The sequence below is a fragment of the Lycium barbarum genome, chromosome 8 (genome assembly GCF_019175385.1).
Source record: "Lycium barbarum isolate Lr01 chromosome 8, ASM1917538v2, whole genome shotgun sequence".
Taxonomy (NCBI): domain Eukaryota; kingdom Viridiplantae; phylum Streptophyta; class Magnoliopsida; order Solanales; family Solanaceae; genus Lycium; species Lycium barbarum.
Genome location: NC_083344.1, coordinates 13,809,039 through 13,869,588, shown reverse-complemented (window position 1 = coordinate 13,869,588; position 60,550 = coordinate 13,809,039). Strand labels below are relative to the sequence as shown.

The window sequence follows — 60,550 nt, the reverse complement described above, 5'->3', positions numbered from 1 at the left end:
CGACCAATAATAAGAAACCGTCGTCATCATGAGAACCTTTACATATAAGAAAATCGCGATTAAATTATAATTATTTTTTCTCTCTTAAATGAAGAATAATTCCCCACTTATTATGAAGCAACTCAAGCCACCAACTTGTAAGTTGAAGATGAGAGCATAATTCTGAATACATCAAAAATGTTTGAATTTTCACTAATTGTGGACTAACATTAACTTAATGGTTATGGTTGATAAAAGAGGCTAAACAAATATAGTTGGTGAACATGACTTGAGCTGCTTATTTATTGGATTCCTTATTGGTCCTGAAGCATCTCATGTAATGGTGTGGACTAGCAGTAGTGTAGGCTCTGTTAAATACCTAATAATGCCTGTTATGTGGAGACCCATTAATTCAAGGCTTGATGCCTATAAATATAATATGGGTAGGTTCCTCTCATCTCCTCGACCTTAAGGCAACGCCCATTCGACTGCCAGTTATAGGAGGAGAAATGAGAGGAAGATCTAGTCAATCGTTCCATAGGTCTAGAACATGCTTCTGCATTGATGTGCATGATGACTTAACAGTACGCCCGTTAATCTCACTTTCATTACGGTGTTATTGAGTTATGCAATAATCATATGGCTGTTATAAATTAACTTACATAAAAATTCATTTTTGGCACAAATGTTGCCCGTATAAACCATTTAACATTAGAATTTTTTTTATTTGGACAAAATAGATGAAAGTGTTTATTCCTAATGATATCATTCATTCCATTGAATGAACTACTCTCTGGGCACTTGTGCTACACGTTTAGAACATTTGACTTTAAAATTTTGTTATCTGAACAAAAAAATCACAATAAGAATATACATGTATGATGAAAACATCTTATGATTAGTAAAATAGAGTTATATAATACATAAAGATTCATCGTCACATTTTTGTGAATTCTCATATAGACGAGCTTTGCAACTTCATGCATAACAATTTATTAAACAAGATAGGCCCTGTTATGGGCACAAAACATAAAAGGAAAATTAAATTATAGTATAAGAATAACAGTACTTGTACACAGAGAAAAAAATTAATAAACCTTCCCAAATAGCCTTTTAATACAGACATATGAGATAACATCAAGTAGAGCAAAAAAGTTTTGTTTTTACATTTTTCACTAAAAATCACTCACAAAAGTTCAAAAACAACTCCAATTTGTTGCCAAACACAACTCCAATTTCCAAATACCATTTTTCACGTTGAAAACAAAAACTACTGGCCAAACGGGCCCTAAGGGAATATAAAGTAAATTAAACTAAATTCAAATTCCACAAGCTATATAAATAGGTTATATCATCCACATAATCAACAAAAGGCCAAAAAGCAATAAGTCAATAAAAAATTCAAAATCAGTGAAAAAAATTAACCTTTTTTACTGTAAATTGGTTGATTCAACAACCGACTTGACAATTTTTCGAATGATTAATTTGATTGCTTTAGTGATCAATGAATATGATTTTCAAAACCTAAATGATAATTAGGGGAATTTTGAAATAATTAGGTTGTGGAGTTTTTGTTTGTGGAAAATAGAAAGTGGAGTGTAACGACCCTCCCGGTCGTTATGGAAAATGTAGGATCGCCCCACCAAAGAGAACCTTCCCAAGGATAGAACGAGCTAATAGAAACTCGATTGTATAAGTCTAAGAACTGAAAACTTGACTTGTTTGTGTTGAGTCCATCGCGGGGGGGAGTGACGTAGGAAAGTAGAACTCCGTTGGGAACTCCGAGGCCACGGGTGGATTCGTATGGTGTTTTTATGTCTATGTGCATGTTTTGTTTGTGTTTGTGAGGCCTCGGATGAAATATTGGGTGATAGAGTGAAAAACTGGGGGAAATTGCGAACTTAAGCTCCCCAAGTTCTAACCCTTGCTGAAGCTTGAATTATAGCCTCAGTAAATTTCTTTATATTTGAAGGCCTGACTAGATTGGGATTAACAGCTGTCAAAGAAAAAAAAAAGTAAGACACAAAAGCAAATAAAATAGAAGATGAAGAAGAAAAGAATACCTCTAGCATTCCACTTCTCGGGAAAGTTATCGGCATCACTTCCCACTAAACGAGAAGTGGGGATAAACACAAATTCTTCAAACCAAAGACGATCATGACCATCTTCGGGATCTTCAAACAATTTGTTGACTCCCGAACCTTGAACATTATCATGGAACCTTAAAGAAAACGAATGGAGTTTAGATATAAAATATGATCGAGGGTAAGTTCCATCCAGGGAAGCTGAGCAACATGCTCATATAGTTGTATGAAACGCCAAACCCCATGAGTAATTTATGCCACACAAATTTTCAAACGACAACAAAGTTCATTCACTTACGGAGAGAGTGGCAATGAGAACCCGATGGTGAAAGGATAAATATACACAGTTGAGTACCCGTGAAGGTACGAAGTTGCAGACATATCCACACCGGAAACTAAGATTTCAAGGGAACGATCCGTCGAATGACATTTCTCGCTGATTGAATCGACGAGATCCTCGGTGATACGAGATTTGATCGCGGAAACCTCCGCCATTCTTTCTCCATCCAATTCCTCCACTGGTCGAGCATCACCCTTCCTTTGATGAATTATCAAATCACTAAGATGAGAAGGATGCTTGGGAATGACATTGTCAACAGAAGGAAGGAAAAAACGCCAACTTCTTCTTCATCCACACCTGAGTTGATCGAGGTAGAGGGTTTAGTAGAAGTAGCAGCAGAAATTGCATCTCCCATCAATTTCTTCTTTAGAGCAGTATTCTTTTTGGGTTTCTTAGGAACGATGTTTGAAGGAAATTCATTAACAATGGTGGTCTTTTCTGGTGAAGAGCCTTGATCAAGTGAAGGAGAAGACATGGTTACAAGAAAGATCGAAAGAGTCAAAGAAAATCAAAGAAGAAAATAGAGGAAGCTAAAATTCAAAACTTGAGCAGAGATAACAAAGTGTAGAAAAGTGAAGAAGGGATGGATAAGACTCAATTCTATAGATGAAAATATCATCATTATTACCTCGGTAAACGGCGAGAAAATGAAGGGTGTAATAACGGCCATGCACACCACGTCTGACTTCATCATTAAGACGTGTCTAATCAACTTCTGCAGTTAAGCCACGTAACCCCTTCATTTACGGCCCACGATCTCCCACCATGTACCACATTCCACGCCGAAAATGATTCAACTCTCAAGCCAAGGCATGATTCTTGAAAGTCAATAGAGCAATTTCTCAGGAACATTGCCGTGATGAACCCGAAAAATTGAGGGACTATCTGTATGGGTAGAAATTTGGATTACACAAATAACCATGTGAACTCGCAAAAGGAGATGAAATGAATCGGAAAGCAACGCCGAAGAAGTAGAATCGATGCAACTCTGTGAACATTTACGGCAACATACCAAGAAAATATCGGAGATGCCAGAACACGATATACGGGATAGGGAAGTAATTACGTGTTATGACCTTAATGGAAACAATAATGCATGGGGAGAATCACGACATTTATTATCGGTCATTAACTCAGGAGTTAATGACATACGTTACATGACAACGGGCAGATCAACCTGTAGACCTATAAATAACTTATCATTTGTACATTTTTAGGCACTGAATACAGACAAGAGAAATATACTGAAAGCTTTACTTTCTTGCTCAATCTTCTAGTTCATATTGATATTTATGCCAAGTTCTTATAATTATGGAAGAGAAGGAAAACTAGATGGAAGCACTCATAACGAAAAGAATAAGTTTTCTTTCTCTTCTTATTATCATTTAAGTCTTTAACTGTTCATCTTGTTAGTTCAATCAAAGTGTTTAGTTTAAATCGGATTACTACCTACTGTGGTTAACTCCTTTATTTCCTTTACATAAATTTAACTAATTGGGAAAAGTATGAAATTTGACTCAAACAAAGATAAAAGCCTTACTCCTAATACATCTTTACTCATCTTACTATATCAGCTAGTCTTTGGGCACGTGGGTTGCACGTATATCCCATTTTATATTAGAAACTTTTTTATTTGAACATACCTTGTAATAACTCAACAAATAAAGTCTTTATGAGAATATCTATAAAGTTATATTCAATATTTTGTGAATTCTCATATATATGAACTTTGCGTCTTCACAATTTTTAAAGTATTAATCTTTATCTTCTGATATCCATGTAAGCATAACTTTCAAAGAGTAATAGATTCATAAACTATGATGATTAATTCTTACCTATTCAAAACTTATCAATGTATTGAACTACAAAGATTGAAATAAAAAAATTAAAATATTAAAAATGAATTAGATTCCATCTTACCTAGAAAGTTGATTGTTATCTTCATAACAACCTCTAAACGTTTAAAAAAAAAGTGTTATTAAATAATAATTATTTCCTCTTCTGAATGGTCAGTGTGTTTCCCACTTATTCTAGAGTAACCCGAACAACCAACTTGTAAGTCTAATCCATCCGCGTTGATTATACTGAATTGACTAGTCTATGGGCACGCACATCGCACGTGTACACGTGTAATCTATTTTAAATTAGTAAACTCGTTATCTAAACAAGATGAATTTTTATTTAAATTAATTATATTACACAAAAAATTTACCATTTTTGCTTATCTCTATGACCTCCGGTGAATTAACCAAATCATTTTTTCCTCTTCGATATCTGTATTCTTCTTCCTCTACTACCCATTTGACCCTAGTACATAGTGACCCTCAACTATCAACTTCAGGTGTCTCTATGATTTGGTAGTGAAGTATGTTGACACCTAATTTTGGCTCGACGTGCTTAAAATTAACGTTTTGGGGGGCCTTGATTCGTTAAAGAGCACGAAATACATTTTTACACATTTTTACATTTTTTCAACAATTTATTGATGATTATTCTTATTTTAGGAATTTTCTCAATTTATTGTTATTTTCCAAGAATCATTATTTTGCACATGGTTGGGACATTATAGTTGATTTAAGTGGGGACATTATAGTGGAAGTAAATAAATTGGTTGGGAATTAATGGATAAATTGAGGGGACATGCCCATGTGCATTGGAAACGTGGAAGCAACTATGGTAGTACCTCATGGATGAAGCAAATTAAATTAGTAGTATTATGTATTCATATTGTAATGAGTCATATTCCTTGGAATGCAAAGTTGCACGTGAAAGGTGGAAGAGCAATATGTCAATTGGTGGGATTATTATTATATAGATATAAAAGAAAGGGGAGGACAATATTAAAATCTAGCCCATATGCATCAGATTGGTGCCACATTATTGTACAATGCTTATTCTATTAAAATGAGCATTTGCAAACCATTGTAATATTCCTTACTTTGACATAAAGCTCGTGGGAAGAGCAAAAATCCAACACATATTTGCACAACACAAAAGCATATTTTCAGATTTTGTCCATCCCCTCTCTCTCTTCTAAGAAACCCTAAACATTTTTCCCTCTCCTCCTCTTCAACCACAGCCGCCGCCCACTCTTCACACCGGAGCTCTGAGCTCCGGTGAACTCAAACCACATCACCACCACGAACTCCACTCCCGTCACACCCCAAACACCACCATTGCCCCGCCACTTTGTCAACCTCTACTCCCTCCGCAACACCACTCTCCACTGCCAAGCCAATCCCGACGAACTCCCTCCGTCGGAGCTCCGGCAGAAACTCACCACAAACCAAAAAGACCCCAAACAGCCCCTCCCCTATTCTGTGTTTTTTTTATATATTATTTTCGTATATGTATCTGTTTGATTCCTATTGTTGGACTGGTTTCGTACAACTTCCCGTCATTTTATTACGAACTCCGGTGACCTCTATTACTGATGCTAATTGTCTCCATTTTTTTGCCTATATAAATTGTTCATCTTTTGATAATTTGGCTTGGTTTCTGTTGGTTTGTTACGTTGCTACTGCCCGCTGTTACTATCGGTATTCGGACTGATTTTACATTTCTTTTACTAAATAAATGTTGGCTTTGTGCCTGAAAAAATACTTTTGGCAATAAATGGTATTGTTACCTTTTTTTTTTTATCGCATTTAGTTAAATTCATTTGGGCGAATACTAAACCCAAATGGCCGATGAAGAAATTTCCGTCGATTTCCAAGGCCTTCCATGTACAAAGACGGATTTTTTTATTTTAAGTTTATTCATTATTTCTTTAATTCGTCCGATAGTTATTTATTCTCTTGCTAACATTTTTATTAAGTCTCATGTAGGTATCCGGAGTTACTTTTTGAAGATACACTAAAAAAAAGTCAAATAGCTTCTTAAATCCTCTGTTTATATTTTGTTTACATTCTTACAAGCATAAAATATAGTGAAACTTTACTTTTTTTTAGGGTGCAGGTTGGTGGTATTTATTTATGATCTGCTTAAGTGATTTAAATTTTATGTGTTTTAGACAAATTAATATTAGACAGTTATTATTTTTCGTAGCTAATATTCTTACAGTCATCATGTTTCGCTAGAGTTTTAATTTAATAGCTTAGCACACTTAAGTAAATAAATAGAGTGATTTTCCTCAATATTTAGGCTTTAAAATGTACTCTCATAATTAATTGATTAGACGTACATACTTAGTTAGTTAAATTAGTTAACTCAACTTGAGTAATTTCATGTCCATTCTTTATACCATTTTCACATACACAAGCTTCTAAGTTGCGCATAACTTTTTTTTTTTTAAATAATTGTTATATCACATATGTATAAAATATGTATCGCATGATTATTTATCTGAATAGTCATATTAGTTATTCTTTATTCTTAATTCTATTAATTTTTGTAAATAATAATCAAGCCTTTTTACACATCCCTCGTATAGTTAAATTGGTCCAGCCGGGAACCACATTTGTGGATTCTGAAGGATGCCTAACACCTTCCTTCGGAATAATTTGAACCCTTACCTAGAATCTCACTTATTTTCGTAGACCATGTTAAGCTGCATATATTAATAATTTATAGGTACCCTAGTATACCTTAAATGCTAGGTGGCGACTCTGTACATAATTAACTATTTCAGAGCTCCATAAGTTGTGCTTTGTTTAGCATTTGGTAAAAATGAGGTGCAACAACATGGCGACTCCGCTGGGGACACTTAGGTTCTAACCATATGGACTCAATTTGTTATTCGAGGTATGTTGTCTTTATTTAAATTTTTCTTTATTTTACTTGCCTGTATTTATTCGTCATGTATATCCTTTCCCTTTGTTCCCTTATTTGTTTACGTACATATCTGCTTTTAATTTCATACACTGTATTATTGCCTTTTTTACTAGCAAGTTTTATTTACCATACTCATTTTTTACTTTATTGTAAATTATGCATCTTGCTTTTACTGTTTCTCTTTGATTGCTATCTTTTGGTGGTTTTATATTAATATTCATATGTGTTATCGGTTTATATAAAATGGCATGCCGTTCATATTTCCTCCACTTCTGGAAAACTCACAATATCACACGTACACGCGAGGTGTGTTTTGCGCACCCGCGAATTTTTTTCGTAGAATCCAAATTTTAGGAGAGTTGGCGTATGCGCGGGGTGCCCGAGTAACGGGGACCGCGTACCCTTCTCACTCGAGTAGTCCGCTCGGGAGCCTTGTGTCATAGGAAAACCAACTCTTAGAATTCCTAGGTTACTGTACATTCCATTTTGCAGTTGTTTTTAGCTAGGTTGAATTTTATCCTTTATTTCGAACATTCTTTTCATTTTTCACATACTCTTTATTTGTTACATGTTTTGTTTTTAAATAAATATTGTTGTTATTTGCTTTGCACTACCTTAGCACTTTATCTAACTATTTTTGTTGACTTGTGTTGAACCCTGCATTTTGTAAAATATTTTTTCTTCAATCATGCATTTTATACCCTATCTGCAAGAACTACGCACACCTGATTCTCTTCTTTGATGAGATACGTAGGCAGCCCTTTTGGGTTCGGTATTCATTATTCAAAAAATCACAAAAAAAGAAATCCTTTATTCTGAAAAATCACAAAAATATTTTATTTCTTTCTATCCTATCTGAACGAACTACGCGCACCTGATTCTCATCAAAGATGAGATACGTAGGCAACCCTTTTCGGGTTCGGTACCCCTATTCAAAAAATACAAAAATATTTTTTAGATTCATATCTTTGACTTGGTTGGTACCAACACAGTTAGGAATGTGCATAGGAAAGAAACAAGTAACAATCAATATGATGGGGAGGACTGACTTCGTGGTAAACTATAGATTCTTTTGGTACCTCTCATTCACACCTTAAATGACACTTGAAAAATTCTCTTGCATGCTTGTAAGACAAGAACAAAACCAACCTCATTGTTTCATGTGCATTGTGTGGTGAGCTTTATATAACGTTCAATTGCATTGCATTGTGATCTAGAACTTGGCCTGAATGTCTGTTGAGGCGAAATTATGAGTAACACTCAGCATAGAAAAGGATCGTAGGCCTTCTTTGACCCGTTTGAGCCTTTCTAGCCTACCAAATGACGTTATCCCTAGCATTCCCCCTTTGAGCCTAAAGCCTTTTCTTTGACAACCACATCATAAGCCTATACCGTTTCTGAGTGCTTACATGCACTATCTCTCTCTTGGCCCAACCTCCCTGAGCGCACTAAAAACGTGCAACCGCGGATAGAGATCTGAGCTGAAGCTTCAAAAAAAAAACAAAAAGGGGATTCGACCATCCCAGAAAAACAAAGGCTAAGAACGACCTCCAAAGCAAGAAAGAGCCCACACAAAAAAAAAAAAAAAAAAAAAAAAAAAAAAAAAAAAAAAAAAAACTTAGTCATTCAGAATCTCGGACATACAACCCGTTATTTTTTTTTTCACACTCAGGCATACAACCTGGAATTACTATCAAGACCTCGGGCATTCAACCCCGGTCAATTCCCTTAATCCCCACAGAGTTTCGGGCATGCAACCCTAAACTCAAAACGAAAAAAGGGCTTTAACTTGCAAAAGAGGTCGCACAAGTACAAAAGAAAGGGACAATAAAACAAAGTGTCAGAGCACACAAATACTGAGCACAGACATAGTGCAACGCTTAGGGAAGGATTAGTCACTCCTTACTCAAATAATATCCTACCCTTTTTCCAAGCTTACATTACAACACCATAACAAGCCCTACGTGATTCTATGCTAAGGTTTCTCTCATTAGTGGATACTTACATGACGGCCAAGCTTATGGTATTACAATTGCAAGCATTGAACATTGTTGACACCCAATTTTGTCCCGCCTCTCTGCCAAAATACCTATTTTAAGCTTCTAATATTTTTTGGAAAATAAAAAAAATATACATTATGTTTACTATAATTATTAGTCTCTTATCAATACCGACACTTTATTATTCTATTATAATAATAATAATAATTATTATTATTATTATCATTATTATTATTATTACTATTTATTAATATTATTATAATTCACAGTTCTTATCATTTCGGCATTTTACCAGCTTACGCATTTATCTTTGCATAAATAAATAATAGTATTTATTTAGTGCGGATTTTCAAAGAAAAGTAACATATATTATTACACGGCTATTATAACACCATATGATTTTATTACCCGAGTCTAGTAATCACATATTTTTTGGTATTAAGTAATACTTTGTCACCCTCGGTATGTTCATTAATTAAAATGGGTCTCTTATTCAAATTTAGAAGTCAAACTGTTTCTTGCACTCAGTCCGTGTTTTGACTTACCGGGCTCCAAATCAAATCCCGATTGACTCCTAATATTTTTTGGACTAGTCCATATCTCTTATCTCAATTTTTAGAATAATTTGTGTTTTAATTTATTAGCCTATTCTCTTAATACCCGGTCTAAAAATTGACCCAGTCCACAAATGGACCGGGTCTGACTCGTTTACTCAAAATAAGGGGAACCCTTTTAGGGTTTCCCCTCATTTTTCTCTTCCGCCTCATCATCGCCTCTTCTCCACCATCCTCCGCCTCTCCACCTCTCCACCTTCCCGTCAATTATCACCACCATCACCACCATCGTCACCTCTACACCACCATCTCCCCATCGTTCTCTTCCTCCCCTTCATCCTAAAACCTAGCCGCCGGGCACACACACCCCACTGCCACTAATTCTCACACCCATACCTCCATTACCTCCACCGTCCCACGCCTCCCTGTTCCCCATTACGACTGACACCCCTCTGTCACACCATTTCGCTTTGTCCCCCACTTCGTCACACCACCCGCTCCTCTCGTTCATCGTCATCTTCCTCTGACACCCACGTTACCCCGACACCCCCACGTATCTGTCACCTCCACCCTTCGTTGTTCCCCGCTCCTCTCAAACTCAAAATCAGTCTATAAATATTGATTTCGATCTATTAAGAAAAGGGAAAAACGGAAAAAACGGGAGAAAGCAGAGGAGAGGTAGCTTAACCGTAGAAATCCCCTAGTAATCAAGTGTCAAATTTAGGATAATCGCAGGAATTCCCATAGACGACATCATTTCTTTTAGCCTTATTGTTCGATATCGAGTCAAAAATCCACACCATTTTTTGTTCTGTTTTTTTTTTTTGCTCTTGGCATCTGTTTGAACTCGAGTGTATAAGATTCGGGTTTTTCTTAGTACTTCGAAGTGGATTTGAAGTGTTCGCGGTTAAATCGAAACCTTCGCCTCGCTTCGCTGCACCCGGAGAAGGTAATCCTTCTTCCTTTAAGATTGTTTTTCGTGTCATTTATTTCATCGCTTATGGTCTCTGTTCGGATTTAGTTTTAAGTTTGTGTCATTATCTTGTTTTGTTATCAGTAGCAACAGTTCAGTGTATCCCCTTTAGACTGGTATTTGTCGATCAATCTAGTACATGTTGGTATGGTGGTTTGCATACACTAGCTGTCTCTTATTTATTCAGTCTCTAAGCGAATTGTTGTCCAAATTTACCCTGAAGATGTGCCTTATATTAGTAATGTGTTCAACTCTCAAGGCCTGATTGGAATGAGTTGTTCTTTTCGTATATCGCTTGGATTCATGTGAAATTTTCAACTTGACTATCAAAACAATAGGTATAACAAGATTAGTTTTTTTTTCGGATCGTAGCCTATCGTATCTAAGTCGACGAAGAATAAAGCTTGTTTATACAGTCAGTTTTTGAATCCTACCAGAGATTTCATAGCTTTTTTTTTTTTTGTTAAAAGGGATTGAGGCATTATGGATGTTTCTAATTGAATAGTGGATATGTTTTAAGGTAATTCAGCATTTGTTAGTCCCATTATAAGTTGGTGGTTCGTTGATAGCATCAACAGGTTTGGCATGTCCCTGTTCAGTATTTGTTTAATAGTAGTTTAATATCCTTCACTTATTATTGAAACTTGCTTTAAAACAAAATGGGATTGATGTCTCTCTTACTGATCAAATCGTGTTGCTGATAATATTTTAAATGATCCTGTTCGGGTTCTGCATTCCATGGAGATCTGTTCAGTCCCTTGTCTTACAATTTGATTTATTGTTAAGGTGCCCCTCTTTTTTTTTAGATGTCTATCTGTTGCATGAGGTCTACTGTTAGTTTAATCTCAGTTCATCCCATCTAAAATATGAACTTATATTCAGTATGCTTTAGGTGATTAATAACTTCAAATGATGAAAGGTGCCCCAAACTGGCCTAATGTGGTAATGTAGTGCCCCCCTGCTAATGTACAAACTGGTCCTCAAATCCCTTTTGGTACTAGCATGAACCTGCCTATTTCAGCTAGTTCCCAGTTTTGAATAAAGTAAAGGTAAAGGTGAGTCCATATAAGGCTAATAAAATCTGAAAATCATGGGGGAGCTTTTCTATTTGGTTGAGATGCTAAGAATATAAGGACATACCAAGTATACTGCCCCACATATTCTGATATATCACAGGCTTATATATCGAATATGCATTTGGTATATCATTCATCATTAAGTGTGCATGATCTGTTAAAAGAATAAGAGCATTGTTTCTGTCACTGTTTCTCCTTGGTTGACCTTTTGGTTTCTTTGTTTAAGCGTGAAGGGTCGTATATCCGAGTTGATAGGATTTGTTTTGATCTAGCCTGTCGTTTGTCCCCAAACTGTATACACATGTATATACATGAGATATACTTGCGATATGCATAGTATATATATATGATCTGTTGGTGTTCTGAATTTATGTATTTTGTGTCTGACATCATTCATTAAGTAGATACTGATCTCCCTTTTCTTCTGTTTATGCATGGCTATCGCATACGAGTCCAAGGGACTCGTTTTTCTTCCGCATTTGGCGTTGGGCTAAAAGCCCAACATGATCTCTCCCGTGTCAGCCCAATCCGTGACCTGCAGAAGAAGAAAAAAAAAACATTGGGCCAAGGCCCACTAGACAAGAACAATCCCCAACAACAGCAAACATATCCGCAGCAGCACATAAATCTGCTGGGCTTCGGCCCAGCAGTGGCCCAAATAGCAAACAGCAACAACACGAAAATGGGCCCGAGCCCATTTAAATCATTTTACTTCTTTATTTTATTTTCTATGTGCATTTAATTTGTGATTACCTGATTAACATTCTGCTTGTTTTATTTGCTTAGATTAGGCGAACCTTAGCAAATTAGTGGGTTAGATTAGTGCAATGGGTAGTTAATATATAAAAAAAAAAACTAATAATCAATTCCATAAGTCTCATTTTCTTTCTTTTATATTAACGATATTTTATAATATCTATAATACTTATTTTTAGAATAATTAATCTTTCAATAGCTTAAATTCCTATTTTGGAGTTGAAGGAATCATGTTCTACTCTTGTTATCTTGAAAATTTTAAACGCCACTAACATGCAAATAGGAATTAAAGAACTTTGTAAACACCTTTAAGATTATCTGAATTATGCATACTTCTAGCCGAATTAATAAAAACATAATTTCGTTCATACGTCTAAAAAAAAAACAAAAAAAACGCAAAGTCAGTTAATACCTCATCGTTTAGTTTGTTTGAAACATTTATTAAGACATATCATATTTCGTAAATCTAATCTTGCATAGCATTATTCTACTTCCATTTAAACTATTAGCAACATTCATAAACTTTATCTCAAAAAGTATTCTAAAATCTCTTTTAATGCAGATTATTGATCTCATTTTAGATAGTATTATTATTTGAAGTCATTTATAAGTCTTATTATAAATAACATTTAAATTCTTCTTTTACGCAAATTATTATACCTTTTTACGAGTCTTATTTTAAAATAGCATTACTATTCTCATTCAAAGTTTAACCACATTCATAAAATCATATTTTTCATCTCCTTATACAAAACGCTTTATTTCTCTACAAGTTAGTTTAAATAGTATTATTATATTTTCTTTAAAACTTTAATAATATGTACAAGCTATTTTCTTAAAATTTAAGCACTTCATTAAATTTTAATTAATCAACCTAAGTTTGGTCGGATAACCGTACGTTAACGGATTCTAAAGGATGCCTAACCCCTTCCCTTTAGGATAATATAGAGCCCTTACCTAGAATCACACTGGTTAAGCAGACTATTAATTGAGGTTTAGTTTTAACTTTGCCTTAGTTAATCTCTAGGTGTCCTAATTCACCGTTAAATTAATTAGGTGGCGACTCCTTAAAATAAAATAAACAGGAATCACCAATACGTCATACTCCTAAATCGACCCGGTTAAAATAGGGTGTGACAAACATCTTTCTGAGTTTGAATGTACTTCTCTAGATGTCTCAAAGTTCAAAAATACTAAATATGTGTGAAAAGGGACTTTCTTTCTGGCGAGGGCACTTGAAACATGAGGATAGGTATAGTTCATAATCCTTGTTTGAAGCAAAATGAACCAATCTTGTCGATCTTTAGGTATGTCTGACGTACCACTTGAAGCTATAGGAATTACCAATAAGTCGATCTTGGTTTGTTGGACGATAAATAATGGTGAATTCTTATGCACAATACTAATTGTTGGTACCAACTGAAGTCGGGGCATGTTATATCAATCATTGTTATTATTAAAAAAAAAAAACAATTTTGCTGGATTTTGCTTTCGTGATTTTGTTATTTTTTTTTCTTAATTTTGTTTTTTATCGTTGCACAGTAAATATAGTTCGATGTTGTTGTGTTGTTACTAACTCTACGAGGTATCGACATCTGGTCTTACCATGAAAGATCCTCGTATTTCTCCGCTGAAGCATGAAATTGGGAGAACATTTTTGAGTAGCTTAAAAAAAAAAAAAAAAAAAAAAAAAAAAGCAAGTGCACATCACTTTCCGCTGGAAGTATGCGAATTATTGTTTGTTTAAACTGGGACAAAATTTTTGAGGGGGCCCTCAAAAATTCCACCAATGGCACATTTTGAGAGAAAAGGCACGGGCTCTTCCGGCCCCACAGTAGGACACTGCATTGGCTCGTCCAGCCCCACAATAGGACACCGAGGGCGTCATAGTCTAAAGGCATCATTCTCATTGCCTAAAGGCACCATTTCATGGCCCAAGGACCTTACCTTCTGCACTTCATTCACGCCGAAACAAAGGCGTTACCCTCCACACCTGCATTGCTTTATTTATTTTTTTTCAAATGCCCCCGCGTATGCTCGCGGCCGCATTGCACTGCATCTGCATAAGGCTGCGCACCGCCTTCAATGTTGCATGGGCTGTGCACCGCCCTTTTAAAAATTTTGCATAAGGCTGAGCACCGCCTTTCATATGATGCACGGGCTGCGCACCGCCCTTCGCATCGCTTTCATATGTTACATGGGCCATGCACCGCCCTTTGTAATTTCTGCATAAGGCTGAGCACCGCCTTTCATATGATGCACGGGCTGCGCACCGCCCTTCGCATCGCTTTCATATGTTACATGGGCCATGCACCGCCCTTTGTAATTTCTGCATAAGGCTGAGCACCGCCTTTCATACGATGCACGGGCTGCGCACCGCCCTTCGCATCGCTTTCATATGTTACATGGGTCATGCACCGCCCTTTGTAATTTCTGCATAAGGCTGAGCACCGCCTTTCATATGATGCACGGGCTGTGCACCGCCCATCGCATCGCTTTCATATGTTACATGGGCCATGCACCGCCCTTTGTAATTTCTGCATAAGGCTGAGCACCGCCTTTCATATGATGCACGGGCTGCGCACCGCCCTTCGCATCGCTTTCATATGTTACATGGGCCATGCACCGCCCTTTGTAATTTCTGCATAAGGCTGAGCACTGCCTTTCATATGATGCACGGGCTGCGCACCGCCCTTCGCATCGCTTTCATATGTTACATGGGCCATGCACCGCCCTTTGTAATTTCTGCATAAGGCTGCGCACCGCCCTTTGCATCCCTTTCATATGTTACATGGGCCATGCACCGCCCTTTGTAATTTCTGCATAAGACATCGCACCGCATCTGCCTTGTTTTATTCTTGTTTTCTTAATGCCCTTGTTTTCAAATGCCCCTGCATATGCTCGCAGCCGCATTGTACTGCACCTGCATTTGTTTGTTTTAAATGCCCTGCGTATGCTCGCAGATGCACTGCACATACATTGCATCATTGCTTTGTGAATGCTCGCAAACACTGCACATGCATTGCTCGCAAAAAAAAAAAAGGGGCGTTACATAACACGACCGTTCTTCATCCTACACTTGCTAGGACCATTCTAACAACACTGGGGCAAAATTTTGATTGGACGATCAAAATTTGCCACAACATCCATTAGTTATCACCTTTCGAACTACACTGGCCTGATTCTTGTGATTGACGAGATATGTAGGAAGTTCTATGCAGAGTTCGGTCACATCGAGACGAGAATCATTCTTTCCCCAGCAAGTATACAATCCTTCCCCTTTTTATCATTTTTTTTTATCGCAACCCTGCCGACAAACTGAGAGTATTGTCAAAGCTCTACCAACGTCTGGCCTCTTTCTCCGTACATATCCTTTTAGCAATTCTTGGTCGAGCCAAAATAGGCTAAATGTCAACGTCTTCGTCCGAAAACTCTTTCATCGTCTCCGATCGAAGAGGGACAAGTTGTTGACACCTAATTTTGGCTCGACGTGCTTAAAATTAACGTTTTGGGGGGCCATGACTCGTTAAAGAGCACGAAATACATTTTTTTACACATTTTTACATTTTTTCAACAGTTTATTGATGATTATCCTTATTTTAGGAATTTTCTCAATTTATTGTCATTTTTTTAAGAATCATTATTTTGCACATGTACAGCGTAATACTACCATTTTTTGTGCAATTAATAATTGTTTCTTAATTTTATAGCAATACATTTTCATATCAGACATTAATGTTTATATTTTATACTTGCGTTATTATTTATACATGTATTAATTAACTATATTTTAGTACAGTCTGGCAGTGCAGAGAAAATCGGAGTAATTAATTTTTAAACGCAGAGTAAAATTTGGTCAAGTCAAGATCTCATCACTTTTTTTAAAAAAAAAAAGAGTTAATTGAGATGATGGGTTGGGGACAAATGGGTATGGCTTCATTATTTTTGGGCATAAAAAGGGGTGTTTGTTTATATTATAAGAAAAAGGGAGGTTAATTTAATGATGGGATCCAACACACATTTACACACACCATACCTTAATTTTCAGATTTTTTTTGCCCATTCTCTCTCTCTTCTAAGAAACCCTAAATATTTTTTTTCCTCTCCTCTACTTCACAAACAGCAGCCGCCGCCGCCAGCCAATCAAAGCTCCGAGCTCCGGCGAACACCACCTTCAGCGTGCACACAACCAAGAACCACCCACGTACCATAACGCCATCTCGTCTCACTACTCCCTCTCGTCCTCATCTCCTTCGCTGCTCCAATGAACTCCGACGCGAGCCACCAGCCCTCTACTCCCTCTGTTACACACCTCTCCAGCCAGCAACCACAACACCACCGTCCCTTCGTTTTCCGCCAACAACCACCACAACTCCATCTCCACAACACCAAACGAACAACCAACCGAAACCCCTTGCTTCTCTTTCGTCTTCATCACTGCTCCGGTGAGGAGCTTCTAGCTCCGATGAACCGGACCAGTCAACAATGAATGCCAATGGTCCCAGTCTGCTCCTTCCCTTCCTCCTCTGTACATCTCTCTCGTCTTCTTTCCCTTCACCGCAACCACATCGTCGCATTACCATCCACGCCGACGAGCTCCACCGTAGAGTAACCAACCATCAGCCTGTTACCTAACCCCTTCCGTTTCCTTCTTCTTCGTTGTTTAAGTGCTGACGAACATACCGGAAAACTCCAGATTTGTTGCTCTTGAGTTTCCTGGTGATATCCTTCCCTTTTTGAATTTTTCATGCGTGTGCATATATGTTTTTCCTCTGCTAACGTTCTTGTTAATTTCCAGATGTTAACAAAATAAAAAAAATAAAAAAAATAAAAACTATCGCAAAGCTTGGTTTTCCTTCCAGTGAACTCCATTGTCGTTTCCTTTTTCTTTACTGGTTATGGTTCGTTGAATGATTGGCTTGATGGATACCTTGGTTTCACTCAATTCAATATGTTTTTGGTGGAAAATATTTTATCATTGTTGAATCATTGCTGCACGTTTCTACTATTCTTGTTTTCAACTGAAAAGTTTATTATTTGATGTGTTTCTTTGGATAACATTTTGACACTATTAATTTTATTGGCTCTTCTCACTGTGACATGTTTGTTTGAAAAGATATTACACCCGTGGCCGATGAAGAAATTTTCGTCGATTTCTAAGGCCTTTCATGTACAAAGACGGATTTTTATTTTAAGTTTATTCATTATTTTTAATTCATCCGATAATTATTTATTTTCTTACTAACATTTTTTATTAAGTCTCATGCAGGTATCTGAAGTTATTCTTTGGGAGATGGCACTCAAAAGAAGTTCAAATAGCTTCTTAAATTCTTTGTTTATATATATATATATATATATATATATATATATATATATATTTTACATTCTTAAATTATGCAAGCATAAAATATAGTGAAACTTTACTTTTTAGGGTGTAGGCTAGTGGTATTTATTTATGATCTGCTTAGGTGATTTAAATTTTATGTGTTTTAGATAAATTAATATTAGACAGTTATTATTTTTGTAGTTAATATTCTTATAGTTATCATGTTTCGCTAGAGTTTTAATTTAGTAGCTTAGCACACTTAAGTAAATAAATAGGGTGATTTGCCTCAATATTTAGGTTTTAAAATGTACTCTCATAATTAATTGATTAGGTGTACATACTTAGCTAGTTAAATTAGTTAACACACCTTGCGTGCAGAATAATTTCATGTCCATTCCTTACACCTTTTCACATACTCAAGCTCTTAAGTTGTAGATAACCTTTTTAAATAATTGTTTATATCACATATGTTTAAATCTGTTTTTTTTTTTCATTCAAAAGCAAATCGTTCATTGTTAAGTAAATATCTTTATAATATATTCATTTAAAGCTAAAATTTTTAGTCACTGTAATTGCGCACTTTATTTACTTGTAAATTATCACGTAATACGTATTTTTATACATATGTAAATACTTACACCTTTTACTACATAAACATTCATGTTAGTTATTCTTAGTCTAAATTCTATTAATTTTTGTAAATAATAATCGAGCCTTTTACACATCCCTCGTATAGTTAAATTGGTCCAGCCGGGAACCACATTTGTGGATTCTGAAGGATGCCTAACACCTTCCCTTCGGAATAAATTGAACCCTTACCTAGAATCTCACTTATTTTCGTAGACCATGTTAAGCTGCATATATTAATAATTCATAGGTACCCTAGTATACCTTAAATGCTAGGTGGCGACTCTGTACATAATTAATTCTTTCAGAGTTCCATAAGTTGTGCTTTGTTTAGCCTTTGGTAAAAATAGGGTGCAACAGCTTCGTCCGAAAACTCTTTCATCGTCTCCGGTCGAAGAGGGACAAGTTGTTGACACCTAATTTTGGCTCGACGTGCTTAAAATTAACGTTTTGGGGGGCCTTGATTCGTTAAAGAGCACGAAATACATTTTTACACATTTTTACATTTTTTCAACAATTTATTGATGATTATTCTTATTTTAGGAATTTTCTCAATTTATTGTTATTTTCCAAGAATCGTTATTTTGCACATGGTTGGGACATTATAGTTGATTTAAGTGGGGACATTATAGTGGAAGTAAATAAATTGGTTGGGAAGTGATGGATAAATTGAGGGGACATGCCCATGTGCATTGGAAACGTGGAAGCAACTATGGTAGTACCTCATGGATGAAGCAAATTAAATTAGTAGTATTATGTATTCATATTGTAATGAGTCATATTCCTTGGAATGCAAAGTTGCACGTGAAAGGTGGAAGAGCAATATGTCAATTGGTGGGATTATTATTATATAGATATAAAAGAAAGGGGAGGACAATATTAAAATCTAGCCCATATGCATCAGATTGGTGCCACATTATTGTACAATGCTTATTCTATTAAAATGAGCATTTGCAAACCATTGTAATATTCCTTACTTTGACATAAAGCTCGTGGGAAGAGCAAAAATCCAACACATATTTGCACAACACAGAAGCACATTTTCAGATTTTGTCCATCCCCTCTCTCTCTTCTAAGAAACCCTAAACATTTTTCCCTCTCCTCCTCTTCAACCACAGCCGCCGCCCACTCTTCACACCGGAGCTCTGAGCTCCGGTGAACTCAAACCACATCACCACCACGAACTCCACTCCCGTCACACCCCAAACACCACCATTGCCCCGCCACTTTGTCACCCTCTACTCCCTCCGCAACACCACTCTCCACTGCCAAGCCAATCCCGACGAACTCCCTCCGTCGGAGCTCCGGCAGAAACTCACCACAAACCAAAAAGACCCCAAACAACCCCTCCCCTATTCTGTGTTTTTTTTATATATTATTTTCGTATATGTATCTGTTTGATTCCTATTGTTGGACTGGTTTTGTACAACTTCCCGTCATTTTATTACGAACTCCGGTGACCTCTATTACTGATGCTAATTGTCTCCATTTTTTTGTCTATATAAATTGTTCATCTTTTGATAATTTGGCTTGGTTTCTGTTGTTTGTTACGTTGCTACTGCCCGCTGTTACTATCGGTATTCGGACTGATTTTACATTTCTTTTACTAAATAAATGTTGGCTTTGTGCCTGAAAAAAATACTTTTGGCAATAAATGGTATTGTTACCTTTTTTTTTTATCGCATTTAGTTAAATTCATTTGGGCGAATACTAAACCCAAATGGCCGATGAAGAAATTTTCGTCGATTTCCAAGGCCTTCCATGTACAAAGACGGATTTTTTATTTTAAGTTTATTCATTATTTCTTTAATTCGTCCGATAGTTATTTATTCTCTTACTAACATTTTTATTAAATCTCATGTAGGTATCCGGAGTTACTTTTTGAAGATACACTCAAAAGAAGTCAAATAGCTTCTTAAATCCTCTGTTTATATTTTGTTTACATTCTTACAAGCATAAAATATAGTGAAACTTTACTTTTTTTTAGGGTGCAGGTTGGTGGTATTTATTTATGATCTGCTTAAGTGATTTAAATTTTATGTGTTTTAGACAAATTAATATTAACAGTTATTATTTTTCGTAGCTAATATTCTTATAGTCATCATGTTTCGCTAGAGTTTTAATTTAATAGCTTAGCACACTTAAGTAAATAAATAGAGTGATTTTCCTCAATATTTAGGCTTTAAAATGTACTCTCATAATTAATTGATTAGACGTACATACTTAGCTAGTTAAATTAGTTAACTCAACTTGAGTAATTTCATGTCCATTCTTTATACCATTTTCACATACACAAGCTTCTAAGTTGCGCATAACTTTTTTTTAAAAAAAATAATTGTTATATCACATATGTATAAAATATGTATCGCATGATTATTTATCTGAATAGTCATATTAGTTATTCTTTATTCCTAATTCTATTAATTTTTGTAAATAATAATCAAGCCATTTTACACATCCCTCGTATAGTTAAATTGGTCCAGCCGGGAACCACATTTGTGGATTCTGAAGGATGCCTAACACCTTCCCTTCGGAATAATTTGAACCCTTACCTAGAATCTCACTTATTTTCGTAGACCATGTTAAGCTGCATATATTAATAATTTATAGGTACCCTAATATACCTTAAATGCTAGGTGGCGACTCTGTACATAATTAACTATTTCAGAGCTCCATAAGTTGTGCTTTGTTTAGCATTTGGTAAAAATGAGGTGCAACAAAGTTCGAATATAATCAAATAGAAGAATCAGAAATCACAAGACCATTCAAGCATAACATAGGGTGATTTACAAAATTATAAGGCAAGCTTGAAGAGGAAAAATTGAGAAAGAGGAATAATAATAAAGAGATATGGAGATCTAATAAACCTGAAAAGGGGAAGAGATTGTCACCAATGCCAAAAAGCACAATGAAGTGTAGCATCGAGGAATTTGACTTTATATATCAATGTTGTCGGTGATGGTACACGGTTCTGTTTGTCTAATTACCTGCCTTATGGTTTCTTTTACATGAACCTCATCATCAAGATTACCGCATGTCAACATTGCTTTTACAAATAAAATTGCTATGAAATTTTCCATATGCAATTAGAACATTCAATACAGGAGTTAGAAAGATACACTAGCTTACTCCATACTCTTTTGAACACGACAAAACTTATAATATTGTTTTCTTTCCTTTTTTTTTTTTTTTTTTTGAGTAAAAACAATGTCTTCCATTGTTACATAGGTCTAGAACATACTTCCGCATTGATGTACAAGATGCTTAACAGGTACGCCCGTTAATCTCGCTTGCATTATGGTGTTCTTGATTTATGCAATAATCATATGGCTGTTATAAATTAACTTACATAAAAACTCATTTTGTGCACGCATATTGCACGTATAAACCATTTAACATTAGAAAATTTGTTATTTGGACAAAATAGATTAAAGTGTTTATTCCTAATGATATCATTCATGTCATTGAATGAACTACTCTTTGGGCACGTGTGCTACACGTGTAGAACATTTGACTTTAAATTTTTGTTATCTGAACAAAAAAATCACTGCAAGAATACACATGTATAATGAAAACATCTTTTGATTTGTAAAATAAAATTATAAAATACAAAAAGATTCATTGTCACATTTTTGTGAATTCTCATATAGAAGAGCTTTGCACCTTTATGCATAACAATTTATCAATCAAGATACACCCTGTTATGTGCATAAAACATAAAAGGATTAAATAATAGTAGAAGAATAGTAGTACTTGTACACAAAGAAAAAAAAATTTAGTAGACCAGCCCAAATAGCCTTTTTTTAAACAGACATATGAGATAACATCAAGTCAAGCAGAAAAACAAATCTAGATTACTAACAAGAAGTAAATATACATGTTAATAAATCGAAAAGCCAAGTCTCTACTTTATATTCAACTTCTTTGAATTTTCATACAAATGTAATTTGTGTCTCTACAACCTTTTAAAAGCGTTAATCTTCATCTGATATTCATATAACCGTTGTTTTTAAAGAGTAATAATCTATGAGGTGTGATTATTAATTTCTAACCTATTCAAAACTTATTAATAGGTTAAGCTACAAAGATAGAAAATTAAAAATTTAAATTATTAACCCGAATGAGATTAGGTCTTACCTAGAAAGCTCCAATCAATCTTTAGGATGATTTACAACTAAGTTGACATGGAAGAACCGCTATGACCCGGAGGCATGCATTATGCCCAGTTTAATAGTTACACCAGCTAACCTAATAACACTTAACACTCTGAGTGACATAGGCGCGGGAAGATCAGTTAAGGTCTCATAAGAGAGAGAGTGACCCACGCACATTGGCTTTAGGTTATAAACCATTGCAAGCAACCTTCAAAACCCGTTTGGGCCATGACAAGGAGTGGTAAAACGCACTCGATAGCTGCATTCATCCCGGATTTTTGTACTGCTAATCCTCCCTTCAAGATGAGAGCTCTCTTCTCATGGCAAGCGCTATCTCACCCCTTGCTTCGCAACTGTCGTCTTTTAGCTAATTGATGAGTGCCAAATATAGATGTGTCACTCAGCATGAAGAAAGCTGTCAAGTATTGAACGAAGGAAGGGAGGCTCTGGCAAGGTTGGCAGAGGTGAATGGCATCATCACACCAACCTCTAAATGTAAGAAAGGTTTTTTTAAATACTAAAATTATTTTTCATCTTTCGAATGACCAATATAGTTCCTACTTTTCTAGAGTAACTCGACCACCAATCAGTAAGTCCTAATCCATCCTCATTAATCTTACATAATCAAGTGGCTAGTATATGGACACGTGTGTTGCACGAGTAGCCTGTTTGACATTAGAAAGCTCGTTATCTAAACAAAATAATTGTTTAATTAAAAACGAACTAAAGCCAAAAAAATTAGAATTGTTTCTTATTTCTATGACCTCTAATGAATAATATTTCTTTCTTACGTATCTCATTTATTGAAATAAATCTCTTTATTTTTTATGAAGTCTCCTTAAGATGGACTTTGCCCCGCCACATTTTTTCAAAGTGTTAATGTCATTTTCTAATACTCGTGTAATCGTGAATTTAAAGAATTAAAAATTTATAAGGTGTGATTAATTTCTCACTTATTTAATGTTTATCGATAGATTGAGCTATATTGATTAAGATGAATTTAAATAGTAATAACGGTGAATGATGATTCATATTATTAAACTCAACTTGCTTGGGATTGCGGCGTAGTTATAATAATTACCGTTGATAGATGTTGATTGAAGATGTGAAAATTTTAATATATTAAAATGAGTAGGATTATGTCGTACCTGAAAAGTTGACCAGTCTTGAGAAATCGTCGTCATCGCGAGAACCTTTAAATATAAGAAAATTATTATTGAATTATAATTATTTTCTTCTCTCAAATGACGAATCATCCCCCACTTATTATGAAGCAACTCAAACCACCAACTTGTAAGTTGAATATGAGAGCATTACTCCTAATACATCCTCACTTGTCTCACTAAATTAATTAGCAAAAAAATGGTAGAATTTTCGCTAAATGTAGACAAACATTAACTTAATTGTTGTGGTTTATAAAACAGGCTAAACAAATATAGTTGGTGAACATGACTTGGCCGCTTATTTATTGGAGTCCTTATTGGGCTGAATCACCTCATGAATTGGTGTGGACATGCAGTAGTGTAGGTCCTGTTGAAGACCTAATAAAGCATGTTATGGGGAGAACCATTAAGTCAAGGTTTGATGCCTATAAATATATGGCTAGGTCCCTTTCATCTCGTCAACCTTAAGGAAACACTCCATTCGATTGCCAATTATAGGAAAAGACATGAAAGGAAGACCTAGTCAATCGTTCCACACGTCTGTAACATGCTTCCACATTGATGTACATGATGATTTACTAGGTACTTGCCTTAATCTTGCTTTCGTTAGAGTGTCCTTGATTTATGCAATAATCATATGGCTGTTATAATTAACTTTAAAAAACACACACACACACATTTTTTGGCACACGTGTTGCTAGTGTAAACCATTTAACATTAGAAAATTTGTTATTTAGCCAATAGATTAAAGTGCTTATTCCTAATGATATCACTCATGTCATTGAATGAACTAGTCTCTGGGCATGTGTGCTAAACATGTAAACCATTTGACATTAAAATTTTTGTTATCTGAACAAAAATATCACTGCAAGAATACACATGCATAATGAAAACATCTTTTGATTTATAAAATAAAGTTATAAAATACATAAAAGTTCATCGTCACATTTTCATGACTTCTAATATAGATGAGCTTTGCACCTCCATGCATAACAATTTATTAATCAAGATATGCCTTGTTATGTGCATAAAACATAAAAGAAAAAAGAAAAAAGAAAAAATTGTAGAAGAATAGTAGTACTTGTACACACACACAAAAAAAAAATATACTAATACACCTGCCCAAATAGCCTTTTTGAAACAAACATCTGAGATAACATCAAGTCGAGCGAAAAAACAAATCTAGATTGCTAATAAGGAGTAAACATATTTGTTGATAACTTGAAAAGTCAAGTCTCTATGAGAAAATTTCTATTCAACTTCTGTGAATTCTCATACAAATGTAATTTGCACCTCTACAGCCTTTTAAAGCGTTCATCTTCATTCTGATATTCATATTACCCTTGTTTTAAAAGAGTAATATATCTATAAGGTATGATTAGTAATTTTTAACCACTCAAAACTTATTAATAGGTTAAGCTACAAAGACTGAAAATTAAAATTTCAACATAACGGAGGATATAATTGACCCATTTCGAATAGTTTAGGTTTATCTTTTATCTTTTCCCAAAACTTTCAACATAACGGAGGATATAATTGACCCATTTCGAATAGTTTAGGTTTATCTTTTATCATTTCCCAAAACTCTTTAAGGCTCTTCCATCTTTCTCACACAGTGAGTCGATCTATTCAGTTACAAAAAATTTAACCCACCGCTATACTGTAAAGTAGATCTCAGAACACATGACTATGCAAAATAAGTGGACTGGTGTAATACTTCCACAAGTACTTTAGATTTTGGTTAAAAACTTTGAGCCAAAAATTTCATATCTTGGGGAGAAATGACAAAAATGGTCCCTTATATTTGAGAATAGGTTCAAAATAGTCCCTTAATTATACATTTAACAATTTTGGTCTTTTAAGTTTATCAAAAGTTAACACTTTTAATTCTCCATCAAATATTCATCGAAATCTATTTGTTGAAATGAAAACAGTGAAAAAAAAAGATTTCACTATAAACACCGAAAAAGTCCCACCAAATCCGAAAATATGCAATACAAAAAAAGTACACTAAACATAAAAGGATATAGAAAAATTAGTCGAAGCTATAGCTCAAAAAACTACACCAAACTCTAAAAATAAATTTAAAATAACTGAAACTACAAAAATTGTACCTCTAAATGTCAGTTCTCGATAATTTCTGCTTTCCTTTTTAAGGGTAAACTTAAAGGACCAAAACTGTTAACTGCAAATTTAAGGGACTATTTAGACCTACCTCAAACATAATGAGCCATTTTTGTCATTTTCTCCATTTTGGGCAAAGCTCTTTAAGACCATTCCATCTCTCACATACAGTAAGTTCGGTCTATTGGTTACAAAAATGTATATATAATTGAGATCCCTTGTTAACAAGCTTTTTCCGGTTGCTTTAGTTCATGAGCTATACTTGCCCTGTTCCTAACAGCTTGTTTGGATGGTTGTTACCTATTGTATTGTTGCTTCGGAAACGGGCCAAAAATACCTAATATATGGGAAAAGACTCACAAATAACCTTCATCCACCTATTGATTTAAAAATACCCTAACCTATTTTTATGGCTCAAGAATACCTCTCAAACTAACACTCTTAACTTTATGATTTTTTAAAAGGGAAAAGGGTCAAATATACCTCTCTACTTTGTTTCATTAGCCAACTTTATCCTCCATTAGTGATTGTGAACAAATATACTCCTACCGTTTACAAAGTTTACACTGATATCCTTATTCTAGATGGAAAACCCCAAATCAAATTACGTAACTCGATTTTAAAAAAATTACCTGATTCCTTCAGCCCGCCCCAATCCAGCCCCGATTTCATCTTCTTCTGCAAGAACAATGCTCAAAAAATTTGATTGAATCTCTTTCAATTCTCAATCAAATGAGCTCAAATTTGAGATACAACTTCCTCAAAATTCAGTGAACAAATCCCAACCACCAATTTTTTCAAACAAACATTGAATCAACAAAACTCATTTTAAAGTTTTTTCTTGAAGAATCCTAATACATATACAATTACAAGAATAAAAGAAACTATAACTAAGGAAGATGTCAAAATGCACAACATGTAAGCATATCACGCTCCAATTCTTTGATCCGAGCACGCAAAGATGCATTGTCGTTCAAATTTTTGTCCATGGCTGAAAATAAAGGAAATATTATAATTTCATACTCCTACTATAATTATGTTGGGAAAGCTGTGATAAACGATTTTCTCATAAATTTTAATCCTCTATGGAAATGGACAAATGATAAAGGAATCTGGATTTTGATGAATTAAAGGTATCACGTCCCAAATTGGGCAATGTGCGGCACCTATCATTTTCCACTTTGGTAGGCGAACCCTTTCCCAAATCATTCATTCAACCACAATTAAGTAATTAAGACAATTGAAATATAAGTCTCAAACGTAGATAATAATAAGGATAAGTAAATAATTGCAGAAATAATACAACAATCCCAAGGAATCTAGTCTAAGGCCGTACAAGAGCCACTACTACAAATACTACAAGTCTGAATACTAATACAAGTCTGGAAATGGAATACTATCTTAGAATATCAAAATAAGACAAGTAGTTAAGAAGAGGCATCCGGGCTGCGGATCCGTCCATGTGCTCATCATGGATGCTCATCAGCAAAGCCTCGAGAAATCAGCCACGAGACGAGGAAGTTAACCCTGTCACGTACTCTTCACTCATAAAAGAATGCAGCAAGGTAGTATCAATACAAACACTATGTACTGGTAGGTATCATAGGCTGATAACAGTTAGCTAACATATATAACGAAAGAGACTGAAAGATAATTATGCTCACAATCAGGTATCAATCAACACAGTCCCAGAATAGTATCAGAAGTACCGAAAGATCAACAACAGAATCATAGCCAATGGTGAAGCACCTAAACACAAGTCTGCCAAGTTTCCCACAATTCCTCAAAGTAATCACAACCACAAGTACAATCCACGAATCCAATCAATAGATGCAAATGAGATGATAATGATGAATGCATATGCAATGCAATGCAATGATACACACCCTCCGGGTGGAATACCTCCACGCCTCGATAGTTATGACCCATGAGGGACCCACGAAATTTATGTACCTGCTGCGGCGCACAGCCCGATCCAATATATATATATATATGTTGCGGAACGTGCAACTCGGTCCAAAATAGGTTTAATATATGTTGCGGCGTGCAACGTGATCCAATATATGTATAAAATATGTTGCGGCGCTCAACCCGATCCAATATAAGTATAATATTTGTTGCGGCGCGTAACCCAATCCAAATGTATGAGTATGAATGCATGAATGATATCAATGCCAATGAGAATCTTTCAATATCAATGGTGCCACACATGGACACGTATCACGAGAATCTATCAATATCAATGGTGCCACACATGGACATGTATCACGAGAATCTATCAATATCAATGGTGCCACACATGGACACATATCACAATAAGGCAACTCAACATCAATCCTAGTATCACAAACGTGACAACACGCTAATAGATCACAACAACGCAACAAGCCACAATTAAACAACAGTACCAACCTAAGTATTCCATCCCAACTTCATACACGAAGGCGTAACATGCTTTCTCCAATAATCACTAACTCTACATATGCTTCGCTAACCGAAGTCTAACCATAAGGTAAGCCGTAAACTACCTAGTAGCCGAGCAGAAGCCAGGAACAATCACACCTTTGCTTTGCCTTTACGGAGCGCCTCGAAATACTCAAAGTCTAACCATAATCGAATTCTAAGTTAGAAAATAAAAAGAACAATACCCATATTGCTAGGCTATCCTTTGAATCAAAATCAACTATGGAAAAAGGGGAAAATGGGCCCACAAGGGTAAAACGGATATTTTGAAAGTGAAATCGGTGACCCAACGTTCTAGAAGTTCAATTCCACTATTCAATTGATAGATTAACTCAAGAATAGGTCAATTACATCATTCAAGTCAAAACCCCTAATTTGGATATAAACCCTAACTTTCAAACCTTCAATTTCATCAACAAAAATGGAAGATTCAAGCCTTTTAGTTACTAAATCATCAATTTCCATACTTAGATTAGTCAAATCTACCAACAATTCTCATTTAGGAAGACTTTAACTCAAATAATGAAATAGACATCAAAACCCATCTTTCCTCTTAAGTTCTATAGAGATTCTAGCATGGATTCAAGCTTGGGGAAATATAAAGGAATGGATTTAAGGTTAGGGAACTTACCCACACGAGAAATCAGCCAAGAACTCTCCAAATCACCTCAAGAGATGCCTAGAACCAAATAACGAAGTGATAGGAAATGAAGGGTTTCAACTAAGCATTAAATAAGAAACTGGTCCCGTCACTCGCTGCAGCGGGCCGGCCTCAGCAACCCTCGGTTCGCTGCCATGAGTCCGCCACAACAAATCCCTGCCCGTTGTGGCGACTCACCACTTAACCATTACCCTCGCTGTAACGGACCAGGGCCTCGCCACAACGGGTCCTCTACAGCGTATCTAGTGCCGCTACAATGGACACCAGACACTAGAAAATCCTGGTTTTTCACAAACCCAATCTCGAAATCCGATAATGACTCGAGACCTCACAGTTACAAATTAGATATGCACTCATATTTAAAAATACGCTACGGACTCACTCGTGGTCTCGGAATTTCCAATGGAGGTGTGTTTGACTGGGTCAACACCCAATGGCCAAATACTAATTTTCCAGCCAATAACCCGAAACGCTCCCAAGTGCCTTGAAAATCGAACCGAACATCCCGCCAAGCCACAATCGACCATCTGAACCTCTCGGAATCGACAGATTTTCAAAAAAGGTCTGTTTACTCACAAGTCAACTATTGGTCAAATGCTTTCACTTCAAGGCTCAATTTCGCAACAGACATCATAAAACTCACTCGATCACCTCAGCAACCGTAACACCCATTCCCATGGGTCAAAATCGTACTAATAGGGCTCGAGAAAAGGTCAACATGGGTAAAAGGGTCAAAAGTGCTATAACAACCAAACGGGTCGTTACAAAAGGAAAGATTGAATGAAGAGATTAAGAAAGCCACTTTATGCGGGAAAAAAATGACTCAAAAACATATTAGTCATTGTTAGAGTTTGAAGCTGGAAGAAAAAGCTTGAAAATGGGTTTTGTTGATTCAATGTTTGTTTGAAAAAATTGGTGGTTCGGATTGTTTAACTGAATTTTGAGGAAGTTACATCTCAAATTTGAGCTCATTTGATTGAGAATTGAAGGAGATTGGATCCAATATTTTGAGCATTGTTCTTGGAGAAGAAGATGAAATAGGGGCTGGGTCAAAGGAATTGGGTAATTTTTTAAAAATTGGATTATTTAATTTGATTTGGGGTTTTCCCTCCAAAATAGAGATATGGTGTAAATTTTGTAGACGGCAGGAGTATATTTGTTCACAATCACTAACGAAGGATAAAGTTGGCAAATAAAACAAAGTAGACGGGTATATTTGGCCCTTTTTAAAAAGCCATGTGACTTATTATGATTAGCCACGTATGTTATTTAATTTAAAAAGTAAATCCAACCACTTTTAACCCAAACCCAGCGACCCGTTTAAACATAATAATATATGTGGCCAATGATAATAAGTCACGTGGTTTTTTATAATTTTAAGAAATCATAAAGTTAAGGGTGTTAGTTTGAGAGGTATTCTTGAGCCAAAAAAATAGGTTAGGGGTATTTTTAAATCAATAGGTGGATGAAGGATATTTGTGAGCCTTTTCCCATACGTTAGGGGTATTTTTGGCCCTTTTCCGTTGTTGCTTTGTACATTTATTTTGATTGTTACTTAATTTATATCAATTTAGTGCGGTCATATTGTTATCTTATTTTTTTCTCTTTTTCCTTTTGCTTATTATAAAATAATTTTATTTTATCATTTACATCCTATTTTCAAGGGCAAAGTTGACCCATTTTTTCTTGTCTTATAATAACCATTGGTAGGAAGGGTATGTTGAGTTATTTGAATAGTTTGACGCTAGGTTCAAAATACCCCCTTAAGTATGCACTGAACAGTTTTGGTACCTTATGTTTGCAAAAAGTCAACACTTTTAATCTCTGTCAAATATTTAACAATTTATGTTCATTAGATTTGACAGAAATAATTAAAAAAAAATAATCATAAATACAAAGAAATTATCAGCAAAAAAGAAAATATGTTACATAAAAGACTGCACTAAAAAGATATAAGAAAGAACAATTATTAGACCTCAAAATGTTGCACCAGACTCTAGAAATAAGTAAATAAAATAGCAGAAACTACAAAACTAAATGCGAGTTCCCGTTAATTTTTCTTTTTTATCCCACAATTATCATTAAATTTAACGAACAAACTTGGTAAATATTTAAGACAAACTAAAAGTAGCAGTATTAACTTTTGGCAAACTTAAAAGACCAAAACTAAGAGACTGTTTTGAACCTATCCTCAAACTTAAGGGACCACTTTTGTCATTTTCTCAAAAATTTTGAGCCAAAAATCTCACATTTTAAGACCATTCCATCTCTCACAAAACAACACACTAAGTTCGATCTTTTTTTATTTGGGTTCAAAATAGTCCCTTAAGTATGAATTTAACAAATTTGGTCTTTTACATTTGTCAAAAGTCAACACTTTTAGTGCTTCGTAAAATATTTGGTGTGGCTAAAAAAACTACACCAAGCTCTAAAAATAAATTAGAACTAGCATAAAGTACAAAAAATGTACCTCTTAATATGAGTTCTCGTTAATTCATTTTTTAAGATAGTTTCCGTTAAATCTAACAAATAAAGTTCGGTAAATATTTAGGGGTCATTTGGTGTGAAGGATAAGCAAAAATAGTCCCGGGATAAAATTTTAGTGCCTCCTTATCCTATGTTTGATTGGAATAAAAATCCGGAATAACTAATCCCGGGATTAGGTATTCCGGGATTGTAGCATTATTTTATCCCACCTTCAGGGTGCAATAACTAATCCCGGAATAAGTTGTTTCCCAACCAAACGAGCCCTTAAAGTGTTAATTTTTGGCAAACATAAAAGATCAAAACTGTTAAATGCATACTTAACAACAAAAAGATAGCCAGTAAAATCTCATAATGTGGGGTCAGAGAATCAGAAGGATAAAGTGTACGCAGACCCCTTACGTTGAAAGGTAGAAAGACTGTTTTTTAAAGACCTGGGCTAATGCATATTTAAGGGACTATTTAAGACCTACCTCAAACATAAGGAACCATTTTTGTCATTTTCTCTAAAGCTCTTTAAGACTACTCCATATCTACCAAAAATCCAATCGATCACTATACTGTACTTCAGATCGGAGAACTTAACTAACTTTTTTCTGATCAGAATATGGAGGCGGCTCCGTCCGCCAACGCCCCTTCCTCCTCCGTGAGTCACCGGAATCCGTTAAGAGTTGACTGGCCGACGGTTGACGGAGCGTTAGGTTTAACGGAACAGGATTCAGTTGATCACGCGCGTAGGTTCTTTAAGTTTGGGTTCTTACTTCTCCCTTGGCTTTGGGCTGTTAATTGCTTCTACTTTTGGCCTGTTCTAAGGAGTTCTACTTCATATTATCACCCCGAACTCCGTCAATGTAAGTCCCTTTATTATACTTTTGGTAAATAACTCTAGATAATTGAGATCCATTGCGTAATTATTACACCCTTTGTCCCAATATATGTGATGGTGTTTGACTGAACACCGAGTTTAATAAAGAAAGAAAGGCTTTTGAAATATATGGTCTAAATAAGTGAGTTCCTTACTTTTCTAGTGTTTGTTAAGTAAGCAAAAAAAAAATTGTGTTATCTTAAAAGCATTTATATGTAATTTAACAAAATATTATGGGGTTGGGATGAGGTGGGGAGTGGGTGTTCGTGGGTTGCGGGGGGTGTGATGGTCAAGGGGTGGGGATTGGGGGAGTTGGGTGTGTGTGGCGGAGACAACAACTTGGAATGTCAATTATGGAACTTGTTTCATTTTCCTAAGGAAAATGTTTTCCGTAACATTTTGACCAACCGAACATGGAAAAACTGGAAAATATTTTATTCCATACTTAGTTCGTGAGTTACACTTGTCTTGTTCGTAACAGCCTGTTCGGATGGTTGCTACCTATTGTATTGTTGCTTTAAATATAATGTTTGTTTTGATTGTTATTTAAATTTTCTTGTATCTTATCGTTCAATCCTAGTTATGTAACGACCGATTTTGTGTGGTCCGGTTGTTACCTTACTTTTTTCTCATTTTGCCTTTGCTTATTATTAAATAATGGCATCTTATTGTTTACCCTACCTTTTATAATAACTTTACCTTGTACCCTACTTGTCTATATAATATTGTAGGTTTATCCTTCAGATTGCTGATGTGTGGCGTTATGTAGTGATGAGAAGTGATACAATCTAACCAAATATTACATTTATCAAACCAATACAGTACAATAGTATACAATAGCATACATTATGAAACGATTTGTAATGATCATCAAACAAGTTGTAAAAGAATGAAGGGGTTCCGAGTATAAGGGCGAACTCATCTAACTGTGTGAAACAGGGACATGATTTCTTAAATGTTACATTAAATTCAAAATTCACACGTAAACAAAAGTTTTTAAAGATATTTAAAACAATGTAGTTAGAAAAACATTGTTTGACTCTCCAAGTAAATAGTGCCAAATTACTTTGGACAGAAGTTTTGATAAGTGTGTACTGTTTGCTTTTGTGTTTGGGGGTTTGGGGGGATATGTGATTTGGTCAGCTTCGGCATTAAGTTACTGAAGTGAAACTCGTCCTATTTGTTTTGTGTTTGATAAGCTAGAACCGACAGTTGTGTGGATCAGCCATGAGATAGTGAAGATAAACCTTACCATATTTGTCCATTTAGATCACAATTTGAATCTTGTCATGTTCTGTTAATTCTTGTTTCTATTTTTGTGTCGTTGCAAGTTTCGTGAAATTTTTCACCTAGTTCTCATCTGGATTAATATCATCCGAGAAAATGAACTCATGAAGGGTAATTGTTACTGTGAAATAGTTTGGCTAGTTTCCCCATTTAGTTAGTGTGGGTATATGTGATAGCGTTAGGTTGGTGTGGTACTTGTTGAATTGCATTATTATGGAAGTAGATGCTTAGATGGTCAAAACTAGGGTAAACGCCTCTTGCTCAATAGTTTTAGGAAACTTGTTGAACAATTACAGAAGGTGAGAAGTTCACAACTTTTGAAGTCTGGGGGCAGGATTGCTGATATCGGGTCTTATGTTTTTTCAGGGCTAGAATACTATTCATGAAACCTGGAATTTCGAATCACTAGATACTTAAAATCAATTTCTTGCTAACGAAGCTAATGTTAAGAGTGATGGCCAAAAAACACTTGATATTCAAGAAATATAAACCAAATGCCATCCGTGTTTTAGAGTTGTGACTTCTTTGTTTAAATGTAGAGACTTTCTACAGCTGTATATGCATTATGTTTAGTTGGATAATGAAACATTTTCCAGATGTTATATACCCTACTATTCTCGTACGATGGTTATCTGTACATGGAAAATGAATTAGATTTAGTTGGATGATGAAGCATTTTCCTAGGGTGGTTAGCCAGATTTTAGAGCACAAGTTTGAGAAGTAAAATACTGGTAACTGGGGCATAATTTAAGAGTGTATACTAAACATTGCTATAAAATATAATCACTTTTTTGAGATTATTTAAAATTAGAAACTAGCATGCTTGAGAAATATTGGATGGAAATGCATTTAGAAAATAACTATCTTTTGGGGGTTAAGTTACTTTATTAGCTCTCATTACACAACTTGTAATGAATGCATCATTTTGGTTGTAACTTCCCCTGCATTCTCTTTGTGCTGGTATTATGAACAAAAGGTACACTTAATCCATCAAAAAATATTTTTTGGGGTTAAGTGCGCGTGAAAAATAGTTGACAGACTGTTTTATTCTTTTGGGATACATGAGGAAAGAAGCTTGTTATACTTCAAAGAGTTAAGTGATTATCAAAAATAATCTCTAAAGGGGATGCATTCTCTTATATGAAACAAGGGAACCTTCTTTGCAGTACTTTAAATATTGGTTGCTTGGCTTACGGTACTGAGAATAACATTGAGAATCCTAAGTGTTCAAATTCCATGTAGCTTAGAGGAATGAGACAGTAAGATATGTAGTTACTTTCGCAAGCTGGCCCCGGACCACTCTTACCAAAAGGAAAAGAAGATGACATGTACCTTGTTGTCGGTCCAATGTTTAGTGCTTCTCTTCTGCTTTTGATCCTAAGAGTTAACTGTGTCGGAGGTGGAAAGAATATTCTTCTTGCTTCTTCCACTACTACAGGTGGTGGATATGCCATGTGAACAACTTACCCCCAATGTAAGTAGTTCTAGAGGTGTCAAATGGGCGGGTTGGGCTGAATTTGGGCGGGTCATATTGGGCTGAGTTAATAAATAACCCGCCCAAAAGTTACTTGGGCTAAAACGGGTTGGGCTGAAATGAAGCTAAAAAGCACGTCATAACCCAACCGTCCAATTCTTACCAAGTTTTAATTTTCGTGTTTGTTCTTTTGTAATTTTTTTAGTAACAAAACTATTCTTTCTTTATTATGGCTATAAATAACAGATCAAATAAAAAAATAACTTTTTGTAAATATTTTGATAAGATTTCTCATGGGTCAATCTGGGCTACATATCAGCCCAACTTTTTATGGGTTGAAATGGGCTGAGCTAACTTGAACGGGTTGGGCGGGTCATGCTTTCATGGGCTGATTTTGCCACCCTTAGTAAGTACAAATAAGGAATGGAATGCGCTTATCTAAGGGGACACAATGGTGGCAAGATACTCGAAAGAATAAAGTATAAAGTTTTCACAGAAGTGTGTCATGTCCCTTTTGTTAACTCAATTGTGCATAGGTGTATTTCAACAACTATTAACTCCCCTTGGTCTAAACGCATATGTGGTAGCCCTTCTTTAACTTTAGATGGATGATAGATTGTATAGGTGTTGAATGCAATTAATATCTATAGGTATTGAATGCAATTAATAGGACTTTTATCTCTAAAGGCGCTAATTTGTGGATGAAAATGGCTATTTGACAGTAATGTATAGTTACTCTTACTATTGAAAACCCAACTAAATAGTAAAATATTGAAAATGAAGCACCGTTTTTGCCAATCCCACCTCGACTGGCTATTTCATTTTTAGATGCCCCTGAGCCCATATAATAATGATTCGAGTCCTGTCATTGAACACAGAGAAATAGTCACTTCATCAATCAAGCTATGTACTTATGCATATAATGAACAAAGTTCAATGGAGGTTTGCATCCTGTGTGCAAAAGCACTTCCGTATATAATTCAGATGGTGCTTTAACAACTCTAGAAGAGACCATATGGCTGCTCGTTTGGCGTAACATAACCCCCTATCAAGGAAAGAACCTTATTCTTTCGCCATCTCTAGTCACAGTGAAGGCTCATTTCAAGTGGAATTGAATATTGAGGTTACATTCTGGAGGAACTGTTATTGTTCAGTTGGTCTTGGTCGTCTTCATGGCTAAATCCTATGAGCTTTTCCCTTGTTCACTCTGACTTTAAAAAAAATACTTTCTCCTTGTCTCATTTTCTATCCAATTCTCACTCACTCTCTCTCTCTCTCTCTCTTATTCGGTTTGCAAAGTTTGCCATAAGTGTCCGGTGCTGTTGGGAAGGTGAGCATTTTTTACCGGGAATTCCAGTAGAAGTCCTAGTTTTAACAGTTAATAATGGTCAAGGACTTTCTGGCAAGTCATACTACTTTATAGAAAGTACATATATAGGAATTAAGGTTTATCGCATGCTTGGGCGACTCCAATAACTCTTTTATATAAGTATCTCTATTTTAGTTTACTGGGCATATTACAGGGTCTATCATTGAGGTTTTAGAATGTTTGATTTATAGATGTTAGGTGAGCAAGGTGTTAACTGTTATGAATTATCGTTTTAACTTGGGCTGCGAAAACTTTTTCTAATAGTGAGTTTTTGAAATCTATGATTTGCAGATGTTGTCAGGTCAGCAATTGGTTTCACGGTGTTTGCTGTTATCCTCTCATCTTGGGCTCTTACCTTCTCCATTGGAGGAGAGCGTCTATTTGGTCATGCTTGGGACAAGCTCGTAATGTACAACGTTGCTGAGAAATATGGTTTGACGGGGTGGATTTAGGTACTTAAAGCTTTCATTTGTGGTCGAATCTGCTGGATACCAGATTTGTATGTATATATATATTCTTCCCTTGTTAAAGATGCTGAGACTGGAACATCTCACTTAGACAGTTACCATGACACTATTAAGTAGTGATGAAACCAGAAAAGAGGTGCACCGTTTGAACTCTGTATGCACTTTGCAGCTTGGAACTTGGAAGTTGTCATTTTGCTCATTTGCGCTCTCTCTCTCACAACCCCACCCCACCCCCACCCCCCACCCCCCGCCCACCCCCGCAAAATCAACACGCACACATTAACATTGAATCGTAGATGGAATCATAATATTGTCTAATTAAGGGAGCATGAGACTGCGTATTGTATTGTTAAGTGATTAAGAAGGATGATAACAGTGGATGATTGCAGATGGATAAATTAAATATATTATCTATACATAGCATAGCTACTAAAAGCTTTGATCAGCGAGACGCCATTTAATGAGGTGTCTTTGGAAATCTCTTCGTCATTTACATTAAGAAGATATTATTTACATGTAATATTTACCAACACTGACCGACAATAATAATGAAAGATAAACATCAATCTGGAACAATAAATTTTATAATTAGGGTATGAAAACCTAGAGGCGAATTCAGGATTTGAGAGTAGTGGAGGCATTATTGGTCTGTGGTTACAAAAATGTCGGGAAACAATATTTGTGCAGTCGGAGTGGAGTCGAACCCAAGTTTGCATACTAAATTTGTACACCCTGTATCAACCAGTGAAGCTACCAACCCTTGTGAATGAGGGTGTCAATCAGAATATATATACCTCATATTACTACTGTATATAAGGGAGAACCAAGGGCTTTTGTAATCCTCACAAAAATTTTCAAATTAATGTTGAATTTTTCAATTAATTACTTTTAGGTCTAATTTTTTTTTTTTTTAAAGTCAAATTTACTTCTTTTTTAAAAAATAAAATAAAATTATTATATAGAGGTAAGGGAAGGGGAAATGCGGGAGGGGATTACAACATGTGATTAAAACCCTCACCAATAATGTGAAAGTTCAAGTAGTCAACCAACTGAGCTACTAGATCCCTACGTCAACTTTATTTTTGTTCTTATGATCTACTTTTTAAAAGCCGTCGAACACTTACCTTATTTCTTCTTTCACTTTCTTCTATTGATCTTATATTTTACCCTAAAAAATAATCATTTTTTCGCTAGATATTCGTGTTTCTTGTCGCTCTCTCGTTTTTCCTTTTTCATTTGTTGCTTATTATCCTCCAACTTTTTTTTCCTCCTATTATTGGTTCGTCGGTTGTAGATTCTTACATGTAGGCATTTCTTTTACTTTATACTTGCATTATTGAATTTGTGAATTTCTGAAAATTTGTTTACTTACATGCAGGCATTTCTGTTACATTATATTTATACTTTACCGAGCTCATGTGTTTAAAAAAATTGTACTAAAATGATTTTCAGTTATAATTTTAAAAATGATTTAATCTAAAACTAAGGTTAAAAATCGCATTTAACCCGTATAAACCCTTAACACAAAATAATGAGTGCATAATTTAATAAAATCAAAACAGATTTGTTTTTATCTATAAATAAAATTACACGCTCACAAATTCACAAAAATATGAAAATATTTTTCGATTTATGATTTTTGCAAGTTGTAATTATCCTACTTTATCATCTTAGTTTAGGATATCGAATCACTTGTGTCCCTTTGAGATTTGCTAATTTTTCTACATAACTCTCTTCCTCATAAATAAAGTTTTCGTTAAAAATCATCTAATTGTGTGATGAAGAAACTTTAATAATTATAAAACTTATTAATAAGATATCATTAACCTGCAAATACATTAAATAAGTTATCTAGTAGAAAAATGCACTCCCTCCGTCTCAATTTATGTGATATAGTTTGATTAGGCACGAGGTTTAAGAAAGAAGAGAAAAACTTTTGAAGCTTGTGGCTAAAACAAGTCATAGATATTTGTGTGGTTGTAAATCATTATATTAAGGGTAAAAGAGGAAGTTTTAAGCTACATTATTTCTAAATATAGAAATGTATAATTCTTTTTGGTACAAATTAAAAAGAAATGTGTATCACATAAATTGGGACAGAAGAAATAGCAAGTTATACTTATTTAATAAAAGATTATATTTTTATATTTTGAGTTTGGGCCCGGGCCTTTCATAACTAGTTTATATATATACACATATATACATACTTTTTTCGAGGTTACCATGGCACACGACCCCCCTACTCTAGGGGTAGGTCCGCCTTTGCTGATTCCTATTTATAATCGCCAATCGAAATTATCAGGATTTTAGCCGAAGTTTAGGCTTTGCAACCAAAGCCTAAAGAGAATGACAATGGATAATATACTCGTTTGGTATGCGGGATGGATAGCAATACCATGAGATAAAATGTGTGATTATTGGTGGGATAATCAGATAATGAACAATCCTATGGAATTTATATATAATATAAAGCTAGGCATAGACAAGGTAATGTGACACCTCTTTATGATCTCCATTCCTCTTTATCTTTTTTCTCATTTTTTTTTCATTTTTCCCTTATTTGATGTCCAAAAAAACTGTAAAAAATAATTAATTACACCTTTATGTCATTGATCATTATTACTCAAAAATTAAATTCACCTTTATGTCATTCATTATTACTCCATTATTATCTTTTTCACCCACGCTATATCTGTATCAAAGCCTTTCGACTCTCCTTATGAGTATCACTCACTTACTTCTTTTTCTATACCACGTTCCCTTTACAATAAAATTCCATTACTTCAACAATTTAATAACGTAAATATTATTGCACCCAAACGTCAAACCTATAAATATTATTCCAGTATCATTTTGATTTCAACCAATCATCCTTTTCCGCTTCAAAACCAGCTTTGTTTCTAGCTTTATAGTTTATACATATGAGATCTCTGTCTCACTTTTTTTTTGAGTCTGCACCTTCAAAATTAGCAAGAAGATAGGAAAAGAATCCCTTGCAAGGATCCACCACTGTTTTTTGGAAGCCATCTTCACACCTTGTTGTGTCAACGTTAATTGATGAGTAGGAGGATGAAATAAAAGTCCGGTGAGAAAGCTAGAGATGAGTTTGATAAGATAGCGAAAGAGAGTGTATTTAAAATTCACGGAACGTTTTTTTCTATTTTTCTATTCTCCTCTTCTCTTTTTTCCTCCGTAACATTTCACTATATGTGATGAATTTATAAGATGATTATGAAAGTATTTAGATGGTAAAAAAATTATAAAAAGAAAGAGGAAGAATTGTACGAATTTTGCATAAATTTTGGACTAAACTGTGGATTTTATTGATATGTCGGTGGCAATTTAAAGAGGGTATAGTGAGAAGTGAATGAAAATGGCCTGAACAACAAATGAAAACGGAATGGGGAAAGAGAGGAGAAATAAGAAAGGGAAGAAAACAAATTTTACAGAATTTCCCCATCTTGATTCCATCATCCACGTTGATTTGATTTGAGGCCAAACTTTAAGCTCGTGTTTTTTTTTTGGGCTTGATGCTTGTGCGTTCACTTAATATATGGAATTTATGAGTACCGCGCAATACACTTTCCTTATTTTGTTATCTTTTATTTTGCCTTTAATATATTCTTTTATTTTGAGGAAATATTTTGAAGACAACTATACTTTAAAACAATACAATCGTGTATAATAATATATTTACCTACACATATACATGTACAAAAGGATATATAATAATAACGAAAGTAATTTCACCTAAATCAAATATATAGTGAAATTTAATATTTCTACATGACAAAATAAGAGGAAATTTTTGAATTTTCTTTTAGGGAAAATATTTCTGATGTAAAAGAATTTTTTTATTGGGATGTTATGGTCCTTTATATTCATAAGATTACCTTATGGTTTAAATTATCGCTACATTTTTTGATATAAGTTTTATAAAATATTTTTGAGCTGAAATTATAAATTTATATTTTAAGTTATTTGTTTTGAGTGAATTTAAATGTATTTTTAGTTGTTGCAAAAAAAAAAAAAAATCTTTATTATTTGATGGTCAAGAATAGAAAAAAAAATCGTTCGTCACTAAAAAATTTTGTAATCACGCTAAGCACATACCAGTTTACTAAAATAATGGGTTTGGCTATTTTCATATAGAATATGAAATATACTTATTTATCTCATCCCGCATATCAAAATGAATCCTAATTAATATGCTTGAGTTTAACTTGTAGAAGTTGAAAATCCAAAAAAGTGTCGAAAAGACGCAGAACTAGAGTTCTAGCTTTTTTAAGTTGAATGTATATTTTTTGTGGAACATTACTTTTGCAAGAAAAATAATTAAATTTTGATTAATTTTTAAGGGGTGACTTATTTTTAATGAGAAAATTTCATAAATAGCTATATTTTAGAGCTTACAATATTATAATACATAACGTAGCTATAATTTGCGTATTTATGAAATATAGCTACAATTGCTGGCGGAAGAACTGCATCGGAAAAAGTATCAACTGTATGAACGGAAGAGTTGAATCAGACACGTGTCAACCCTATTAGGTGGTACCAACAATATCGGCTGAAAACGCGAGAAAGAATTGTATACACGCATAATGTATCAAGGCGCGTGTGGACAAAACTCAAAATATAGTTACATTTCGTAATTTTTTAAAACTATAGTTATGTATCATAAACACAGTCTATTAAATATTTTCCATGTTTCCACATAGGTAGCAGGCCCACTACCGAATCAAAAAGCCACGCGTGCAAGTTTCACCACCCCGACAAAAAAAGCCCTTATTATAACGCCTCTGCAAAAATCGAATCAGCAACTAGTTTTGCCCTTCTCCGCCGCGCGCATCCGTTACAAACGGCGGCGCTAATTTAACCGCACACTAAGAAGCTTCTAGAAATGCCGAAGAAGAGCAAAGGGAATCCAAGCAACCACGACGGAGACGAACGGGAGATCTTCGTCGTATCATCATCCAGTACCGAATCACAAAGCGCCGACGCCGTACACAAGTATGTAAGCGATACGGACGAAGAAAACGACGTCGTGCGGAATGTTGACAAGGAGTATGTAAGCGATACTGATGAAGAAGAAGAAGAAGAAAAAGCGGTGGAAGTAGAGAAGAAGGTTTATAGGAGGAAGGGGAAGAAAGGAGACGAAACCGAAGCGAAAAAGGCGAAGAAAACAGTGGATAGTAGTGAGAGTGAAAACCTAAAAACGTATATGAGAAAGAAGAAGATCAAAAATGGAGAGGAGGTTGAAAATGTCGCTGCGAAAAGCAGCAAAAAGGAGAAAATTATGAAGGAGAAGAATGAAAAAGGTAAAGAACAATGGAGAGTTTCATTGCTTTTTTCTGCATTTAGTGATTTTGATTTTTTTTTTTTTGTTGCTTTTCTACTGATTTTTTCGTAAATTTTAACTGAAAAATGGAAACTTTAATCCAATATTTTGTTTGGAGCTGCAGATTCCGGGAAAACAGTGTTTGGTAAGAAGGAAAAAACAGGTAAAACGGCGAAGAACAATGGAGATTCTAGTCGTGGAGGCAAAAATGAAAAGAATAATAAGAAGAAGGATGAGAGGAAGGAAGCAGATGGAGAAAGAAAAGTAGCAAAAAAGGCGAAAAGCAATGGAGGTGAAAATGAGAAAGATGAGAACAAGAAGAAGAAGAAGAAAAGAGTAGAAGAAGGAGGAGGAGGAGAATCAACAAAAAAGGCGAAAAGCAATGGTGTTTTGAGTCCATTGAAAAAAGAAGAGAAAAACATGAAGAAGACACAGAATAAGAATCAAAATGGTGGTTCTAGTAATGGAGGTGAAAATGAGAAGGATGAGAACAACAAGAAGAAGAAAAGGGAAGAAGAAGGAGGAAAATCAGCAAAAAAGGCTAAGAGCAATGGTGTTTCGAGTCCGTTGAAAAAAGAAGAGAAAAAGATGAACAAGACACAAAATAAGAAGGAAGGAGATAAAGAGGCTGAAGAAAAGCTAGTGAAAAAGTCAAATAGTAATGGAGTTGCAAGTCCAGCTACAAAGGGGAAGATGAAAAAGGAGGGCAAAACAAATAATGGGAAGGTGAAAAATGAAGCAAGGACCAATGGTACCCCCAAAAAAAACGAGGAGAAGAAATTAAAGGCAAAGAAGAAAAGGGAGGATGATGATGAAGAGGAGGAGGAAGATGAGAAGAGTGAGAGTACTCTTTATCAATTTCCCCATAATCGGATCCATCGTATGATAAAGGATGAAAATCCTGATATTAGGATGTCGAACGAAGCAACCTTTGTTATTAACAAAGCTACGGTATGGCTCTATAGTCCTTATTCAATTGTTTATATTTGATACTGTGCATATTGTTTTCATTGTCTTATGTACACTGATATTTTTATTTTATTTTTTTGAACAGTTAACATATCTATTATCAACAAAGAAAATACACCAAAAGTGTACTTTCAGTAGTATGTACACTGATATTATAAAAGAGTTACTGATACGACATATATGATATCACCCAAAATCTCAAGTAATTAGACAAGATGATTTAGTCTAAATGCTGACCTTTAGATATATAAGTTAAATTTTACAGGAGAATGACATAATAGATGGAGATATTACACAAAATTAAAAGAAAGTGGATGGAATGAAAAGTAGTATGAGTGTACTATGTAATGGGAAGATAAGAAATGTTATAGCAATCGAATCATGGGTCGTCAAAGACCAACATATTCGCTTGATGAATGGTGTAGAAATGTTGATATTAAGATGAATGTTATGTAGAATACACAAAATTAGAGGGATAATATCCAACAGAGGGTGCAAAAAACAGAAATAGAGGATAAAATGAGAGAACTTAACCTAGATAGTTTTAACCATGCCTTACAATAAAAAAAAAAAACCATGTCTTACATAAGACTGTATATGCACCGACTCGTAGGTGTGATAATATGATGACTGAAGGAGATAACAGAGACGAAGTAGACCTACAATATCTTGGAATATATATTGACTTGGCTAAGAATAGACACAATGAAAGAAATTCATATAGGTGATACCACTTAGTTGGGATTAAGGCTTAGTTGTCTTACACTTGCAATACATTTTGTTTTTATAAGGAGCCCCTTTATCACGTCAGAGATTGATGCCCGTATTACGGATAAGTGTGTGGTTTAAAGAACCTCTAGTTCTAGAGAACTCCTAATTTGCCCTTTATTCAACATTAGAATCAAGTGAAATTGAATAGAATTATAAAACAAAATTTATCCATAGGATTCATGAAGCCGATCTCAACTAATTTGAGGTTGAGGCCTAGCTTAATTGAATTATACGAGATTACAAAAGCCACTTACCAGTGCGAAATTTGGGCTACGCTGCTAAAGACACACGATTTGGTCTAATAATCACAAATGGAACTCTCCTTTTTTACAGGATAGTATCACAAATATAACTAGGACCTAGTGAAGCCACAAGTAGTAATATGTAACATATCTGTGAATATTATTCACATCCTTAAGCTAAAGATGATCCTTAGAATACATAACATATCTGTGAATATTATTCATATCCTTAAGCTAAAGATGATCCTTAGAAGTACCATATTCTTAGCTGGCCTAAATACTCCTTTTAGTATCTAATTATGTTGGCGAAGTATTCATGTCTAATGCATTGAGGAGTAAGACTGGTGGAATATGGAAACCCTTGTTTCTAAGTCTGTTGAATTGGGTAAATGCTTCATGTATTTGGAAAATGTGAATCTAGTGTCTTTTCTGGACTAGAAAGCATCAAAGGCCCTGTTGTAGTTGATGCTTCCTGAAATATATTTTTATTGTGTCCATGTTGCTTTTCTCAGGTAATGTATTTGCTCCAAAATAGTTAATTATTGCCATCCAGATTTATTTCATTTTCTCTTTACTTCATTTTATTTTATAAGCAGAAAACATTTTGGAATTGCCTTTGTTGAGTAATGAGGTGTAGATTCTTTGCTTTGAAATTGTAGTAGCATTTTTTTGTGGTTTCATTGTTATTTCCTCATTTCTCTCTTATTTTCAGTAGCCTTGGTTGTTTCACTGAAATTTTCTTTTGTTCATATGTTAGTGATTCTCCCTTTCCTCTTCCAGCATCTTGTTCTTCTTTTGTTATGGGGTTTTGGTTTGAAATGGACTTTAGATTAAGATCAAGCCTAAGCTCAGGGTTTTAGGAGTAGTAAGCTACCTATTTGTATTTGTGCTCTCAGCCTATTTCTCTTGGGTTGTCTTATAAGGAAAACGAAGGAAAAGAAGAAAAGAAAAAGGATAAAGGATTTGCTTTTGAGTTGATTAATTTGAATGGTTGTGGAAGTTACTAATTCTGTAACAGGAGCTGTAGTAGCAGTAGTATTAGCTTCCTCTGCATGTTAACCTGCCATACATATTTACAATTTCTTAACAGATTTTTGGTTGCTTCATGCAGGAGAAATTTCTTGAAGTATTTTGCAGGGAAGCTTATGCTTGTTCTTTTCTGGATCGCAACAATTATGTTGGATACAACCATTTGTGTGAGTATCTCTCGAACCATCACTTATAAAGCTAGTTGAACCTGAGTTCCTGGTGTAATAGCTAGACTTTTTGATGTTACATTTTTCATGACTAGTGTCTGAGCACGCGTGTATGCCATTTCAGTGACAACAAACTTTTAAAAGATCACATAAATAATATTCAACAAATGTGTTTGAGACTTTGAGTTATAAAATAAAAATTGAATTTTCTTTTTGCAAGTTTTTGAAAATGAAAAATGTTGATCTGATTTAACTAACTTAATAAAGAAAAAGACTCCTGCCCCACAATATTATCCATCTTTTGTGGGTGGTAAATCGTAATGAAAAGTGAAGAAAAAAACTAACCACATATATACTAAATACAAATTGGCATGTCAACCAAGTTTAATAGTGTTTGGCTAAGAGTTTCAGGTCAAACCTTTACACTCCTATTTCCTCACGTTTTCTAACGGTTAAGAGAGATCTAATTTGCTGATTTTTCTTTAATTCATCTTTATTGCAGCATTTGATGCACATCTAAAAATTAAAATTGATAATTCAAACAATTTGATTAGAGGTGTGGGAGTACACACTATTTATATCTAAAATTCCATTTATTAGAATGTGTATTTACATTTATGTACAATAATATATAGGGTCAATATTTAAGTGAAGGGTAAAATAGTGGTTCAACTTTTGATGAACATTTGAGTAATTTAAGTTTTCAATTTGGGAGTTCCTACTTTTAGATTAGTATATATATATTTTTGATTCACTTAGTGCTTGTGCTTTTATGCGTAGCATTACTAAATTTATTCATTAATGACTTCCTGTTATTTCAACGCACTCTGTCTTCATTGATTTTCCATTTTCGTCATTCCAAGTAATTTGCCACCTTTGAAGCCTTTTGATGCTTATCATTGCATTTCTTATAAATGAAAATAAGTTGAGCTTGCATATCATATTCTTTCTCGCTTCATGCTTGTCATGTGTTACAATTTATCTTGTCTCAAATTGTATGGCTTAGTTTGGTCTATGAGGTTGACTTGATTATTTTTCAGTCTAATTATTTAGCATTAATTTACGGAAAATTTTTAGAGACCTCCCTCCGGAGTTTGTGTTTGTTATAAACCAAGGGGCCATTTGGTTTGGATTTTAGGAGATATAATCTCCACATAAATCAGCATAAGCTTATACAATGTTTGATTTGGGATTTGTGGAGATTTTTTTTTTTTTTTTTTAAACAAGAGGGATTTGAGGAGATTTAATCTCCATATAGGAATCAGTATGACCTAATACAACATTTGGTTGCTCTGGTATGTTTTCCTCATAAATAATAGGAAAAACTACATAATTGCCCATCAAAGGCAAACTATTTACCCAAGCATGTCCATTTACTTTGATGCCCATCCAAAGTACCTGACTGGCCAGCCCATGCTTCTTTCGGCGTGGCGTCTGTGCTTCAATCAAGTACTTGTTTCCTTTTGTCCTTCTTTTCTTTAATTTCTTTCTTCCTTTCTTGGTATAATAAAGAGAAGTTAAACTAACCAAATATAGAAAACAGAAATTAAAGAAAAGAATGACAAAAAGAAACAAGAAAATAAGTATGGCTACCATGACTTTACAGTTGATTAAGGACAAAAGGATCAAAAAATAATAAAAAGAAGTTAAAGTAACCAAAAAAAGAATTGAAGAAAAGAAGGATAAAAAGAAACAAGCAAACAAGTACGACACTTTAGAGCTAATTAAGGACACATCTAAGACTTGACAGCTACGGACAAAAATAGCTAGATTAGACTGACGACTGACATAGTGGGAAGGGAAAAGGGATATTTGGTATGGGCATACTGGTAAATATTTTGGGCTGCTGGGTATTACAGGTAAATAAAGTCCATATGGGCAAAAACAAGTAATTAGTTTGTTTTTGATGGGCAGTTTGTGTAGTTTTCGTGCATAATTGCTCATCAAAGGCAAAATATTTACCCGAGCATGCCCATTTACTTTGATGCCCACCCAAAGTAACCCGACTGCCCAGCCCATGCTTCTTTCGGCATGACGTCAGCGCCTCAGTCAATTTTTTTCCGGCCAGACAGTTTTTAGCTGTCACCGTCAGTACTTGTTTCTTTTTGTCCTCCTTTTTTATTTTTTTGAAAATGTAACATTGGTATTTATTGAGTGAAACAATGCATAGGTTGCACTGTCTGAGGCTCCTATTCCTGCCTCTTCCCAACTATGGAGTAGATTAGTAATCCTATTTGGCATTACCCAAACAATGCCCCTAAGATTCACAAAGATCCTCCAAAGCTGCATTGTGATCCTACAATGTAAAAATAGATGACTGACTGTCTCATCCTTTTCACCACACAAGTAAAACTTTCACATTTTTAGGTTTTCTTGAGTCAGTATTGCTTCCTTGCCAACCGCCATGTGAAACATGCAACTTTGAATGGTACCTTCACTTTCCAAATGTGCTTCCAAGGCCAAAGTTGCACCTGCTGGTTACTCTGGTTCAGAAATTTGTATGATGTGCTCACTTTGTAAATGCCTTTGCTGTCTTCTTCCCACCACAATTCACCACAATTTATCTGCTCCTTCTTGTGTGCCTTTAAACTCTTCTATTAGCCTAAAGAACTCTGTCAATGTGTTGATTTCCCAGTCATTGAAGTTTCTCCTGAACTGAAGGTTCCATCCATGAGTGTCCCACATCTCAGCTACTTTCTTGTGTTGGCTTACTGCCAGCCCATGAATGTCAGGAAATAATTCCTAATGGAGGACTCATATTAGGTTAGAAGGTTAGTAGGTAGTCCCGCTTATCCTTTTGTATTGTACTAGTAGTCATAGTTTTGCTCTTAGTTTCTTGTCCTCTGATTTGTGCTACTACCTGTTGTTTCTTGTACTTTAATTATCTTATTTATCTGTGGTGGGTATTGCTCCTTTTTTAGTCTGCTTTATCATGGCTTTTCGCTTTCGTTATTTTCATTCCATACTGCTTTGAATTGCTTGTCTTATCTGACCTTTTTTGTCATGTTTTCTCTTGAGCCGAGGGTCTTTTGGAAACAGCCTCCTTACCTTCCAAGGTAGGGGTAAGGTCTGCGTTCACTTTACCTTCCCCAGACCCCACATTGTGGATTTCACTGGGTATGTTGTTGTTGTTGTAGTGTAGTGTTTCCCAACCATTTGTCCTACCAAAAAGAAGTCTTGTGACCATTACTTACCTTAATGGTGGAATGATTCCGCAAGAAAGGCCAAAGAACTCTGATGGATCTCCACAGACTGGCACCATAAGGAGTGTGCACCTCCTTGGTGATCGACTTGTTTTCTTCCCCGTATTTTGCTTTGATCATTCTTCCCCAGTATGGTTGAGGACAAAAGATAATGCCTTTTTGTTTCACTTTTCAAAGATAAAAATAAATATAGTAGTTAACTATTTTTAGCAACAAAAACAAAATAGTTAGCTACTATATTTATTTTTATCTATAAAAAGTAAAACAAAAAGACAACAAGAAGTAATGAAGAAAATACTAAATCACTAGCTTATTTATTAAGACTAGATACTAGAGCCCGTGCCAGCACGGGCCCAACATATATTTATAATTTTATTCAACATATATTTATAATTTTATTTTATGCAATTATAAAAAGAATTGATATATTCTACAACATTTCTTGAAAGTCACGTATATAAAGATAGAAATTTTGAGAGCACTAGCTCAATAATTTGTGCCATGATGTTATTTCTTTGTTTCAGTTTATATGACTTTATTTAAGAAAAAGGCTAATTGACACTTTTTAAACTACGCGTTAATCAAATTTGAACTAGAATTTCAAAACTTATTGATTTTTTAACTACTTCTAAATACGGAAACGTCATTTGAACTACCATTCCCCTAGGCTAAAACGTGAAACTTTTTATACATATGGTGATTATGTATATTGTGTCATATAACATGGGCATAGATGCGGTATAAGATTTCTATCCTTTTTTTTCACTTAACCTATCATAAGTATGTACTAATAAATTATTTTGTCTATTATGGTGCTCCGTATATAATTAGAAACTTAAGATATTGGAAAATGCCTTTTGAAAATGTAATACCCATCTTAGTTTCTTTTTAGGATATTAAACAGTACTGTAATAAACATCCGAGTAATTTATTTTATTAGTTGTAACAATATTCAATTAATTTGATTATAGAATTACAGTTGGTGAGGTAAGATATTACCCATGGAACTACAAAATGTAATCAGTTGTAATAGTTACTTTTAAAAAATGAAGCTTGATAATAATATATTCAGAACTACTTTTGAAAAATTAATCACCATTATTGACTTAACGGGGGATACTTTGAGAATTACATGGATAGTGCTTGATCTTTTAATATGGGGTCCACGTTTTTTTTTTACATGAGTTGGAGGTGGACGACAAAACCACCTTCATCCCATGCTTATATATAGTATAATATAATATAAAATCTAAGTTAATAGTAAATGCATTTTTATAAAGTTAATTTGGTTAAAACAAATCATCTTTACATTTTCTTGAAAATTGATTTGACTTGTTGAACTTTTTTTCCGCGTAGTAACTAAAAGCTAATAATAGTTTTGAAATCTATCTATCTAATAAATTCAGTAGTAGATATGTTTAGATTAAATTTATTACCAAGCACTCAATGATTAAAAGTATCTTAAACATTCTTACTCAATTACACTGCTGAAGACTTAAAAAACCAAGTATGAAAAACATCACGTTCTAAAAAAAGTGAATGTCTGGTATCTATTTTTAGAAGCTATATCACACGGGCTAAACTTTTTTGGTAAAAGATATATGTTTTGATAATCTTAAAGAGGCAAAAGTGACACACTAGATAGTAGGTGACTTCAAATTTTGCTGATAGATTAAAGAATCCTTTGTGATATGATTCTATTTCCTGGACGGATGGTTTATGTGTATTTTCTGATCCGAATATTTGATATGCAATTCTTTAGTCGTGTTGTATTTGTTGCTTTGCGTGTTGAATCTACCCAACCTGCTTGGTTTATCATAAATGGATAACATGATTTTACTTGAAACGTATTTGACAAAAGAGAAATGAAATGGAAAACTGTTATTGGACTTGGTTAAGAATACAAGAACTCCTGATATAGGATTTTTTAGTTTCATGACTTAGGACAGTTTCCTAGTTCGTAGGATTTTTACTTGTGACATACTCCTTAAGAATATTCTGCACAATGTTCTTTACTCTCTTGACGTTAAACATGTTAGACTAAAGGTGTTGAAACAACTTGAGTTCCCATATTTTGATGGAAATACTAAAAGATGACCAGACTAGTAAATAATTGGTTCAATAGTATCGTCATAATAGTGAACAATCATCGAGAATAAAAGCTGTAGTGGAACTTTGTTCCATCTAAAGTTGTTTGTAGTTGCTTGTGAAAAGAAGTGCCTCTTGCAGCTAACATGTAAACAATTTATTCTCAGAAAGAGGTAGAGCGATGCAAATTCCTAAGGTATCATTAACATAGCTTACTTTGGCGGTTGAAGAATAACTGCAAAAGAATCTGATCCATCTCACCCATTTGGTTGCAAAGGCCATCTTCCTCAAAAGGACATTAGATAACACCATCTCATTTGGTCAAAGGCCTTCTCTATGTCAAGCTTGCGCATAATTCCAGACTCAGCTGATTTCAGTTGCCAGTCTAGGGCCTCATTAGCTATTAGAACTGCATCTGTGATCTGTCTGCTTTTAACAACGGCATTCTAGAAGTTAGAGAACAGTTTTGCTAATGACCTTTAATCTATCTGCAAGTAACCTGTCCACCATCTTGTAAACACTGCCAATCACGATGATTGCTCTGTAGTCCCTGAGCTGTATTGCCCCCTTGTTTTTAGGGATCAAGGCAAAGAAGGAGGCATTGCATGACTTCACCAGATGACCCTGTTGATGAAAGTGATTGAGTGTCCCCATTACCTCTGGTTTAATAAAATTCCATGACTTTTGAGGAAAAGCCATAGCGAAACAATCTGGGCCAGGGGCCCTGTCCGAGGCACATGATTAAATAACTGCTTGCACTTCTACAAAAGGACTCTAATATCTCCATCCTTTATGACTAGCTAACTCCAGAAAATTGGCTCCATCTTGGACTTCCAATGTATAGGTTCTGGTAAAATTGCAGTATCTTCTCTTTGATCTGTACCTTATCATCAATAATCTCATTGTCCACTTTCAGCTGGTTAATATTGTTGAGTTTTTTGTGTGAGTTTGCTATTGACTGGAAATATCTAGTGTCCCTGTCCCCCTCTTTTAGCCATTGACACCTTGACTTTTGCTTCCATGTAGTTTCTTCAGCCTTGGCTATCTCTTCTAAATCTGTTCTTCTTCTCTCTCTCTCTCTCTCTCTTTTTTTTTTTTGGGAAAATAGAATGCGCTAAATTAATTTCACAGTTTCTGTTTTTCAGCCTGTGGTGTTTCAGTGAGCCTTTCTAGAGATGCAAGCTCCTCTAGGGCCTTGTTCCTTCTGGCTTCTAGCTTACCATAGACATCCCTGTTCCAGTTTGAAATGTCTTTTCTGAGATTCCTCAATTGCTGAATTAGGATGAATCAGTGCTGCCTCTAATATTGTAGTTCTGCCACCAGACTTTCACCATATCAATGAAACCTTGTTGCCGCAACCACATTTTCTACACCATTTTCAATTATTCTTTGGTTTCAACAGTATTTATTTTGTCTCAATACATGGATCTGAATAGATATAGATTATATAGTTGGCCCCAGCTAGTTTGGGATCGAGACATTATTGTTATTATGTTAATTCAAATAGGTGCATGGTTTTGATTCCACTCAAGACCTGTCTCTACCACTATGTATGGGTTAACCCACTCCAAATCAAAAAAGAAAAAAGGGAAAACCGAAAAAGAAAAAGGAGAGAAAAGAAATCCGCAAGGGTGGCTCAGTTGGTTGAGCATGGGGCTTTCATAATGGAGGTCTCAGGTTCGAAACCTCCTGCCTACAACAGCAGGGGATTTGCCTTTTGGGTCGAGCTCGTCGTATTGGGCTTGCCTAGTACGGGTTATCTCTCCTGTGTAGTTTGCGAGCTATTGCACAGGAGCTGGGCTTACCTTGTGCGCACCCAAAGGGTAGCGGCTGCGGGTTCCCACGTCATTAAAAAAAAAAAAAGGAGAGAAAAGAACCCACTTATTTTAGAGTTGCTCGTGTTGAGTTCAAATGTCATTTCTCAAATTGCTACCAGTAATGTGCAACAAATTTAAATGAAAACCTTAGAGGAAGAAAATTTAAAATGGACAAAAAGGTTATTAACAACTAATAAAAAAACTCATCAAAAGGTTATTAACCAAAAAATAAAAATAAAAAAAAGGGACAAAAAGGTAGGATTAGGGATATAACGATCCTGAATTTGCAATTTTGTTGTCTTACACTGGTCCTAACTTCCTATTACCTTTTGATTTGTTTTGCAATTCAGTTCGATGTGGTCAAGTTAGACCTAGATTGTGATTGGAACACTGTTTGTCTGGTAATAGGTTTGTCATTACGATTTTAAGTTTTATACCCTGTCAATGTAAATAATGTACAATACTATCAGGTTATCCAAAGGATATCATCAGGTTACACCCCACCTGGTGGGATTATACTAGGTATGTTGTTGGATGTTACTGCTACAGGAAGTAAAACTGATTTCTGATTACTTAAACTCTGTTTATAGTGTTTTCTGGAATTCTGATTTCTCAAGAAAAAGATGTAATGCTTTGGAATTCCGATTGGTGTGTCAATTTAAGGAGAGAAATACAAGGAGCATAGCTCAGATATAATCTATGAAGCATGCTGTATCAAGTTATTTATTAAACTTGATTCGGGCTGTAGTTACAAGTATGACCGATTTGTTTATGAGAAACCACTTTATTTGCATTCTTAGTGACTTGGACATGTTTTTGGTTGTTTCAGCTTCAGTTGTTTCCAAAAGACCCAGATTTGACTTTCTTTCAGGTATCAGTTACAGTTTCCCCAATAACCAATGATTTGGCTCCAATAGAAAGTTTTCTTCTCTTTTCCGCTGATTCATTCTTTGCCTATGATACTATTTATGCAGATTTTGTTCCCCAGAAAGTGAGAGCGGAAGATGCTTTGGCTGAAATCCCCAAGGTTGAGGAGACGTGATTAATCCAGAGTTGATGCCTTAATACAATTTTTTGTTGTTCTTACAAGACAACCACTTTTTGCACCAGCTATTGAGGGCAGTGACATAGTTTTCAGATTTGCTTCATTTGAATTAGCGTGTTCGTATTAAATAGAGGATATAGGGAGAGAAGGTTAGGGAAGGGGAAAAAAACCTGGGGTTTAGGGGTGGTAAATGGGGCAGTCTTGTTCTAATCAAATTGGTTTCCTATTTGTGCAGCTTATGTCTGTAAATAAACATGTACTTCCTGTGAACTATTGAACGTTTAGCTAGACTTAAATGATAGTAGTTGACAAGTTCTGATCAGTTAATCGGGCGTAATGCATTTAGACCATAATGTCATATTTTTAGGTAAACCCTCATTGTGATGCTGTGCATCTGCGCCTCTGTTAAGAGACATGTCTAACGCTTAATCTGGTGAATAGTGGATTTAATGCGCAGCTTATTTTTTTTAACACTTACAAATTTGTTAAATAACAATTCCAATCATGTTTGTTATGGTAATAGTTCTTAATAACCATAAATTAGAACGAAATAAAGAGAATGTGTACATTATAGTCTTAATCGCTTACAAACATGAGTTAGATCTGTTGTGTTGTTTTTAGTTATGTTTCTCTCCTGAAGGACTTTTAATTAATTGAAGACTTAGGGAGGGCACACGCACCAAATCTTCTCTATAGTAGCTAGATTAATTTGATACTCAAAAAGAATATCGTCTTTGGTTACTATAAGAGTCATCTACTAATTAATTAAACAAAATATAGTAAAGATAGGATAGTTCTCTAATGATTTTGTTAAATACCTTTATGTAAGGGTGTATAAAAGATCTAAGAGATGGACAATATTGACCAAAGAGGCAAAGACGTTGGTGTGCTTACCTTTCAATTTTTTTTTTTTTTTTTTTTTTTAATATTTAGAGTCCTTTTTGTTGATTTGGATCATTTCTTGGGGAGCAATTATTCCTCCTGTTTTCTTGTTTCCTCGTTTTTTGGCGCCAAAATATCTCTAAAGTCCCTGTTTACTTGACGAGCAGAACAAAAGAATGATACTATTTTTTTTTAAAATATTTAGAGTCCTTTTTGTTGATTTGGATCATTTCTTGGAAGCAATTATTCCTCCTGTTTTCTTGTTTCCTCCTTTTTTGGCGCCAAATTTTTTCTAAAGTCCCTATTTACTTGACGAGCAGAACAAAAAAATGATACTAAAATCATGGAAAGACTTGCTAAACAAAATATGCTAAATACCATTTAACTGACCTCTAGAACCTCACAAAATAAAAGCATCATATTAAGCAAACAACTCAGTAGAACCTACTAGAAATAGAAACTTTTCAAAGAAAATTGAATATATTAAAAAATATAAATAACAAAATATATTCTATAGAAGAAAAGTTTAGTCCAATAAAAATATCCTCCAAGTTCACCGATATAAAGACTTACTAATTCACATTCTAGTGTTGCTAAATAATCTGTGGATATTCTTTGCGAAAGTATAGTAGTATGTATTTTAAGGAACTCCAAGTTTTTATTTTATTTCACACTATATCCTGAGATAAAATAAGAGTCCCATCAGGTAAGTGCCACTGTCCCAGATCCCCTTTTGTCTTTGCACGCCAAGAACCATTAGGTTTCACTTCAATTTCTGTAACCAATTCTCCACAAGTTTGCAGCTGTACCACCAAAGCCAAAAAAGAAATACTCCATAAATAAAAATGTGAAGCTTTTTTCACTATGAAGATCACTTAAAATGTAACTGCCCATAATTGGCGGAATTGGTAACCCAAGATAATACAACTAACAAATTAAATTACATACAAAATATTTATATTGTCCGTGTATATAAACTCATAAGGGGGCTAAGATGGTTAAGATCACAAGTAGGGGTGTCAAATGGGCAGGCAGACTGAATTTGGGTGGGTCAAAGGATTATTTTATGACTCGCCCAAAAGTTACATGGGCTGAAATGTGCTAAAAAAACGAACCATAACCCAACTCGTCCAATTCTTAGTAAGTTATAATTTGTTCAAGTACCTAATAATTTTTTGTTCTCTTCATTATAGCTAAATGACACATCAAACAAACAAGAAGTCTTTTTAAAAATATTGACAGTTTCTCATGGGTCAACCTACGCTACATATCAGCCCAGATTTTAGATGGACTGAATTGGATGAGTCAAAATGGGTTGAGCTAATAAATGAGCGGGTCATTACAGGTTGAGCAGATCATATTTTCATGGGCTAATTTTGCCATCCCTAGTAGCAAGTTATAAATATATGAGACGTGAATAATAAATGAGAATAACAAGGTTGAAACATTGTGATCACAAGCAATAACAACCCAAACCTGAGAAGTGATCCGATTGAAATATGGATCTATAATGACATGATCCAGAGAGTAGTTCTTGAGACAGATGGGGCATTGCCACTACATGAAATGAACAACATTTGTTACTAAATATATCAGACATAATTTTTTATCTGAATTAAGCTGATAGAAAAGGATATCAGATGCTTGCCTTCCTCGACCTTTGATTCATTTCAACAAAGACTTGAAGATCAAAGCAGCCCATATGTATACAAGGCTTAAATCTTCCGGCAATTTTCATTCTTGAACCACTCAGCTATAAATGCATAGATGCCAAACGAGAAAATCATATACTGCAGTTAGCGCGCTGTGCCACAAAGAGGCTATTTAACAACTTGCGCATTTGCTTACAGGGCATCAAAGATTGACAGGAACAAAATCAGCAACCACAGCTTCGAGGTCACAATCGTCGCTGTCAGCATTTTCAGTTGCTGTCCGACCACCAACACAACGACGAACACGAGCAAGAGCATCTTCAAATATCTCACCATCAGGCTCCTTAGGTATCATGTTTAGAATCTAGATAGAAAATATAAGGCTATTCAGACACCATAACAGACTCAATAACTTGTACATGTCCATTATTAATTAGTCAACCTAGATGTAAAGCCATTAGACACAAGTAACACAAAAGGAAAATGCTTTCCATGAAAAATGTTTTCTAGGAAAATAAGTGAGTTTCTTACTTAAATTTATGTGTTTAAGTAAAATATTATTCTAAAAGTATTTGTATATAACCTAAACAAATACAACACGAGGTGGTGTGTGGTGGTAGGGGGGTGGGGTGGTGCGGATGGAGGTTGCGGAGATAGGGTGAAAACGAGGTGTGTTGAAGGGTGGGGATGACACAACCAATGTGGAATGACACTTATGGAACTTGTTTTCCTTACTTCTACTAGGGAAATCATTTTTCTCATTTTTAAGAAACTTGTTTTCCTAGAACATATCTTTCAAAATATTTTGACCAACCAAACATGAAAAAATTGGAAACATTTTCTGGAACACACCTGTGGACTATGCTCAAGAATCAAAGTAGCAATCAAACTATCTCAATCGAACTCAAAACATAACTAAAAACATGTCCGACAAACAAAACACGGCAGACTAGTCATAACGTCAGACACTGCTTATCTGGGGTAGATATAGTACACAACTCATAGAAGCACAGTATGTAGCTAATGGAAATGCCATAAAATAGGGAAAATGACGAGAAAAAGTAATCATATACACAATAAATTGTTCCAAAATAAAATTCCAAACTTCTCTGAAATACTTAATATGAGATTACTTTTGAAACAAATAAGTTACCTAGTGAATTAGAGAGTTTTCCATTTCAAAAAGAAGTGCAATAGAGAGATTTGACTACCTGTTGGATAGTACGTCGCTTTACAAGTCTAACCCCTAAGCAAAAGACACGAGCGTCGCATCCTGTTAATAAAATCTTGTTCATTCCGTCTCTGAAGCATCTTGTGATCTGTCAAAAAAGTAAGAAATAGACTTGAGAAAAACATTGACGAAATCAAAGGCAGTTTCATATATATCTTAATAAGAAAACCAAGATATGGCAAGTACCAAACATGAAATAAAATTACATCAAAGTATAATCACACAGATTTGCGTTGGCAAAACACGAACAACACATATATGAACAACTAATCTGCCCCTCCCAAAAAGTTGAAGACGGTAGGGTTTTCGCAACTGAATACTCACTATTGCACCATCATCTCGGCTGTTTGCACCCAACAATTGTGAGCTAGGTCTATCTATGCAGTGCACTGGAAACCCTGTTGTTTCAGAAATAATTGAAGTTACTGAACTGGCAGAAAACTTTCTAACAAAAATTAAAGGGGAACCAGTTTTCTCTCATGTTTATGGATTGTAGTTCTCGGAGGAAGACAAACAAGAATAAAAGATAACAAAGATACATTTAAGCTGAAAAGGGTCCAAATGAAAAGTCAAAGACAATTTTACTAGAAGCTGTGAGTTATACGACAAATTACAGGAAAAAAAAAATACTTTACTTGAGCAAGACAGAATAGTGCATACCGTTGACCTGCAAATCAGCATTCTGAGGCCACTGCATCCTAAATTGTACCTTGTCGTTCAGAAGCATGCACCAAGCCTGAAAATGTTACGAAAGAAGATCATGAATACATAGCAACTATTTGAATTCAAGTAATTACTCAACCAACAACCTGAAGATCGTATTCCTGTTTTGCCAGTAAGTATCTTCTGGCTCTACTGAGTTGGAATGTTTTCTCAATCCTCTCTACAATGTTTGTGCTGCAAATTTGCAAATGTAACAACTTAATCACAAACAGGTCCATTGCCGCATCACCAGTATAATGTAAATATCATAAGGCAGTAAGTTCACCATAAACGAGCAAAAAAGGCAAATCTAAAATATAACATAAAGAGGACATAGAAGAAGAGTCATAATATATAGTCATGCCTTGAAAGCAGATACAAAATTCTTCTAATGAACAAGAGCAGTTTGTTTATATGTTTAACAAAATTTATTAAAAGAACACTCGTTTAGCCCCAAAAGAAAGCCATTATACTACTATATGGTTAGTCGAATATATTTTTCTTTGGCTAAGATTGTCAATGCATTTTTTAGAGGCTTTAACTATAATAAGCTGTAATTTATAGTACATCTTTCTACGTAATTTCTAAATATGCTTATTTTCAAAAGTCTAAGAAATCAACATCAAATGCTCAAGGAATTAACATTGAAAACTTAAACCCAGCCAAGAACAGTAACAGAACAATTTCATGGACAGTGTAACAAGGTACAGGTAATTTACTCACCCATCTGCTGGAACGCTAGTAAAAACCAACTTCACAGGATATAAAGGGTTTTCTATCATCTCCCAGAACCTGCATATAGACATATCAATCACCGAATGTCAAAGCATTTACAATTCCATATGTAAGAAACGAGTCAACAACTCAACGTGTCACTTACGTATCCATAAAATGAAGCGTTGGCTTTGAAGAGTCTAATAAAAACTCAGCTCTTTTATGATTTCATGATCCCCGATTACTGTTAGCACCCACATCTTGTGTACAAAGCCTTACATATAGCAAATTACAGAGGAGATTTTTTCACTTATTGCTTCATTCACATGCATAACACTTATACTTCACATATAATGAAGACTAAACAATAGCTCATTTGAGATAGAAGACAAAATTTGATAACAGGTAACCGTGACGAAACCAAGTCTAACAATTAGCTGAAAAGAAGTGGAGTCAAGAGAAAGCCTAAATGTATCTAATTCCAATACTTGGACATATCAGACCAAAAACATGGAGATAAAAATCTGAAATTGCACTAACTTGGCTCTATTGAACGGAATAATCAGCAGTCTGTTTATAGCTAATGTTCTGGCAAACAAGACGGGGACCCGGGGGGGGGGGGGGGGGGGGTTTGGAGGGGTAATAGGCGATGCAAATCCCTGTTCTTCTAATTTCCTCTTGTCTACTTTCTTGCTCACGCCAATGCCTAATAAAACAGTTAAGAAATCTGCATGGGATTCTGTACCAAGAACGTCGGCTTCTCATGTCGATCTTCGTTCGGCCAATTGGACAGCGTCATCTTTGTTTTGTTTACTATTCAATGTACCCAACCCCTAGTTGTGCAACCCCAACCACCAATTTGTTTTTTGGGGGGTCGGGGGAGGATAATTGAGTACGCATGACTCCATGGACTATGACCTTTAACAGAGAAAACAGAATGGGCTTGCATCAAAACATCCCGTGTTTTAGAAAATCTGATAAAGCGAGGTAAACAGAAATTAAGTGATACTTACGGGTCCGCACGACTCAATCTGCACAATTCGCAATAAAAAGTTTCAGGAGGATTTGGCGGAGCAGCCCCCTCGATGGGAATAATGACACAATTCACATGTTGCCATGTGCGGCATCTTCCATCTTCACACTGCATGCGAGATTCCGTTATAAGACAAACAAGTGCACTGAATAGCAATTTAACATAATGAGACGGACCATCTAAATAACTTGACTTATCTTTCCAGTAGAGGCTTAAATTAGAGGAGATAAACCTTATGCAAACTGAAGATACTTGGTATACAAAAGCAACTAGACATTTTCTTTGATGAGAGGAGGATTTCCTCAATCAAGGCAATCCACAGAAATATTTATTCCTGCATATGTTTCTTGCTCATAATTAAGGCAGAAGAGCACATTAGTAAAACCTGAATCATTGTTTCACTTCGTGATGAGCTTCCACAGGGACATCGAATCTTCATCTGGTAAGAATCTTCAATTTCCTCTATTAACTTTACACTACAGCTATCTGAGACAACTTGCATTTTTCTGGAAGAGGCAAGAAAATATCACTATCACAATACAAAGATATTTCAAGTGAAATATACGAGGGAAATAAATCTCACTTCGGCTTCATCTAAGTTCAGAAAGGCAAAATAAATCAAAAAGAAACACATCCTACCAATGAAACGAAGAAATAAATACAAG

At 35.0% G+C, this 60,550-nt stretch overlaps 2 protein-coding genes across 3 annotated transcripts; both read left to right on the top strand.

Moving 5' to 3' along the window:
• The first annotated feature begins 32,023 nt into the window (after positions 1 to 32,023).
• LOC132605961 (probable gamma-secretase subunit PEN-2) lies at positions 32,024 to 37,198 on the top strand. Its single transcript, XM_060319246.1, has 2 exons — positions 32,024 to 32,388; positions 36,824 to 37,198. The coding sequence occupies exons 1-2, from the start codon at positions 32,145 to 32,147 to the stop codon at positions 36,982 to 36,984; spliced, it is 405 nt and encodes a 134-aa protein (XP_060175229.1). The 5' UTR covers positions 32,024 to 32,144; the 3' UTR covers positions 36,985 to 37,198.
• A 4,513-nt stretch (positions 37,199 to 41,711) lies between these two features.
• On the top strand, positions 41,712 to 53,998 carry LOC132605960 (uncharacterized). 2 transcript variants are annotated; one of them, XR_009569517.1, is made up of 6 exons: positions 41,712 to 42,320; positions 42,465 to 43,291; positions 45,434 to 45,518; positions 48,154 to 48,289; positions 53,456 to 53,497; positions 53,601 to 53,998. XR_009569517.1 is itself a non-coding variant. In XM_060319245.1 (5 exons), the coding sequence occupies exons 1-5, from the start codon at positions 41,903 to 41,905 to the stop codon at positions 53,666 to 53,668; spliced, it is 1,440 nt and encodes a 479-aa protein (XP_060175228.1). In that variant the 5' UTR covers positions 41,716 to 41,902; the 3' UTR covers positions 53,669 to 53,998. The 2 variants fall into 2 exon arrangements, 1 of the variants encoding a protein (XP_060175228.1); XM_060319245.1 differs by lacking the exon at positions 48,154 to 48,289 and having other exon boundaries at positions 41,716 to 42,320.
• The last annotated feature ends 6,552 nt before the right edge of the window (positions 53,999 to 60,550 follow it).

Coding starts and splice junctions, on each gene's coding strand:
- LOC132605961 (XM_060319246.1), top strand. CDS start 32,145: ATGGAGGCGGCTCCGTCCGCCAACGCCCCTTCCTCCTCCGTGAGTCAC. Junction 32,389..36,823: donor TCACCCCGAACTCCGTCAAT/GTAAGTCCCTTT, acceptor TATGATTTGCAG/ATGTTGTCAGGTCAGCAATT.
- LOC132605960 (XM_060319245.1), top strand. CDS start 41,903: ATGCCGAAGAAGAGCAAAGGGAATCCAAGCAACCACGACGGAGACGAA. Junction 45,519..53,455: donor TGTTGGATACAACCATTTGT/GTGAGTATCTCT, acceptor TGGTTGTTTCAG/CTTCAGTTGTTTCCAAAAGA. Junction 53,498..53,600: donor CAGATTTGACTTTCTTTCAG/GTATCAGTTACA, acceptor CTATTTATGCAG/ATTTTGTTCCCCAGAAAGTG.